The sequence below is a fragment of the Pistacia vera genome, unplaced genomic scaffold (genome assembly GCF_008641045.1).
Source record: "Pistacia vera cultivar Batoury unplaced genomic scaffold, PisVer_v2 Contig317, whole genome shotgun sequence".
Classification (NCBI taxonomy): Eukaryota; Viridiplantae; Streptophyta; class Magnoliopsida; order Sapindales; family Anacardiaceae; genus Pistacia; species Pistacia vera.
In genome coordinates, this window is record NW_022196132.1 from 198,492 (window position 1) to 255,645 (window position 57,154).

Genomic DNA, 57,154 nt, shown 5'->3' on the forward strand with positions numbered 1-57,154 from the left:
AGTCAGTCGCACTAATACATCGACCATTGCCAGTTGCATCTGCATTAATTAAAATGCACAATATTTAATCAGCTCGGCTTTTTTGCCTTATTCTGTTACAATCGGTCATTCGGCACAGCTCAATCTAACCACTCTGGCACATTTAGCGTGCACACCATTTTTCCCTGGTACATTTTACTTAAAACTTCATTTTGCTTAGTTTTTGCCAATCACATGGTAGAAACATTCACCCCCATTTGTCTTTTTCTTTCTCTATTTGGCTTATTATTTTATTTGGTTTATTACACATGAACACCACGCATATTAGCTCCCCACTTGGCTCTTTGCTTAAAACATGCATGCCATGCAAGTCACTGCTCCAGCTTCAATCAAAAGGTTTCAACTATAAGTCGGTCACGCGAACTTGACCGCAAGCTCCATACAAACTCTACTTGGCATACACCTTCAAATCGGTCTGCCCGATAAACGTACGGACACCTTCAAATCGGCCTGCCCGATAAATGTACGGACACCTTCAAATCGACCGGCCTGATAAATGTACGGACACCTTCAAATCGGCTTGCCCGATAAACATACAGACACCCTCAAATCGGCCTGCCCGATAAACATATGGATACCTTCAAATCGGTCGGCCCGATAAACGTACGAACACCTTCAAATCGGCCTGCCCGATAAACGTACGGACACCTTCAAATTGGCCACGCCGATAAACGTACGGACACCTTCAAATCAGCCTGCCTGATAAACATACATACACCTTCGGATCAGCCTTGCCCGATCCACAGATTTACACCTTTGGATCGACCTTGCTTGATCCATGGATTTACACCTTCGGATCGACCCTGCTCGATCCACAGATTTATAGCTTCGGATCGACCCTGCTCAATTCATAGATTTGCACCTTCGATTGGCCCTGCCCGATCCATAAAGCTACACATTCAGTCAGCCAGATTGGTTGAAGGGTTCTTGCACCTCAAATCGACAAGTCATCGACCCAATCCACACAACGATCCATCCGACCTAACGAGCTGCTATCACTAATCCGCTTAGTCTGCACTCATTCGATTTAATCTACTCTTTAAGCTAAATACTCTTTAACTTAGAGAGTGGGGGGCTAACTGTTAGGGCCAAAAATCGTCTTGGGCTTGACGAGGCCCAATAACAAAATAAACATGTCACCACCCAAAGTCTCAACCCAATCCCGATTGGGCTTACGCTTAAAATCACCTTGCGACCTACCCACTCTTGAGTTGGGCTATCCTATAAGTTAAGCTAAACTGGGTTTCAGCCCATTAGCCTGCAACAGTCTATAAATAGGAAATCAGAATCCTATTCTATTTCCTCCTCTACTAAGATTCCAAATCTTACTCAAACTATTAAACTTAATCTGATAAGTTCAAGAAATCATATCTTTTTTATGATAGGGATTATCTCCCACAATAGGACTTAATGTCCTGCTAAGATTTCAAATCTTATTTAAATTATTAAACTTAATCTGATAAGGTGAAGAAATCATATTTCTTTCCTGATAGGGATTATCTCCCAAAAAAGAGGACTCAGTGTCCTACTAGGACTCCAACCCCTTAGGTTTACTATAAAAACAGAGGCTTACCCTCTCATTAAGGGGAATCTCCCACAGTCAATCTACACTACTCAAAACCATCTATTTCCTCCTAAGTTCTTGCTCCCAAGAACCCGACGCCTCCGTCGTAGTCCTAGCCTCCGACAAGAATCCTGGTAATTCTTCTTCTCCTTAATTCTTATTAAATCTCTTTCAGCCTCGCTGACTTGAGCGTTGGAGTGCCTACGGCAAACACCACCTCGGTGTTTTCTGGAAGCATCACGCTTGCTCTTTATGTGTGTAGGTCTAACGGATTGTCAGTGACCTCAACCTCATAGGATCACACCCTATTTTCATGACGGTAGATTTTTTGCATCTACACTATAATATCTCTGTCACTCTTTATTATCAGATTTTAGAAGCCTTTGTTTTGTGCTCGATACGCTTAGGCTTATAGAAATTACTCTTGTTGCTATATAAATGTCTGTTGGGTCATGTTCATCATTCTTGGAGTACAACCCTCGTGAGTGCATTTTTGTGTAATGCTAGTCGGCCTCATACATGGTACCCACGCGCTCGCAACAAGATTCGCAAAGTTGTTTTACATGTGGGGCCTACAAACAGTGGTAAAACACACCAGGCTCTGAAGCGGCTTGAATCAAGTTCTACTGGTATGATCTTAAAGCTTATTAAACCATAAGTCAGACGTGTTAGTTATTTCATCTGTTAGTTAACATTAAGGTGTTGGTAAAATAGCTATTCGAAATTGGCCAACTAGTTGCTTTAGTTTTCTGCCATATGCAGGCATTTATTGTGGACCATTGAGATTGTTGGCATGGGAGGTGGCAAAAAGGTTGAACAAGGCAAACGTTCCTTGTGATCTAATTACCGGACAAGAGAGAGAGGAAGTTGATGGTGCAAAACACAAGGCTGTGACAGTTGATATGGCTGATGTTACTACTGATTATGATTGTGCTGTTATCGACGAAATTCAGGCATGTTGGTAGTTTATCTGAGAGTTATTTTGTTCCCCTTTTTTACTTCCCATTGGACTTACTTGTGATTATTAAAGCTGGGGCTTTCCTGAATAACACCAACAAAAGCAAAGCCAATTCTTTTTCCTGTTGCCAGTTATTGTCTATGTTTGAAATTGGTTAGGTCATATTTTTATTGTATTATATTATTCATTCAGTATAGGATTACACCAAATATTATGCTAAAATTGCTTTTTCCCGAAATTGGTTGTCATTTTTTTAGCATTGTTACTTATATAACTGCATATGTGGGCTTAAATTCGTATTGCAAAGTAATTTTAGTTAATCCTTGAGTCATCATCTTTATTATGTCTCATGTCTTTCTGTACTTTTCCTTTCCAGATGTTGGGGTGTAGGACCAGGGGTTTTTCATTTACCCGTGCTCTATTGGGGATCTCTGCTGATGAACTTCACCTTTGTGGAGATCCAGCTGCTGTTCCTCTTATCCAGGAAATACTTAAAAGTAACTGGTGATGATGTTGAAGTATTTAATTGCTTGTGGATTATTTTTGTGCATGTTATTTTCTTGTTCTTGTTCTGAAGGCAATATTTATGCCATTGTACGTCTCTGTAAAAATAAATAAATAGATAAAATCTTATTTTTGTTGACTTTTTTGTTCTTGCAATACCAATTGATTAAAGTATTGAAGCAAATAACATGAGATGTATACCCCTTTCTAGTTATAGAAGCAAACAACTCTCTTGCTAGGATGAAGAGCATATGCAGAAGGCCATCCATATTGTTAGCAAACAGAACTAGAGCTTCTGCTTGAGCCTTAAGATCACACATCATATCCTGAAACTGTTTCAGGTATACATCAAAAGATCAAAGGATGATTAGACATGTCAGAAGAACATTTTATAAGAGAAATGCAGTAAGCAGAAGAACTTACTTTCCAATGGCATGTTAAGGATTCATCTCCATTATAAATATCCTCCTCCTTTTCTGTAAACCTTCTCTGTTTTAAGTTCTTCTTTCTCAACTTGTAATTTTGCAACAATGTGTTGTGAATCAAGAGTAAATAGTACCGGGCAAATAATTATCTGTTAAATCATGTAGAATGTCTAGATCTCCGATCTGAATCGGTAGAAATCATTGTAGCATACAATAAAATGTATTATTGAACATTCTTTGCCCAGTACTAAAACAGAGCCTTTCCGCAGGTGGCTGAACCTTTTGCAGTTTTATATTCAAATGTTGTCAAATAAAGGTCTCCTGATAGGGATTCTACTCTGAATAAAGTTGACAACTCGCGAAATTTTTGTCATGCAAACTTAAAAGTGGCGTTTGGACAGGAAATTGAGGAAGCTGATTCAAACATTCACGATAATTTTCGTCCTTCATAGTAACTGCATGACTAAGGACATTGACATTCAGTAGCTCACATTTCTCTTCGCCATCTTATGAAGGAGTTCAACAAATTTTGCAACCTCGTTACTCTTAGGAAACCAACTAATCGTAGTAAATGTGAATACATTTGGAGCACAACCTTTCCTCCATGTGTGACAGCAACTTGTTTGCCTTTTCTAGTTGTCCATTTTTACAAAGCCCATTGATCAAAATGCTATATGTACAATTTTGGCACTAGGTTTTCATGTTGAGAAAATTTCTGAAATAGCTCCCAAGCAATTTCTAATCTCCCTGTTTTACACAAGCCATCAATGAGGAACCAAACTTTCAAGGCTAACTGCAAATTTATTATTTACTAATTAGAACTTTCCACTGCTTCCACACAACCATTCTTGCAAAGTCCATCATGAATTAGGTATAACACCATTAATTGCATCTCATCAACTAATTTCCGTGCATTTTCACTCAGCTTTAAGAAAAAGGCCAGTTAACAAAGTGTTATATGTACATCAATCAAACTTAATTCCTTTGAAATCATCTCTCCATAGAGGATAGAGCTTTGCTGACTTTTTGGTGGTTCTTGCAATACCAATTGATTAAATATTGAAGCAAACAACATAGGTGTATACCCCTTTCTAGTTAGAGAATCAAACACTCCCTTGCATCACCAATTCTTCCTGCCAAGCAATAACCATCTATTAATGTTTTTAGTATAAATGCAAGGACCATACCTCTTTGAATCATTAGTTCCAACAACCTATTTGCTTCGTCTAATTTCCCTCTCAGCAAAGTTCATTTATGACCACAGTACTCACCACAGAAGGCCGCACACCTTGATCCATCATCACAATAAATAAACTTTTACCCTTCTCCCAATCACCCACACAACACAAACCATGAATTAGAGTGGTATAAGTGACTGCCTTTGGACTAATTCCTAAAACCTTCATTTCCAAAAGTAATTGTCTAGCCTTCTCAGTTAATCCATCCTTACAAAGATCGTCAATTATAGTATTATCAGTAACAACATTTGGCCTACAACCAACAGCAACCATTTTCGTAAACAACCCCCCTGAATCTATAGTCTTTCTCTCTACATACAGACCTTTAATCAAACAATTAAAAGTCAAAACATCCGGGCTAAAACCCTTCTTCAAAATCCCTCAAAAACCGCAAAACCATTCAAAACCCTTTTGATATTACAGAAGCAATTCATCAAAATGTTAAAAGATATTAAATATGGAGACAACCCAGTTGAATTCAACCCCTTGTAAAGCGAAATCATTTCATAATAATGCTTCTTCTTTGCAAGTGCACCAAACCATATTTTGATGATGACATTGGAGAAATGGGTTGGGTATGAATCATGTAATCAAAAAAGTAAAAAACTTCATTTAGAGTGAAGTTACCCGATCGACAATTTTCTTTGAGGAATTTAGCAAGTGGGTTATGCTGAGGGATTTTTTTGGAAGAATATAAAAGTTCATTTAGGGTGCTTGAAGTCGTGAGATTCTGCAAGCGAGTAAATAAAGATGAAACATTACCAGATTACCTTTCAGAGATGGGTCTGAGAGAATGAAAGAGAAATTCTTTTGTAAATTTCACAAAACACCCTTCATTATTTTTAGTTTTGTAAATTGTTCACTTATCATTTTTACATTAAATTTGATTAAAAGATAAATATTTTGTTCATCGTCACGAGTCGATTGTTGCTTCAACTTCGTTTTCTTTATGATAATTTTTTGAAGATTTTGTTTCTGATTTTCTAGAATTTATGTAAATGGTGGTATATCGTTATATTATCATGTCAAATTTATCAAACCATTATAAAGCTGACTAATATTAAAATAATATTCTATATAATTTATTTTACTTCTCGATTTCATATAACTTAAAATTTGTGTAAAATATTTATGTCAAAATTTTAATTTAAAAAATCTCATCTAATGTTTAAAAAGACCAAACCTTGACTCTGTCAAGAGCCTTGTCGCGGTTTGATCGGTTCATTAGCAACAAAAATATTTTTAAAAAATTGTAAATTAGTCTTTAAATTGTAGTATATTATAAAAATATCCCCAAAAAATTTAATCAGTCCCTGAAAATTTAATATATTTCAAAAAATACCTGAATAAATTACGAATTAATCCAAAAAGTTTGAAATACTAAAAATACCCCTAGAAAATTCATCAACCCCTACAGATTTAAAATATAACAAAAACCCCCTACAAGCTGAACCCGACTGAAGAGGTTGCCGGTTCCCAGTCCGACCAACTGGTCCGATTCGATTTTTAGAACATTGATCTTATCCCATTTACTATTACAGTGTTACATATTAATACAAAATTTGTGGGACAGACAAGTGCACTCGATAATACATGCCAACATTTGTGATGTGCACGCCTGAGTGCTTTTAGAAGATCGTACATGAACAACTCCCATTGAAAAAGCATCATAGAAATTAAAAAAAAAAAAAAAAGTCACAAGTGTATTCACCGTGACTATTCTGACTTACACAAGCAATCGTCAAACATCAAAGACAATAATCTGGAGACAACCCAGTTGAATTCAACCACTTATAAAGAGAAATCACTTCATAATAATGCTTCTTCTTTGCCAGTGCACTAAACAAAGTAGTGAAAATGAAATTGGAGAGATGGGTTGCGAATAACATGTAATGAAAAAAGTACAATGCTTCATTCAGAGTAAAGTTACCTAATCGACAGTTTTCTTGGAGATTGCAAGTGAGGATCGTTCTAGGGTTTTTCGAAAGAATACAAAACTTCATTGTTGGAGCTTGAAGTTGTGAGGTTGTGTAAGTGAGCTAACAAAGATGAAATATTAACTTTCAGAGATGGGTTTCGGAGATTGAAGACGAACAAAATGGGGATCTCAAAGCCATGTATTAAGAGCGTTTTCCAGGTTCGGGGTTGGATGGTTGCTTTTCGATTGCAGGGGGATTTACTTTTTAATTCCAAAATTATCCATTTGACCAACCCAAAGAAAATCTTGTTTGTTGAAATTTGATTTAATTTACAATGATATTAAAAATGTTTTTTTTTTTTTTTTTTTCTATTTGTTCTTTAAAATTTTAATATATCAAAATTTATATTTCATATAGATGAATGTGATATATTAAAAATTAAAGATATTGGTTTTACTTTTTAAAAGTCATATGAACAATTTTTTCTTATTAGATTAACGAGATTATCAAGCTAATTATGTTAGTTGAAATACTATATTATTAAAATAATATTATTATAATTCTTATGATCACTAATTTTATATCTATAAAGAGTTATTTGACAGTCTTGAAGTTTGATATAAAAAAATAATCTAATTTGTGGAATATAAAACTCCTTACTATTAATTGTAAAGGTTAAAATAATATAACGAGAATTATAAAGGTTAAATATTAATATGTTTTAAGCAGTAGACTATAGTTTATCATAATAAAGAGAATTTTATTATTTCAAAAATCTAAGAGAATTTATATAATTATAGTAAACCTCAAAATAGTTGATTCGATGTTTTTAATTATTTGTGATACTTATAATGTTTCACATTATTTTATTAGTAATAATTTTTTATTATAAATGTGTTTCCAAAGCATTGTGTCTCTGTTATGACCCTGAATACTTACAAAATTTCGAAACAATGGTATCCATTTACAAGAATTGGTAACAGATGGTAGAACAATTATATTTGCATAAGCATTTCAAATGTTTTTTTTATAATATAGCCATTATTATAAACAAATTGGATGACAGTAATAAATTATAGGAACCAATCATTATATAAACATTCTCTTACAGTGTGATAAAGGAGTGACGGTAAAAGATATTAATATTTTATCATCCAGTACCTTTAGAATGCAAGCACTTTTCAGAATTTGCTTGATATCTATACAAAGTTCTTCATTTACTTTTAGTTTAATCTCATTCTTAAGGTTTTGACCTTGTTAGAACCCATGGATTGCCCATATGGCCAACAATGCGTAACATGCCTTGCTAGAGCCCATGGAATTGCCTATGGCTACATCGAGCAAATTACCAAAAACTCGTTATTTTTTTTTATCAAAAACGTGTATCAAATTTGATTCGATATGTATTGAAATATTTGGAGTTCACATATCCTTGATCATCTTCTCAATATTGACAACATTAAATTCCGTACAAATATATCTAATGGTCAATGAAAAGATACCTTGAATCTTTCTTCTGCTTCAGACTTTTGGCTAAGTTGTGAGATGAGATTCAACATTTCGAGTAATCGAGACTATTAAAGACATTTATATCTAATGGTCAATTAAAAGATTGAACAATTTTGAGACAAGCCTAATTAAGCTATCAAATCATGTATAAGCATTTTAAAACTCAGTCGAGAAAAACACGAGTCATGGAATCATTACCAATCGCACTGTATGGGCGTTGGGTTCATGCAATATCCTATAGTTACGAAGAAATGATGCGACGGGAGTTGGTAGATAGCATTTCAACAATGTTTTTGATTTCTTTCTACAATTAAGGAGCTTTTGCTAGGCCATCTAGTTCTGTTGAAATATTTGTATTATTAAAATAATATTATGTATAGTTCATTATAATTACTAATTTTATTATATAAAAGAATCATATTGACGATCTTGCGGTTTGATATAATAAAAATATCTAATTTATGAAGTAATAAAAATATTTTGTTAAATCGTAAAGTGTAAAAATAATATAACGAAACAATTTAATAATACTTATTAATTTATAGATATATGTTCGAGCAAAAGACAATAGTTTATTAATAACTAAAGAAATTTTATTATTTCAAAAATCATAAAAGAATTTATATAATTATACTAAACCTCAAAACAGTCGATTTGATATCCTTAACTCTTTATAATCTTTATAATACTATTATAATGTTTCATGTAAGTTTATCCATCGTGATCAAATCTCTGTCACCCTCTCTTTATATAGCAAGTTGAGCTAGTCTTTATTCCCAGACCTCCTAATACAACTATAGGGATAACCGAAATTTTTCCATTAACCCCACTTCCTGTATTTGATAATACTTGCCCGATTATAACTTCTTTATGTTGACCTCTTCCAACAACTTCTGATTCAATTAGAAAACCCAATTTGTCTTTTCTCTTCAACATCACCCCTTCTTTCAACAACCCCTTCTTTCAAGTTAAAGTTAAGCCTTTCAGTTGCCAAAAAGTCTAATCTTTTTCTAATTTCTTTTCAATAACACTACGGACACCGAAATATGTCCACCGAATTTCTGTACCGGCCTACGTGGAACGCTCCCTCAGTTTTTTTATAATTTTTTCTAGTGAACGGCCGTCCATCCAATTTGGACGACCGTTCACTCACATGGACGCCCGTCCATGTTATATGGACGGGCGTCCATATCAGGGCCGGCCGTCATATAATATGGACACCGTCCCTATTACATAAAATAAAAAATTTATAAAAACTTAGGGACGGCGTCCGTTATATGGACGGGCGTCCATATGCTAGGGACGGTCGTCCAATAATATGGACGTCCGTCCCTATTAAAATAAAATAAAAAAATTTACAAAAGCTTAGGGACGGCCGTCCATACATTATGGACGGCCGTCCATTAATTTTGGAGCTCTTCTTCTTCTTCTTCTTCGCTCCACTCCATCCCTGTAACACCTCAAATCCACTAAAGGTTATTTTTGTTTTGTTTATGCTGTAATTCAGTGGGAGGAACCCATAATTAGAATCAGAAAAACTTACCCCAATAAAGAAAAACCCATAAGCGAAGAGCTCCAAATAGATATGCAAATAACACTTTTTCTCTAAATGAAAGCGAATAAGAATCAAATTCTACGAAATAAAGATCAGAAAGAACAGAATCTCACAAGAATAAAGTCATCAAAATAATAAAAATATATAAATATAAAGTTCACAACTTTCTCTTAATCTCTCTGTATCTTTCTTCTTCTTGTCTTTCGGCAATTATGGGCATGGGAAGACAAAGACTTAAATTTGTTCTTCTTCTTCTTCGCATTCACACTTAATGTCTCTTTAAGATGCCATAATCTGACAATCTACGATAGCAGTCGCCAACAACTGAGTTTTTTCCCTTCGAGGCTCATACAAGTTTCTCTAAACAATTCTTCTGGAACGTAGCGCATCCTTGTTTTTGACATTCATTTCCCTCAACAGTGTCACAGGTAGCCTAAAGACTCATTGAATTCAATTCTCCCCTCTCCAACAACAGATCCCTGAAGGTACAACCGTTTTAGTAGACCCAGAATTTCGATCACCATTTTCCCACTGAATCATGACAGACCGTCTTTGTCTTCCCATTGGCCCATAATGGAAGACAACTTTAAAGTCTTTGTCTTCCCATTTGCCCATATTGCCGAAAGACAAGAAGAAGAAAGATACAGAGAGATTAGAGAAAGTTGTGAACTTTATATTTATTATTTTTTATTATTTTGATGACTTTTATTCTTGTGAGATTCTGTTCTTTCTGATCTTTATTTCGTAGAATTTGATTCTTATTCAGCTTTCATTTCAGAGAAAAAGTGTTTTTTGCATATCTATTTGGAGCTCTTCGCTTATGGGTTTTTCTTCTATTGGGGTAAGTTTTTCTGATTCTAATTATGGGTTCCTCCCACTGAATTACAGCATAAACAAAACAAAAATAACCTTTAGTGGATTTGAGTTGTTACAGGGATGGAGTGAGCGAAGAAGAAGAGAGAGAGAGCTCCAAAATTAATGGACGGCCGTCCATAATGTATGGACGGCCGTCCCTAAGCTTTTGTAAATTTTTTTATTTATTTTAATAGGGACGGACGTTCATATTTATGGACGACCGTCCCTAGCATATGACGCCCGCCCATATAACATGGACCCGCCGTCCCTAAGTTTTTATAAATTTTTTATTTTTATTTAATAGGGCGGTCATCCATATTATATGGACGGCCGTCCCTTGCATATGGACGCCCGTCCATATAACATGGACGGGCGTCCATGTGAGTGAACGGTCGTCCAAATTGGATGGACGGCCGTTCACTAGAAAAAAATTATAAAAAAACTGAGGGACCGTTCCACGTAACCGGTACAGAAATTCGGTGGACATATTTCGGTGTCCGTAGTGTTATTGATTTCTTTTAGCTTAGAACAATTCAAGATAAACTGCAATTGGTTTCAAAGACTGAAAGAAGTCAGCGAATACCCTCGTCATGAAGAAGCCTCGGCTCCTAGCCATTAAGCATCCAAGCAGAACTCATCAAGTAAATTGTCACATCATAAGCAACTTCTTTAAGCTCACCCAACCATAGTTTCACTGCTTCTCCTTCACGTGTCGCTTTTCTGCATCTTCAAGAACTATCTGAATGATGTTTACTGAATGCCGAAGCTTGTCTATCTCATCCTCAAACCCGCATTTAAGAGCTATTCTTTCAAAACTGAGAAGCAACTTTGTGAAAAACTACTTCCAATGAGGGGCATAAATAATATCTCCCATTTGCAAATAATGAAGGATTAGTTCCAAGCTCTAGAAATTCTTCAACAGCCACCAAAGTATGCTGTTTTGTGAAAAGTGTGATCAAATCCTCAAGATATGCGTTCACAATATAGTAACTCCCTTAAGATACATGAAAGTCAAAAGTCATCTCTTGCATGTGTGAAATCATGATTCAACAACTGAATGTAAGTTTAATTATTACCGTATTAATCACTTTCTTGACTTTTTCTTTGTAAGTGACATGGATGTTCCTATAAGCTGATACATAATCTAATAAAAAATTTATGTGTACTGAAAAAGTTGCGTGGGTCTCTGAACTTTGCATTATTGCATCAAGGACTTTCTAAAATATTGACTTACAGGACACTTTGAAACCTAGCTTGACCCGCAGCATGACTCGCCAGTTGTGACTTCGAATAATGTAAACATTAAACAATTCTTGATTTTTTTTTTTTTTTATTTTTTAAAGAAAGTTGGAAACATATATGTAGTATTATGTCATTTCCCATATATATCTCGTTTAAGTCATTGATTTTTACTTCACATCAAGAACATATAAATGAATAATGTAAGCAATTCTTCTTATCCACGGCTACATCGAAGCAACTACCAGAAGCATCGTTTGGATCAAACTTAATTCGAATTTAGTTGGATACAATACGAATCTCGTTATTTAGTTGAAGTGAGATGACTTCTGATGTTGGAATATTTGGAGTTCACATATCCTTGATCATCTAAGCATATGAAATGAGATTAAGAGATTCAACGGTTTGAGTAATAGAGATAATTAAGACACTTGGATATCTAATGGTCAATTAAAAGTTGAACATCATTTGACAACTGGAATTTGCACTATATGAATATATATCCCTATATATATATATCTTTTTAGGAGACAAAATCATCTCTACAGTTTTGAGACAAAGCCTAATTAAGCTACCAGATCATGTACAACAGTTTAAAACTCACTCGAGAAAATTCGAGTCAGTGGAGTCTTGCCAGTCTTTTACCACTGTATAGGCGTTGGGTTCATGCATATCCTGTAGTTACAAGAAATGATGCGACAGCAGCTTGTAGACACGTATCAACAATGATTTTGATTTCTTTCTACAATTAAGAGGGGCTTTGCTAGGCCATCTAGTTCTGATTCATTGCTTGTACACAAGAATGCGGTGAAAGAGAAGACCAGAGCTGCTAAATTTCCAGAGAAGGTCATTTGATGAAAATATATCGAGATTTCAAATCACGGCGGAACAGCCAAACTAAACTTCTTAACCTACGACTATTTAGGCGGTTAAGGACAATTCAAAAGATCAACTTAGAAGATAAAGTGCAATTACAACCTGAATCGATTTCGAAACGTAAGCCCAAAATTCGACAAAGTAAATATCGAGCATAGAGCAAAAGAGAGAAAGCACAACATAATGTTGATGTTGCATCTACACCCATCAAAATACAAATATTTATTACAACAATTGTAAGAATAACAGGGAGAAAATAACTATAATTAACCAGTAATTGTATTTATTATGATTCGGAGAATCATATCAAAACTAGACAAAGGTAGTTTGGAACTTTGAGACCAAATCTGTAGAGAAAGCATATCAAATGGTCAGCAGACCTGAAAAATCTTCCAAACAATCAACTTGACTAAATCACATAAACCGACAAAGCTAAGAGGATAGTGAGGCAAGAGCTTGCATCTCCGATAAAAATCATATAAACATAAATTTTTAAGGCTAAAGCACTCCAAATTTTGGACCATAAACTAGAAATTCCTGAACAATTAAGAAAAAAAGTAGAGCATCTCAGATGCTTGCTTCAGAATTTTCAAAAGTAATAACAAGCTTTCAACAAGAGTGGAAAAATGGCTGATTGTTGGAAGACTGATAAAAAAAGGGAAAAGAAAAATATTTTACGCCACAAACTTCTGATTACATGTTTGATGGTAAAAAGCCATATCCAAAAAGAGCAATTGAGACCAACAATAGAAGGTTGGCTACAGACGAGGTAAAAGTTCTTCCAGAAAGATAAAACCAGTAAAATGTCTGCAACTGCAGCGATAGAGTTCAAGGTCAATTTACAGCAACAATCATATAAATGAACTCGATATACAATGCCCATTGAAATGCACCATAACGAAAATGAGGAACTATCAAAATCTAACTTAAAACATGCTCTACAAAGCAAGCTCTTTTATGGAATCAGTTGTATGTTACTTAAAATTTAGCAATTTATTGCATATGGGCTTTCTTGCAATAACACAAAATGCCTCATTCATCAATACAAAAGAAATATAGAGAACCATTAACATATATCCTTCAGACATGATACAGGACATAACTACATATCGGGTATCAGACATCACCTTGAGTGCTGATGCAAATTATTAGGCTACCAGCACACAACCCAGTCAAATAATTTTTATATACCTGGAACGTTTTGTGTTCCTATCATGTTGATATTGAGTCACTAGGTTTGCCACCCAATATAGCCAAGTGAAACACTATTAGACTTATAACACATAATCTTCAGCCCTACAATTTCAAAAGGTTGCATCTCTGATAAAATTAACTAGTAATCATATTAATGGGTGGATATATTGAACACGAGTAACATATTGCATCCTGGAGTTCATACTGTTTTGTGGTAATTAATGAGGTTCGGCAATATGGGTGCATTTAACACTAGTGCGGAAAAGTGAACTGATCGAATAATATAGACAGGCTATGGCAAACTAGGAAATGGGATGTGGTGATGAGCGGATTTCTGGATCATATACAAATTAAGGTAAACTAAATTAACTATCTTTTTCATAATGATATCTTTTAAGTTCAACTATTATGATTTAATAAATTCTTTAATAGTTAATTAATTAGAAGAAAGACAAGTTTACATATTACTTGTTGATCAAGCCTTACATTAATATCCCCACATGAACAGATATTAATTGCATGATCAAGCTCATATGAAAAAAACTTAAAATTAAATTATGATCCCGAGGATCTTTATATTAAAAAATCTAGTATACTACGTAAAATAAACCCATAATGCCAAATTTATGTGGGACATGAGAACAAATAACCTAATGTAACATGCAAGGCAGAAGAATCAGAGTCAAAATCCATACCTTGATGAAGTTATTCCAGTCATCCCCTTGGCCAATGTTCTTAAATTCCAAATCCCCTCGTTCCAAAAAAATGCTATTCTTGCAATTGATTTTTTGTTAGAGTTTCTAAGATCTGAAAACTAGACAAAGGTATGCTAGGAACTTTGAGACCAAATCTGTAGAGAAAGAATATCATATATTCGGTAGAGCTGAAAGATCTTCCAAGCTATCAGCTTGACGACATAACCACGTAACTGATAAAAGCCAAGACATCAGTGAGGCAAAAGCTTGCATCTCTGATAAAATCATATAAAAATGCAAAGTGGCTGATTGTTGGAAGATTGATTAAACTAGTGAAAAGAAAGATCTTATGCACAAACTTTTGTAGTTAAAAGTTTGATGGTAAAATGCCATACCCAAAAGAGCAATCATACCAGCAATAGAAGCTTGGCTGCAGATGAGAAAAAGTTCTTCACAAGGAAAAAAAAGTAAAAAAATCGAACCAGAACCATACGTATGTAATATTTCTTCTCATCTTTCCACTGCAAAATGTCTGCAGCTCAGTGGCAAAGTTCAGGGTCAATTTACAGTAGTAATCACAAACAACTGATATACAAAGCAATTGAGATGCACCATAATGAAAATGAACTTGATATCCATGGCACTAGTGATATATATATACGGGATCTTATTAGTTGAGGACACTTTAATGGTTCTCAAACAGAATTGTTAAGAAGAGTTCATTATAATGACAATGTTAGATAATATTTTATTTCATTTTCCACAAAATCCAGATTCATATATAAGTTACAACCCTCTTAATACAATGAATTATTTGCTTGATGCATAAATAACTTGATCTGATATTCATGAAGTATCCTAGATTATTTCTAACAAAAGGAAGAAATACATGGTGCCTAGTAAAGTGGTAATCGTTCTAGAATTTACATGCAACTGCACTTATCTCTCAAGTTTTGTAGAAGAAGCTAAGAGCAAAATAATAAATTCAAGTTACACACCTTTCTTAACAAGACAGCTGCTTGCATTTTGTAATTCCTAGGTGCAGTTGATCCAATGTAGATGTGTGGTATGTGAGCGATTTTCCCACCAATCCTCACCGAGATTTTTCTTGCAGCGATGTTCAGCTGGACATTCCCTGATGGAAAGATGTTGGAGGCTAGTCAATGGTGCAGGCCTTCTGGAGTGAAACATGGCCCGACAATCTGATAATGCTAAAGAAGTAGACCAGAAAGGTTTCAATCCTCCAGGTAAATTTTCGAAAGCAGCAGCTATGGATTTCCAAGCTTTGCAGGGATGTGACATGTTGTAGCTCCTCAGCGAGAGATGCCAGCTCGGGACAGCTCAAAATGTAACAAACTCTGTAGCATGGAGAAGTTTCTGAAGTTGGCTGGCAGAAGCCAAGCTTGGGCAATACATTATCGTTAAATGTTCAAGAGCTGTCAGATGTTGGAGCTCTTTCGTACAGATGCTAGATTACTGCAGTTCTCGATGGAATGTGATCGTACCAGCGAACTCAACCTCGAAACCTTCTAGCAAAGTTATAAGGCTGATGCACTCACGGATCTCCAAGATTCCAATGAGGAGAGGTTTTGAATTTCTTGTGGCAGAGAGATTAGCTCTTGACACCAACGGATTGTTAACGATTTAAGAGCAGTCAAGCCTCCTAACTTTGAGGATATCGAGCGAATATTTAGAGAGGATTAATTGTTAAATACATGAGACAAGGATTGTTTTCAAGCAGCTTTCCAAGAAACCAACAGCCCGTTGAAGACATCAATTACAAGATTTAAGAGTGTAGAAAGTTTGCAGTTGACCTAAGGATCATTTCATTACAATGCCTTAGCTCTAGATGCTGAAGAGATGAAAACCACAGCATGTTTTTCAACCTAGGACATTTCTGATAGTTAGCTTGACAGCGAAGGGAATTCCCTTTTGCTTCATGCTCCCCAAAATTCCAAATTGGGAAAATCTATGAAGGTGAGTTCTTTAAGGGACTGGAATGGTCTTCTTGAGCCTCTACCATAAAATTGGCTCCCAATGTTCTTCACTGCCAACATGCCACACATGTAGTAACATTCAAGAACGGTAATTGTCCGAGAGCAGGGAGATGCTCACATTGTTTGCAATAATCAACTCTATACTGGTCGGATTAGGGATTTCAGAAGCACCAATCCATCTGCGGAAGTAGCCTCCACAATAAATCAACTCACATTTTATAAAGAATTATCATCCTTTGGACCATTATTGTCCTAGTAAGTAAGAACCATTCCACAATTTCTCATATACAACTTTTGCTTACTGAATTTGCACCAGAAATAATCCTCAAACTCTTTAGACCAATTTCATGTGCAAATGCTAACAGACAGCAATGCTGCCACCTCCACTATGTGCACTTACAACAAGACTGATCAGTAATTGTATGTCTGATTAGGGAAGCCACATTCTCAATCATCCCCATCACCTCCCTATCAAATTCAACAATGAAAGTGTTTACTGACTTTCTTCTTAGAGTAACCAAAATTGAGCATTTGGGCTGCTGGTGAACTTTTGCAGGATCCTCCTCTAAAAAAAGTTTAATACTCACTAAATTTTTAGCAAGAAACTTCAATTTGCTTTTGGACTGGAAATTGAGGAAGCTGGTTCAAACATTCACGATATTTCGCCTTCATTGAAACTACATGACTAGACATTGTACATTGTTGGCTTCACATTTCTCTCCGCCATCTTATGAAGGAGTTCAACAACTTTTTGTGTCTCATTATTCTTGAGGAAACCAAACATAAGGTATAAAGTGAGTACATTTGGAGCACAACCTTTTTCCTCCATATGTGACAACAACTCATTTGCCTTTTCTAGTTGTCCATTTTTACAAAGCATATTAATCAAATGGTTATATATTACAACTCTGTACTAATTCCCGAACTCTTCATTTGAAATACAATCTATCGCCTTCTAACTAATCCACCTTACAAAGACCATCATTATAGTACATAAGTCACATTTGGCCTACAAATAACACCAGATTCTTCTTCCCTTAGCCATTTCTTCAAGACTTAATGGCGGACTTATCTCCCTGTTTTACACAATCCATTCATAAAAATGTTGTATTAAACAGTGGGATCCAGCCCTCTCGAATTACATTCCAAAACCTATTTGCTTCGTCCAATTTCCTTTTTCTAGCAACGTTCATCTGAGCACATTAAACGTCACCAAGAAGGCCGCACATCTTGATCCATCATTTCAATAATAAACTTGTACCCTTTTCCCAATCACCCACAAACAAAAACCATGAATTAGAGTGGTATAAGTGATTTTGTCTGACTGACTCCACCCTTCATTTCCAAAACAATTTTCGGCCTTCTCCATTAATCTAGCCTTACAAAGACCATCAATTATAGTATATAAGTAAAAACATTTGGCCTACAAATAACACCAGATTTTTTATTCCCATTAACCATCTCTTCATGCAATTTAATGGCAACACTTCCCCCAATCCACCAATCAAGTCCCATAAGTAGTCACATTAGGCCTACAACCAACAACAACCATTTTCTGAAATAATTCAATCGACTCCGCAATCTTTCTCTCTAACACAGACCTTTGATCAAACAATTAAAAGTCGAGCATCTGGGCTGAAGCCCTTCCTCAAAATCTCCCCAAAAGGGCAAAAACCATCAAAACCCTTTCAATTTTACACAAGCAATCGATCAAAACGGTCAAAGACATTAATCGGAGACAACCCATTGAATTCAACCACTTAAGCGAAATCACTTCAATAATGCTTCTTTCTTTGCATGCACTAAGCAAGTAGTGAATGATGAAATTGAAAATGGGTTGCGAATTAATCATGTAATAGAAAAAGTAAAATGCTTCATTCAGAGTAAAGTTACCTGATCGACATTTTCTTTGAGGAATTTAGCAAGTGAGGATCGTTCAAGGGGTTTTTCGAAGAATACAAAACTTCATTGTTAGACTTGAGGTTGTTTAAATGAGCTAACAAAGATGAAATATTACCTTCAGAGATGGGTTTTGGAGAGATTGAAGACGAACGAAATGGGAATCTCAAAGCCATGTGTTCAGGGGAGGATGGTTGCTTTTCGTTTCAGGATGTTTTCTATAATTCCAAAATTATCCAGTTAAATGACCAAGCCAACTAAATTGTCTAAGATTTAAATAAATCTAGTATTGAAATTTGAATTTAATTTACGATGATATTAAAAATGTTTTTTTTTTTTTTTTTCTATTTGTTCTTCCAAATTTTAAATATATAAAGATTTATATTTACATTGTGGTGTGATGTATTAAAAATTAAAGGATAATAATTTTTCCGAGATTGTTAAACTAATTATGTTGTTGAAATAATTATATTATTAAAATAATATTATGAGAGTTTGTTATGATTATAATACTAATTTTATATTATATAAAAAATCATATTAACGGCCTTAGGTTTGATAATAAGAATAATCTAATTTATAAAGTATAATAAATCCGTATCATTAAATATAAAATTAAATATATAATGAAAACAATTTTATAATATTATTAATTTATATATATATCTTATAGCCCAAACTAATGGTTTATTCAATCAAAGAAATTTTATTATTTCAAACATCATAAGAGAATTTATGTAAATTATAAACCTCAAACAGTTGCCTTATGTTCTTGACTCTTATGATACATTATAATCCTTTATGTTAGTTTCCGTTAAAAAATCTCTGTCACCCTCTCATCATTATAACAAGTTGAGCTAGAATGATTTTTCCCCAGAGTTCCTAACCAACTATAAGGATAACAGAATTTTTTCCATTGACCTCTTCCAACAACTTCTTTTCAATAAGAAAGAACCCAGTTTGTCTTTCCTCTTCAACATCGCACCTTCTTTCATTGAAAGTTAGCCTTTAGATGCCAAAAAGTCTAATCTTTTCTAATTTCTTTTAGCTTAGGGAACAATTCAAGATAAATTGCAATTGGTTTCAAAGAAGGAAAGAAGTCGGTAAATGACCTCGTCACGAAGAAGCCTCGGCTCCTATCCATTAGAGCATTCAAGCAGAACTCATCAAGTAAATTGTCCAACATCAGGCAACTCTTTAAGCTCACCCAACCATATTTTCACTGCTTCTCCTTCACTTGTCACTCTTCTACATTCTTCAAAAACTGCTTGAATGATGCTTACTGAATGCCGAAGCTTGTCTATCTCATCCTCAACCACCGCATTTAAGAGATATTTCTTTCAAAGCTGAGAGCAACTTTGTGAAAAACTACTTCCAATAAAGGCACAAAATAATTCTGCCATTTGCAAAAATGAAGGATCATGTTGTAATAACACTCTCACAAACCAACATTATAACCTATAAAACAAGCATCCACAAAAGATGCAAAACACCACATTTTACTGTGGTTCATTTTCCAAGAGGTGGAAATCTACTCCCACGTTGAGCTTCGAAAATGGACAAGCTCACTGCACAATTTGATGAACCAGTTTAAAGATTATAGACACAAGATCAAACGTCCAAGAAAACCGAAATCACCCTATCGGTAACAAGCACCTAGGAAACAACACTCAGATTCCCCCCTAAGGGAGACAATACCCCTCTATTAGAATGATAAACCCAATCACTCAACAAGTTCACAAATCAAGATTCAGAATAGAAAGATGAACCCTAGCAGAGCAAACCTAATACACAGTATCAATAAAAAATAATTTTGTTGAAGACTGAAGAAACATTTGCTTATATATCGTTGACCAGGATGGCCGAACTCTGCCGTTGGATCTCTTGAAGACTAATGGTCCCGATTCATTCTTGAAACGATAGCTATTGGTTTAAGTAACGCGACATCGTTTTAGTCTTCACATTTACAATCTCCACCTTGAAGACTTAAACCACTCTCTCACTGACTCCCTTTTGGTGCAGTGTGCCTCAATTGATTCCCTCATAGCTCGTTGATATTTTGATTACTTCAGAATAGCAAATTCATGCAATGCTTGAACTTGGCTGGACTGCGATTTGTTCCCATGTTGTTGGTTTTTCTCATAGGAACCTTTTTTAGTTCAATCACTCTTTGGTGCAAGTCTCTATGAAGTGTACCTCATGTCCACATGTTTTGTTCTCTCATGATAGATGGGATTTTTATATATATAGCACTTTGCTATCTGAAGATAGTTACTTTGCTACAATCTGCTCAGTTTTCTGTCAGTAATCCTTGCATCCATATGGCTTCCTTGAAACCATCTGTTAGGGCCACATATTTTTGCTCAGTCGTTGATAGGGCAACTAGAGGCTGGAGTTTGATTTCCAGCTGATGCAATTCCCTCCAAGGGTAAAGCATAGGCTGTGGTTGACTTCATGCTTCTCCCTGTCACCTGTAAAGTCTGAATCCACAATCCCCACAAGATCAAGTGTAGATGTTCTTTTGCAATACTCTAAACCTATACATGTAATACTGTTTATATATCTGGTACCCATTTCAAAGCAATCCATGGATCACTTCTGGATTTGACATGACCTACTCAACAAAGTGATCACTCCTGGATTGACATGAACCTACTCAACAAAGATATTGCAAAAGTTAATCTAGTCTGGTGCTAATCATTGTATACATTACTGATCCTATCACATTTGAGTAAGGGATAGTTTCCATTTTTATGGTTTCAGCAGAATTCTTAGGACATGTGACTTAGACAGTATACAATGGTTAGCCATGGTATTCACATGTTTGCAATCAGACATTCCAAATTTAGAGACCAATTTTTGCAGATATGTGTTTAGTGGACTTTTAAGGTACTCCTACTTCTGCCCCTATCTATATCATTCCAAGTATTTTCTTTGCCACTCCTAGGTCTTTCATATCAAATCGGAACTGAGTCTAGCCTTTAGTTCAGTTATCTTTGATTTTGATTTACTAATTAGGAGCATCATATACATAAAGCAGCAGGTAAATAGGCATGGCATCTTTTAGAGCAAAGTAAAAATAGTATCATATTTGCTCCTAGTGAATCCTAGGTTAAGTATAAAGGTATCAAACCTTTTATACCACTATTTGGGTGACTGTTTAAGTCCATACGGACTTAGCACCTGCATACATGGTCTGGTCTTGACTATCTACAAGCCTACTTGGGTGCCATGAATATTTGCTCTTCTAAATCCCCATGAAGGAAGGCTGTTTTTACATCATTGCTCTAACTCTAGGTCTTGGTGAGCTACAACGACAGCATCATCCTATGGTTTTATATTTTAATATGGGAGGAAAGACTTCATTAAAGTCTATGCCCTTCCTTTGGGTGAACTCTTTGGCCACCAATCTAGCTTTGTATCTAGGTGTTTCATTTGTTCTACCCTTCCTTAATCTTACTACAACCATTACACTGAAATAATTTTTTGATTTTAGGTTTAGGAACAAGGGACCAAGTCCCCATTTACCTTTAGGGAATTCATTTCCTGTTTCATTGCTTGCTACCTTTGGCTTGTCCTTTGAAGTAATTGCTTCTGAGTATGACTCTATTCTGTCCTCAGTACTTCAATTCCCTAGTAGGGCATTAAGATCAACTCTTATATGAGTACCTTGTTGGGGGCCTAATCTATTTTCTGTCCTGTCCTTTGCTAGTTAGTATTCATCAGCTCATCCAGCAAGGGATATTGGGCCTCCTCTGTTTCAACCCTCATGCTGTCAGGTCCATCAGGTGTTGTTGCTTCTTCTAGTACGGGTCATCTTCAGTTTGGGTGTCCTCTGGTTGCCTAATGTTTCTTCCACCTCAATTAGTGTATTGTCTGTTGACCTGGTTGGGTTACATTGTTGCTTGGAGAACCTGCATCAATGTTAGCAAACTTGCAAGGAATCCCCTTCATTATAGATTACATCTCTGCTGATAAGGATCTTTACCCCTGGTGCAGTTCTATCTCATAACCTATAACCTTTAGTGCCTCTTGATATCCTAAAAGTATACACTTTTATGACCTAGCTCAGTTTCCCTCACTTTGTGTGTGCATATGCATCACATCCAACACCCTTAGGTGACTTAGTATTTAACTCTCTTCCTGACCATTTAGGCTTAGGACAGTTGAATCCTATGGAGCTGGTAGGGCTTTGTTTATAAGTAGGCAGCAGTGGTCAAGCTTCTCCCCAAAAGTTTTTGAAAGGTCTGAAGTGCCAGTAGACACCTGTCCTAACTCCTACCCTTAAGATACCTTGATCCCTACAGTATTTATCAATTCCATATTGTAAACTCTGGTCCATGTCTGTTCTTAGGCTTTCACTCTTCTATCTATTTGATTTTCCACTATGTTTTCCATTTTTAAACTTAGACAATGCCTCATCTTTGGACTTTAGTAGGTATACCCAACTTTCCTACTGAAGTCATCAACAATGGAAAGGAAGTAGGAATTCCCTCCTGAGATGTAATCCTCTTAGCTCCCCAAAGGTCAGCATGAGGTAGTCTAAACAGTTTTTGGATACGTGTATGCCTTTAAAATTACCTCTATGTTGTTTTCCTAAAACACGGTTTCACAGAAGTCTAGGGTTGTTATTTTATCTTTACCAAATAAACCCTGTTGGCTAAGAATGCTCATACCCTTTTCACTCATATGCCCTAGCCTTAAATGCCACTTCTCCTAGTATTAAGATTGGTGGAGACTAGGGCACTATTCCTTTTCTCAGGTGATACTGCCACACAAAGGTACAGACCATTCTCTTCACCCCCTCAACACATATGGTTTTTTAAACACATTTACAACCCCTTTCAGCCTTGTAGCTACAGCCTGATTCATCTAGAGTATCTAGGGATATTAGGTTCCTCTTTAGTTCAGGAATGTATCTAACATTTGTAACACAATAAGTTTTCCATCATCGAACCTTAGGGTATATAACCTAATCCTAACACTCTGCAATGTTATTGTTACCCATATAGACAGTTTCATATTCACCACCCCTAAAGTCCTGGAACCAATCTCTGTTAGGACTCATGTGGAACAAGCATCCAAGTTTAACACCCAGTCATGTGTTTGATATGTCCTACACACAGTAGAACTTCTGGATCAGTAACATTATTATCAGCACAGGCCACATTACTCTCAGTGTTCACAGATTTTTGTTTTCTAATCCATCATACAATTCTTTTTTAAATGACCAGACTTATTACAGTGAAACACTTCCTAGTCTCTTTTTCTTTTTTAGTCCCTTTCCCTTCTTTTTAGTCTTAACCATGTGTTTCTTTGCATGCCACTAGAAGAACTTCCTAGATCATTTTACCCTTTACAAACAGATATTCCCACTTCTTTTTTGAAACTTCAACTCTAACTCCCTAGCCTTTAGTAGGATACTATACGATCACACAGGGACAGTACCAAGGTACTATAAAGCATTTTTGACTAGTTGGTAGTCTTCTGTCAGTCAGTTTAGCAGGATCATTGCCAAACTCGTGTCTCCTAATTCTTGGTCAGTTCCTTTAGATTATATCATTTTCAAGATTCATCAATATTATCTTCTATTGACTTACTACTATTCATTCTACATGAAAATAGTGCACCCTTTAGAAAGCAAGATTTGGTGTGTTTGTAAGGCATACATATTTTCGAGTTTACCCCAGATTGTGATTGGAGCCTCCAATCGTCCACTTTTCTCACATGTTTGCTGCCAAATTCATCACGATCAAGTTGTACGCCTCCCTCGTGATTTTTGCCTTTCTTTTTAACTTGTCCGCTATGCCACTTTTCTTCATCCTTTTCGAGTGCAATCCCACTTTATTATGGGAAGAGGGCCTTCATCTTTCTTCCAAGAATTGAAGTCATTTTTGCCATGTACTGTGAGATCTCCATGCGGGTTGAACTCATGGTGCTCTAATAAGAATCGGTTTCGATTCTTGATTATTATTGGTTTGATGATAACTACAGTCTCCTAAGAACCCTAAACTCGAAATTTTAGAAAACCCCCAATTTCGGTGAAACCCTAGATTCTAATTTCCTTATTTTCATCTCGAATTCACTCTAGGCTCTAAGGTAACAAGCTCTGATACCACCTGTTGTAATAACACTCTCACAAACCAAAATTATACCTATAAAACAAGCATCCACAAAAGATCAAACACACCATAATTTTTACTGTGGTTCACCTTTCCAAGAATGGGAAGGCTCCGTCCACATTGAGTTCGAAAATGGATAAGCTCACTGGCTAATTTGATGAACCAGTTTACAGATTACAGACACAAGATCAAACGATCCAAGAAAACCGAAATCACCCTATCTGTAACAGCAAACCTAGAAACTAACACTCAGATTCTCAGCCCTAAGAGAGACATACCCCTTTATCAGAATGAACACCCAATCACTCAACAATTTACACAGAATCAAGATTTCAGAACAAAGATGAACCCTCAGAGCAAACCTAATACACAGTATCAATAAAAAATAATCCTGTTGAAGACTGAAGAACATTTGCTTATATACGTTGACCAGATGGACTGAACTCTGCCGTTGGATCTCTTGAAGACTGATGTCCAGATTTCATCCTGAACACAATAGCGTATTGGTTTAAGTAACATGGCTCGTTTCAGTCTTCACATTTACGAGTTCCGTTCCAAGCTCAGAACTTCCTTCACCCAGCCACCAAAGATATGTTATTTTGTGAAGTGTGATCAAATCCTTCAAGATATGCATTCAGAATATATAACTCCCTTAGGATACATGAAAGTCAGTCATCTCTGCATGGTGAAATCAATGAAATTCAACAACTGAATGTAAGTTTACATTATTACCGTATTAATCACTTTCTTGACTTTCTCTTTGTAAGTGACATTGATGTATCATATAAGTGAACACATAATCTAATATAAATTTTGTGTATTGAAAAAGTTGCGTAGGTCTTTGAACTATAGGAATAACCGAATTTTTTTCCACTTGGTAATACTTGCCTATTGTAACTTCTTTCTCTTACCTCTTCCAACAACTTCTGATTCAATAAGAAAACCCAGTTTGTCTTTCCTCCTTCAACATCACACCTCTTTCAAGTTAAAGTTAAGCTTTCTCAGCTGCCAAAAAGTCTAATCTTTTTCTAATTTCTTTAGCTTAGGAACAATTCAAGATAAATGCAATTGGTTTCAAAGAAGGAAAGAAATCATTTTATACCCCTGAAAGCTCAAGGTCAAGGTCAATTTACAGCAATTCATATAATGAACTCGATATACAACCCATTGAAATGCAAACATATGAAAATGATGAATTGATAAAATCTAACTTAAAAAACATGCTCTATAAGCAGCTCTTTTAGTGAATATCAGTATATTTTACTTAAAATTTGGGCAATTTATTGCATTGGGCTTTCATTGCAATAACACAAAAAATGCCCCATTCATCAATACAAAAAGAAATATACAGAACCAATTACATATATCCTTTAGACAGACAGTGATACATGTACAACTAGATATCAAGTATCAGACAACAACTTGAGTGCTGATGCAAATTATTAGGGCTTGTACCAAGCAAAACGCCAATCCAATAATTTTTATCCTGGAACAGTTTTGATGTTCCTATCATGTTGATATTGAGTCACTAGTTTTGCCACAACATAACCAGTGACATTAATAGACTTATAACACATATCTTCAGCCCTACAATTTCAAAAAGGTTCACTTTAGAGTCTATTTAAAGAATTTATAATGTTATAAACTCTAACCTTCCCACCGCCTAGCAGCATTTCCACTTTTGATTGTTCATTTAAGTCATGTAATGCGCTAAAGTGAGTCCTTGGCTAAGTAGAGAATAGATCCAACGGTTTGAAGAGACACTTCTTGGATAACCAACAATTATCACAAACTAAGATGTCAGACCTTAAATTTTCACATCCTATTCAAACACATCATGACAACATGCTAAAGGTTTGGAGATTTTATATTTGAAAAAAATCGATGCATAAGTTATCAGTTCAGCATATACCAATTGTCCAACCAATTGATCAGCATGAATAGATGGACTTGAACAACTACCACTATAATAATAGTTGAAGAAACATTACAAATTTCTCATATATAATTTTGCTTTCTGAAATTTGCACAACAAATGATCCAGAACCCTTGTCACCTACTTCAGTGCCATGCTGACGCGCCTACCTACAACATTCACCCATAGCCTCCCATGTACCACTCACCACAGTTAAGGATGATCGCAAACGAATCAGCTTGAGAAGATAAAGTGCAAGTACAACCTAATAGATTTCAAAACAGTGTAACCCAAAATTCGACAAAGTAAATATCGAGCATAGAGCAAAAGAGATAAGCCACAACAACATAATGTTGATGTTGATCTACACCCATCAAAACAAATATTTTTTACAACAATTGTAAAAAACAGGGAAAAATAACTTATAATTAACCAATAATTGTATTTATTATGATCTCGGAGAATCATATCAAAACTAGAGAAAAGTATGCTTGGAACTTTGAGACCAAATCTAAGAGAAAGCATATAAAATGGTCAGCAGACCTGAAAAATCTACCAAACAATCAACTTGCATGTATAATCACATAAATGACAAAGCCAACAGGATAGTGAGGCAAGAGCTTGCATCTCTGATAAAAATCTATAAAACATAATTTATGCTAAAGCACTCCAGATTCTGGAGCATAAACTAAGAAATTCCTGAACAAATTAGAAAAGAGAAAGTAGAGCATCCAGATGCTTTGCTTAAGAGATTTTAAAAGTAATAAACAGCTTTCAACAAGCGTGAAAAAATGGCTGATTGTTGGAAGACTGATAAAAAAAGGGAAAAGAAATTTTTACCCACAAACTTCTATACTTCAATTTGATGGTAAAACCCATATCCAAAAAGAGCAATTGAGACCAACAATTGAGGTTGGCTGCAGACGAGGTAAAGTTCTTCCAGAAAGGAAAAACCATAAAATGTCTACAACTGTAGCGTCAGATTCAAGGTCAATTTACATACTAATGAACTCGATATGAAACCCATTGAAATGCACCATAACGAAAATGATGAACTGATAAAATCTAACTTAAAACATGCTCTACAAAGCAACTCTTTTAGTGATATCAGTTGTATTTTACTTAAATTTGAGCAATATTGCATATGGGCTTTCAGTTGCAATAACACACAAAAATGCCTCATTCATCAATACAAAAGAAATATAAGAACCAATTAACATTATCCTTCAGACGGACATGATACATGACATAACTAGATATCAGTATCAGAAGCAACTTAGTGCTGATGCAAATTATTAGGGCTTGTACCAGCAAAACCAGTCAAATAATTTTTTATACCTGGACATGTTTATTTCCTATCATGTTGATACACACCACAGGTTTGCCACCCAACATAACCAAGTGACCACTAATAGACTTAATAGAATGTAATCTTCACCCATACATTTCAAAAGGTCACTTTAGAGTCTATTTAAAGAATTTATAATGCTATAATCTCTAACCTTTCCACGCCTGCGCTTTCCACTTTTGATGGTTCATTTAAGTCACGGTAATGCACTAAGGTGAGTCCTTGGCTAAGTGAGAGAATGATTCATTGTTGAAGAGACACCCTCTTGCATAACCAACAATAATCACAAACATAAGATGTCAAACCTTAAAATTTCCAATCCTATTCAACACATCATGACAACATACTCTTAATGATAAGTTGCCTCCATAATACTATGTGCTATGGTGGAATCAGTTAATCTGAGTATAGATCCAAAAGTATTTTGGCTAAAAGTTGAGGACAGAGAATGGTATGGGAAAGAGAACATGATTAGTCCTTTCATCCATTTGTTAAGTTAGATGAAGGACTGTAATAAAAAGAAAAAAAAAAATCCCAAGTGACCGAAATATCCAAAATCCCCCACGTATACAATTTTCTCTCCCATTTTTTCCAATTTCAGATGGAAAACAATTTCTTTAAGCCCATTCCTTCTAATGAAAACAAGAGAAGTGCCTAGCCAAATCTTCCCTTCACTCCCTTTCGTCTCTATTATTTCTCACAAAAGTAAATTTCAAATTTCAATCAATCCATTAAACAGTGCTACCTAACCACCAAATATCGTTTATTTCACAAAAAATTATTTTATATATATATTGTTTGAATATGTTTGCTTGATGGGAGCTTCTATGATGGGTACAAACCTGCATAGAATTTCTAACCCCTAATCCTACCATCACTGACTGATATTCATCTTTCCACCATGATGAGATTCTTACTACAAAAATTTTTATAAACAAAAGCTGATGTAAAAGACAATTCTTCCATTTGGACATTTCTGCCATTATCAATTAATTGATTATTCCTCTCACCTTTCTTTTCCTTAGTACTCTACACAATAAATAATTCTACTTTCTATAGTCCACATACAATAAATCAGAAAAAAAGATGCAACCACATAAAAATGCCAACATTCCCAATTTAATAAAATTAGAAGTCTTGTAATATAGGTCCTAAGATAATAGAATTTGACTTCATACTTTCCAAGAAACCAAGGTATTGGAAATTCTTAAAAGGCTAACAAAAGAACAAACAAAAACCATATAACGCAACGAAAAATTAAACGTTGGTAAATATTTATATATGAACAAAGAAAGACATCAAAAACCAAAAGAAATGTACTTCCAGGGAGACAATTGGTGGTACCCAATGTGTTTCTGCGCAGCGTGCAATCAAGTCCTGGTGTGTGTAGCTAATTGAACAAAGTAAAATGCCGATAGGGATCTCAAGCCAACCTTGCATGTGTCGATTTGACAAGCAAGAAAACATATGAAACCAAACTAATAAGAAGTCTTATACATGTCCGCAATAAAGAAGAGCAGCTCAAGTTCGATCCTTGTATCAGAAATCCAGATAGTAGTTATAAAAAAAGAAATACTGAGTTAGTCCATGCCCCTAATGCAGCACAAAAGAAAAGCACAGAGAATATAACAACACAATGAAAACACCATAATGAAATAACATCAAATCATATGTTAACCATTTCAGTTGTCTAGCCCTTGTTTCATTTATCAAATGGATGAATTAAAATAAGGTTGATGTTTGTTCTAATCATCCACATATGTGTATGCATGAATGGTTTGTGTCGACTGGTACTTATTTTCAGTTTCTAACAACTGAAATCAATCAAGCAAGAAAGAAACAAGAACCAAGCCAATTTTTCCCAGAATGCAATGTTCCACTATAATGATATTGTAAATGCAACCTAGTGCTCCTATGGAAATCTAACATAACGAAATCAGAATGCAACGTTACTTTGATATCCCAAGCCTTCCAATCTTAGAGATACAAATTCCCAAACTCTTCATAGGCTTGAGATTAACAACGAAAAAGGCCTACATGTTAATGAAATAAGAAATTTTTATTATGCACTGATCTTAGAAAAAAAAAAATAAACATCCAATATGTCCATGTTAAAATATGGGTTATTTTGTTTTATTGTTTATTAAGGGTAGATTTGTCTTTTCATTATTTCCTTGTGTTAGCCTATATATATATATTTAATCTTTGTATTTAGTTAATCATACTTTTTGTATTCAATTAATTGTGCAGTATCAATGAAACCCTAGCCTCCTCTTTTTATTATTCTTTGATGTTTAACATGGTATCAGAGCAAAGTTTCATGGGACGAGGCTTAATTTTTGGAGAGGGTATTCTTTATTTTCTAGCAATCTGATATTTCTTGGTATTCGTTCAATTTCGACAATCTGGTATTTCGTTGGTATTCGTTTAATTTCGGCAATCTGGTATTTCGTTTTCCTTTCTTTTGCATTTTGGTTTTCTTTGTTTTTTTAATATGGCTACTGAAAGAGGATTCGCTCAGTCTGTAAGTGTAGGTTAGATGACAAGAATTATTCGTATTGGAGTTATGTGATGAGAAATTTTCTTAAGGGTAAAAAGATGTGGGGATATGTTAGTGGAACTTCTGTGAAACCTAAGAATACCGAGGAGGGTTATGATGCTTTGTATAGATGCTGGGAAGCAAACACCCTAAAAATTATTACTTGGATTAATATTTTGTTGGGCATTTCATAGGCATACGTTAGCGAAGTATGAGACAGCAAAGGAGTTTGGGATCATCTACAAAGGTTATTTACTCAGTCAAATTTTGCAAAAGCAGTATCAATTGGAGAATGACATACGAGCTCTTCACAGAAGAATATGAGTGTTCATGAGTTTTATTCTGCTATACAGATCTTTGGATAATTGCTCTTAAGAATCTGAGAATTAAGGCATGTGGTGCTATATTGCTCATAGGGAGCAGCAACGGTTGGTACAGTTTTTAACGGCACTTCGCAGTGATTTTGAAGGACTTGAGGTTCAATTTTGCATCGTCTCCAATGCCTTCTGTTGACTCAGTTGTAGTGATTATTGGCTGAAGAAATACGTCTTAGTCTCATTTGAAAAGAATTCTTTGCTTCTACTTCTAATCCTTCTCTGTTAGCATTACCTTCGAAGCCAATCTTTAATAATCAAATAAACCTTACCAAGGGTTGCTTTCAACGAGTGCAGTTTCTGTAGCAAAAGGTCATTGGAAGGCTAGTGTCCTAAGTTGAGGCAGCAGAATCAATCCAGCACAGCAACTCAAGCTTGGAAGCCTAGCAACCATCACAATCTATGTCATAGACCACCTCAGGGTTACAAACACCACAGTCTAATACTGTAGCATAGTTTCATCAGTCCTTTCACCGATCCTAGTACTCTGGCTGAGCAATTTCAGAAGTTTCTCTCTATACCACAAGCTATGTCTGCTTCTTCTTCGTAGGTCAGTTACCTCATGTTCTTTAGGTATGTCACATTTGTATGGTTTTGGATTCTGGTGCTCAACATATGTCTCAGATTCTTCATTTTTGCTTCTGTGTCCCCTTCGTCTTCTCTGTCATGACTGCTGATGGCACTCCTATGCCTTTAGCAGGTGTGGTTCTGTTGTCACACCTCACTTGCCTCTCTCTAATGTTATCATATTCCAAAACTACATTAAATCTTGCTTCTGTTGGTCAATTATGTGATTTCGGTAATTTAGTCATCTTTTCCTCTCTTCTTGTTATGTGCAGGATCTACAGAGCTGATTGGGACAAGCCGTAGGAAGGGGGGCTATATATTTTGGATGAGTTAAAAGTGCCATTTGCTGCTGTCTGCTACTAGTGCTGATGTTGTCGCTACTAGTGTTTGATTTGTTTTCTTTTTGTTTAGTCTTCTCTTCTGTTTTTTTATGGCATTCTGTTTAGGTCATGTTTCATCTTCTCTTTGAGATTTTTGGCATCCACAGGGCTTTAGGAAATTGGCAAACTTGTGATATTTCTGATTGTAGTGATGTAAACTGGCAAAATTTTCAGCTTTACCTTTTAATCGAAGTATTTCTGTTTCCTCTTCTCATTTGATTTGATTCATTTGATGTATGGGGACCTTCTCCTGTTGCCACAAAAGGAGGGTCTCGAATTATGTTTCTTTTATGATGATCATACTCGTTTTGTTGGTGTTATTTAATGAAACATGTTCTGAATTCTTTGAGATATTACAGCCTTTGATCTTGTCAAAACTCACATTCTGCTATTATCAAATGTTTTAGGTGTGATTTGGGTGGGGTTACACTTCTAATAAATTTGTTGAGTTGCTTGCATTAGATGAAACTGTTCACCAAACCTCGTGTACAGATACTCCTAGCAAAATGGTGTTGCTGAAAGAAAACATAGGCACATTGTTGAAGCTGCTCTTCCTCTTATTGTCTGCCTCGTTCCTAATGTGTTTTGGGGTGAAGCTCTTAGTCTGTAGGTTTGATTATACAATCCATCTTCTCATATTCAGGTTTTTCCCTTTCGAAAAGTTGTATGGGTATGCCCCTGATTATTCTTCCTTTAAAGTTTTTGGTTGTACTTTTTCTTCTTCGTCCTCATGTAGAACCAGCAGTTTCCTCTCGATCTGCTATTTGTGTCTTTCTTGGTTATGGTGAAGGTAAAAAGGGGTATCGTTGTTTTGATCCAATAACTAGAAACTTTATGTAGTCTCGTCATGTTGTTTTTCTTGAGCATATACCTTTCTTTTCTATTATCCTCACTACTCATACCTTGACTAGATCTGATCTAATTGTATAGATCCTTTTTCTGAGGATTCTGATAGTTTGTCATCTCAGTTCCTAGTACTGATCATTCTGCAGGTACTGACACTTTACTCTCCAGCACACCTGAAGCTCCTTCTTCTCCATGGTCCCTCAAGTTCGTCTGAGATTGTGGATCCACCTCTACGTCAACCATACGCATTCGTAAGTCCACAAAGTTACCAATTTTGCTTATTCTTGTTATTCTCTCTTTTGCTTCTTTTTTAGCTTCTATTCATTGTCTCTTGAGCCCTCTTCCTATAAAGAGGCAATTCTTGATCCTCTTTGGCAGCAAGCTATGGATGAGGACTTTCTGCTTTGCATAAGACAGGTACTTGGGATTTGGTTCCTCTACCTCCTGGTAAGACTGTTGTTGGTTGTCGTTGGGTGAATGATCAAGACTAATTCTGATGGATCTATTGAGCATACAAAGCTAGGTTGGTTGCAAAAGGGTACTCTCAACAGTATGGTATGGATTATGAGAGACATTTGCTCCTGTTGCAAAAATGACTACTATTCGTACTCTATTGCAGTAGCTTCAGTTCGTCAGTGGCATATCTCTCAACTTGATGTTAAAAATGCTTCTTGAATGAGATCTCAAGAAGAAGTTTATATAGCGCCCCCCTTTGGTGTTTCACATGATTCTGGGTAGTTTCAAGCTAAGAAAGCTTATATGGTCTTAAACAAGCACCTCGTGCTTGGTTTGAGAAATTTTCTATTGTGATCTCTTCCCTTGGATTTGCTTCTATGTCATGATTCTCTCTTTTTGTAAGTGCACTGCTGCAGGTCGTATCATTCTGTCTTAATGTTGATGACATGATTATTACTGGTGATGATATTGATGGTATTTCAGTTTTGAAGACAGAGTTAGTCAACAGTTTGAAATGAAGGATTTGGGCTCTCTACGATATTTCTTGGTATTGAGGTAGCCTACTCACCTAGAGTTTTATCTTCTCTCTCAGTCAAAAATATGTTGCAGATATTCTGAAGGGCTAGACTTACTGATAATAAGACTATCGATACTCCGATTGAGGTTAATGCAAAGTATTCTTCTTCTGATGGTTTACCTTTGTCGATCCTACTTTATACCGTACTGTTGTTGGAGTTTGGTATATCTCACTATTACTCGTCTAGATATTGCATATGTGTTCATGTTGTTAGCCAGTTTTTTGCTTTCTACTACAGTTCATTGGGCAGTTGTTCTTCGTATTTTGCGGCTTCAGGTATAGTCTTTAGAGTCTTTTACTTCCATCCACCTCTTCCTTGAAGCTGCGTGCATACTCTGATGCTGATCATGGCATGATCCCACGATCGCAAGTCTGTTCTGGTTTCTGTATCTTTTTTGGTGATTCTCTTATTTCTTGGAAGACAAGAAACATCCATTGTTTCTAATCTTCAACCGAAGCAGAAATCTGCTATGCATCTACTACCAGAGATTGTTTGGTTACGTTGGTTACTTGCAGATATGGGCTTTCTTTTTCTCATCCCACCCCTATGTATTGTGACAACCAGAGTTCTATTCAGATTGCTCACAACTCGGATTTTCATGAACTAAGCACATTGAGATCGATTGCACCTTACTCGTCATCATCTCAAGCATGGCCCCATTACCTTGCCCTTGTTTCTTTTCTTTGCAGATTACGATTCTTTACCAATCCATTCTATTTCCCGTTTTCTTTCTAGTTGGAAACTCTCGATGCTGTAGCCGCGCATCTGAGTTTGAGGGGAGATGTTAAGAAATATGTTATTTGTTTTATTGTTTATTAAGGGTAGATTTGTCTTTTATTATTTTCTTTGTTTAGCCTATATATAATTGAATTGTGCAGTATCAATGAAACCCTAGCCTCCTCTTTTTATTATTTCTTGGATTGTTTAAAGTCCAAAAATAGCTACCTTTTTAGCCACAAAAACCATTTGATATCTAGAGCTTCAGCTGCACAACATGAGAATTAGTAACAGTCTCTGCATAGGTGAAGTCTGACATATTTTCACCATTTCCTAAAATAAACTAAAATGAGAAATCTGTTACTCTAAAAAGATCAAATAAAACACTACATGCACCTAAGATATACAAAACCAAATGTTATTTTAATACAAAGTTTATAGTTTCTTATCAAAAAAATTTCTTAAAAAAAATATACTTCATATAATTAGGTTGTGATCTGGGGCAAACCCTAGAATCATAAATATAAAGGTTAGGGGATAAAAAAAAAAAAAAAAAAAAAGGATAGACCACCCATTGTAAGGTCTATAGTTGAAGGGCATAATAGGCATTAAGGGCAGTTGGTGTGAAGAATGTAGGAGAGTTTGTTCAGGCATATACACGTGGCTGAATAAAGGGTTATTGAATTAGGGACAGTAGTAAGAATAATTAGTATAAAGCTAGAGAGAGAGTGAGAGGGAGTAATTAGTATTTTCTTGAAAGGTTTATCAATGGAGGTCCCTATCTCCTGGAATTGCTAGGAACTATCTTTGTTTTCTATTATTGGTACTGTGTTGGGTCCTTTGGGCTCTTCAGGTTTTGTTTATTCTTTTGTTGAATTAATATAATTTGTGGAGTTGCTTTTTTCTTCGTTTTGGTGGTTTGTTGGTGTAGAATTGAACAATTTTGTACAGGGGTCCTAAAAAAATAAATAAGTTCAAAAAAGAAAAAGGTTATTATTGTAGTCAAATATTCACAAGTATACTTCAAATATATTTCCATCACATTTGACAACTTACAAAATTCCGCATAAAACAAAGAAAAGTAAGTTAATCAGACATAAAATATCAAATCTTCGCCCAACCAGATTTGGCCAAATTCACTAAAACATGTTTATCTCCTGATCCAAAAACATTGCTAGGACGAAGAGCATATGTCAGAAGACCATCAATATTGTTAGCAAACAGAACTAGAGCTTCTGCTTGAGCCTAAGGTCACACATCATATCCTAACGTTTTAGGTAATACATCAAAGATCAAAGAATGATTAGACATGTCAGAAGACATTTATAAGAGAAATGCAGTAAGCAGAAGAACTACTCTCCAATGGCTTTAGGATTCATCTCATTTAAAGATCCTCTTTTCTTTTGTAAACGTTCTTGTTTTAGTTTCTTCTTTTCTCAACTTGTAAATTTTCAACAATGTGTTAGTGAATCAAGAGTAAATAGTACCGGGCAAATAATTATCTGTTTAAATCATGTAGAATGTCTAATCTCCGATCTGAATCGGAGAAATCATTGTAGCATACAATAAAATGATTATTGAACATCTTTGCCCAGTAACTAAAACAGAGCCTTTCCGCAGTCTGGAACCTTTTGCAGTTTTATATTCAAATGTTCAAATAAAGGTCTCCTGATAGGATTTCTCTGAATAAAGTTGACACACCATGAATTTTTGTCATGCAAACTTAAAAGTGGCGTTTTGACAGGAAATTGAGGAAGCTGATTCAAACATTCACGATAATTTTCGTCCTTCAATAGTAACTGCATGACTAAGGACATTGTACATTCAGAGCTTCACATTTCTCTTCGCCATCTTATGAAGAGTTCAACAAATTTTGCAACCTCGTTACTCTTGAGGAAACCAAACATAATCGTAGTAAATGTGAATACATTTGGAGCACAACCTTTTTCCTCCATGTTGACGCAACTTGTTTGCTTTTCTATTTGTCCATTTTTACAAGCCATTGATCAAAATCTATCTTTTACAATGTTTGGCACTAGGTTTCATGTTGAGAAATTTCTGAAATAGCTCCCAAGCAATTTCTAATCTCCCTGTTTACACAAGCCATCAATGAGGGAACTCAAACTTTCAAGGCTAACTGCAAATTTATTATTTACTAAATTATGAAATCTTTCCACTGCTTCCAAACACAACCATCTTGCAAAGTCCTCAAATGAATGTAGTAGTATAACACCTAATTGCATCTCATCAACTAATTTCCGTGCATGTTCTACCTAGCTTTAAGAAAAAGGCCAGTTAACAAAGTGTTATATGTATCACATCACTAATTCCTTCTGAAACATCTCTCCATAGAGTATAGAGCTTTGTGACTTTTGGTGGTTCTTGCAATACCAATTGATAAAATATTGAAGCAAACAACATGAGGTGTATACCCCTTTCTAGTTAAGAATCAAACAACTCCCTTGCATCACCAATTCTTCCTGCCAAGCAATAACCATTATTAAAATGTTTTAGTATAAATGCAAGGCCATACCTCTTGAATCATTAGTTCCAACAACCATTTGCTTCGTCTAATTTCCCTCTCAGGCAAAGTTCATTTATGACCACATTAAACCTTTTCTTAATAAAAAAGAAACCGGAAGACAAATCCCAGTGAAGGAAAGTGAACCTCGTTCATTGAACCAATTGCAAATATCCTCTTCTTCCTTCTCATCACACTTCTCATCACATAAAGATCTACTTCTTATCATACTGCATATTTTTTTGTCTATGTTCCAATCCTCAAGCGAAGACTTCACACTTTCATAGACATCATCTATGTCTGCTTCCAAGAAAATAATTCTATCTTTCCGTTCCCAACTATCATCAATAAACCAGATTCTCATTAACCACATTTCCACTACAGGCAACCGCTCAATTGTCACATTAAATCGACATGGGAGTTTATCTAAATATCCACGAAGCTTATCCTTCTCTTGTTGATAGACATCAAGTATATCATTCTTTATGTCTTTTATCCCATACTTAATAATCTTTCGCACCAAATCAGAGCCATTCAATTCTGGATCGATCAAACTTTTCTCTTTTGCTTTATCAACAACTCCACCTGGATTTCTCAAACATGGGCAGCTTTTTAAATGATTTCTGCGATGTGTGGTTCCACTCTTACTTGATCCTCCAAACTCTTTCTTACAGTGTTTACACCCAGCCCATTCCTTCCCATCTTTGACATGATATATGAAGTCTTCCCAAACCTTTGACCATCTTTTCCGTGTAGAAAATGATGAATTCTTCACATTTGTATTCAAAACCATCTCAATCTCTTTGTTTTGTTCTCTTATTTGGGTAATTTCCTGTTAATATACAAACAACAAAGCTACGGACACCGAAAAAGTTGCACCGAAATTCTGTATCGGCCTACGTGTAACGTGCCTCTGAATTTTTTTACAATTTTTTTCTAGTGAACGGCCGTCCATCAAATTTGGATGGCCGTTCACTCACATGGACGCTCGTCCATATTATATGGACGGGCATCCATATACAAGGGACAGGCGTCCCCATTTAAAGGACGCCCGTCCCTGATTAAAATACAATAAAAAAAAAATTTATAAACATTAGGGATGACCGTTCATCCGTTATGGACAGTCGTCCCTTTATTTTGGACAGGCGTCCGCAAATAAAGGACGCCTGTCCATAAAAAAAAAAAAAAAAAAAAAAAAAAAACTTTGGGACGGCTGTCCATAAATTTTTGACATCACGTATCGTATGTCTAATCAGGGAAGCCATCATTCTCGATCATCCCCATCACCCTCCCTATCAAATTCGAACAGATGAAAGTGTTTTCTGAACTTTCTTCTTACTGTAACCAAAACAGAGCATTTGGGCAGCTGGATGAACTTTTGCAGGATTCTACTCCAGAAAAAGTATAATACTCACTAAAGTTTTATCATGTAAACTTCAATTTCGCTTTTGGACCAGAAATTGAGGAAGCTGGTTCAAACATTCACGATAATTTTCGGCCTTCATTAGCAACTGCATGACTAAGGACATTGTACATTCAGTCGGCTTCACATTTCTCTTTGCCATCTTATGAAGGAGTTCAACAACTTTTGGTATCTTATTATTCTTGAGGAAACCGAACATTAGGGTATTAAACTTGATTACATCTGGAGCACAACCTTTTTCCTCCATATGTGACAACAACTCATTTGCCTTTTCTAGTTGTCCATTTTTACAAAGCATATTGATCAAAATGTTATAAGTGACTACGTTTGGAGTAGTTCCTGAACTCTTCATTTCGAAATACAAGTCTATCGCCTTCTTAACTAATCCAACCTTCCAAAGACCATCAATTATAGTACTATAAGTAACAACATTTGGCCTACAAATAACACCAGATTCTTCATTTCCCTTAGCCATTTCTTCAAGCAACTTAATTGCAGGACTTATCTTCCTTGTTTTACACAATCCATTCATTAAAATGCTGTAAGTATAAACGTTAGGAACCACACCTCTCTGAATCATAAGCTCCAACAACCTATTTGCTTCGTGCAATTTCCCTTTCTTGCAACGTTCATCTATGAGCACATTAAACGTCACCACACAAGGCCGCACACCTTGATCTATCATTTCAATAAATAAACTTCTACCCTTCTCCCAATCACCCACACAACAAAAACCATGAATTAGAGTGGTATAAGTGACTGTGTTTGGACTGATTCCAGAATCCTTCATTTCCAAAAACAATTTTCTAGCCTTCTCAATTAATCCAGCCTTACAAAGACCATCAATTATAGTAGTATAAGTAACAACATCTGGCCTACAAATAACACCAGATTTTTTATTCCCATCAACCATCTCTTCAAGCAACTTAATGGCAACACTTATCTTCCCCGTTTTACACAATCCATCAATCAAAGTGCTGTAAATGATCACATTAGGCCTACAACCAACATCAACCATTTTCTGAAACAATTCCATCGACTCCACAATCTTTCTCTCTACACACAGACCTTTGATCAAACAATTAAAAGTCATAGCATCAGGGCCGAAACCCTTCTTCAAAATCTCCCCCAAAACGGCAAAACCATCAGAAACCCTTTCAATCTCACACAAGCAATCGATCAAAACGTTCAAATACAATAAATCTGGAGACAACCCAGTTGAATTCAACCACTTATAAAGAGAAATCACTTCATAATAATGCTTCTTCTTTGCCAGTGCACTAAACAAAGTAGTGAATGATGAAATTGGAGAGATGGGTTGCGAATTAATCATGTAATGAAAAAAGTTCAATGCTTCATTCAGAGTAAAGTTACCTGATCGACAGTTTTCTTTGAGGAATTTAGCAAGTGAGGATCGTTCTAGGGGTTTTTCGAAAGAATACAAAACTTCATTGTTGGAGCTTGAAGTTGTGAGGTTGTGCAAGTGAGCTAACAAAGATGAAATATTACCTTTCAGAGATGGGTTTTGAGAGATTGAAGACGAACGAAATGGGGATCTCAAAGCCATGTATGAAGAGCGTTTTCCAGGTTTAGGGTTGGATGGTTGCTTTTCGGTTGCAGGGGGTTTTACTTTTTAAATTCCAAAATTATCCAGTTGACCAAACCAACTAAAGTAAATCTTGTTATTGAAATTTGAATTTAATTTACAATGATATTAAAAATGTTATTTTATTTTTTTCTATTTGTTCTTTAAAATTTTAAATATATCAATTTATATTTCATATTGATGAATGTGATATATTAAAAATTAGAAGTTATATGAATAATTTTTTCATATTAGATTAACAAGATTATCAAGCTAATTATGTTTGTTGAAATATTTGTATTATTAAAATAATATTATGTATAATTATTTTATATTATATAAAAGAGCTATATTAACAGCCTTGAAGTTTGATATATAAAAATAATCTAATTTATGAAATAATAAAATTCTTTACTGTTAAATAATAAAGGTTAAAATAATATAACGAGAATTATAAAGGTTAATTTATAAATATATGTTTAAGCGGTAGACTAATAGTTTATCAGTAACAAAGAGAATTTTATTATTTAAAAAATTTTAAGAGAATTTATATAATTATAATAAACCTCAAAATAGTTGATTTAATGTCTTTAACTCTTTATGATACTATTGTAATGTTCCACGTTATTTTACTATAAACAAATTAGATGACAGTAACAAGTTACAAGAACCAATCAATTATATAAACATTCTCTTGACAGTGTGATAAAAGAGTGACTATAAAAGATCATTAAACATTTTATCATCCAATAACTTTATAATGCAAAACAACTTTTCAGAATTATGCTTGATATCTATACAAAGATTCTTTGTTTTCTTTTAGTTTAATCTCATTCTTAAGGTTTTGGCCTTGTTAGAACCCATGGAATTGCCCATATGGCCAACAATGCATGTAATATGGCCTTGGTAGAGCCCATGGAATTGCCTATGGCTAGATCGAAGCAAACTACCAAAAGCATCGTTATTTTTTTTTTTTTTATCAAAAACGTTGGATCAAATTTGATTAGAATATGGTATTGGAATATTTGGAGTTCACATATCCTTGATCATCTTCTCAATAATTTACAACGTTAAATTCAGTACGAATATATCTAATGGTCAATGAAAAGATACCTTGAATCTTTCTTCTGCTTCAAATTTTTGGCTAAGTAGATGAGATGAGATTCAACATTTCGAGTACTCGAGACTATTAAAGACATTGGATATCTAATGGTCAATTAAAAGATTGAACAATTTTGAGACAAAAGTCTAATTAAGTTACCAGATCATGTACAAGTAGTTTAAAACTTAGTTGAGAAAAACATCAAGTCATGGAATCAATTCCAATCGTTTACCACTGTATGGGCGTTGGGTTCATGCAATATCATGTAGTTACGAAGAAATGATGCAACGAGAGCTGGTAGATAGCATATCAACAATGTTTTTGATTTCTTTCTACAATTAAGGAGCTTTTGCTAGGCCATCTAGTTCTTATAAAAATAATATTATGTATAGTTCATTATAATTACTAATTTTATATTATATAAAAGAATCATATTGACAATCTTATGGTTGGATATAATAAAAATAATCTAATTTATGAAGTAATAAAAATCTTTATTATTAAATCATAAATGTTAAAATAATATAACGAGAACAATTTAATAATACTTATTAATTTATAGATATATGTTCTAGCAAAAGACTAATAGTTTATTAATAACCAAAGAAATTTTATTATTTTAAAAATCATAAGAGAATTTATATAGTTATACTAAACCTCAAAGCAGTCGATTTGATATCTTTTAACTCTTTTTAATCTTTATAATACTATTATAATGTTTCAAGTCAGTTTATCTATAGTGTTCAAAATCTCTGTCACCCTCTCATCATTATAAGCAAGTTGAGTTAGTCTGGTTTTTCCAAGACGTAATCCAACGATAGGGATAACCGAAATTAGGAAAGACCCAATTTGTCTTTTCTCTTCAACATCACCTTTCAACAACCCCTTCTTTCAAGTGAAAGTTAAGCCTTTCAACAACCAAAAAGTCTAATCTTTTTCTAATTTCTTTTAGCTTAGGGAACAATTCAAGATAAACTGCAATTGGTTTTAAAGAAGGAAAGAAGTCAGTAAATACCCCGATCATGAAGAAGCCTCGGTTCCTAGCCATTAGAGCATCCAAGCAAAACTCATCAAGTAAATTGTCAGCATCATAAAAACAAAACTTTTTAAAGTCACCCAACCATATTTTCACTGCTTCTCCTTCACTGTCGTTCTTCTGCATCTTCAAGAACTGCTTGAATGATGCCTACAGAATGCCGAAGCTTGTCTTATCTCATCCTCAAACCCGCATTTAAGAGCCATTTCTTTCAAAAGTGAGAAGCAACTTTGGAAAAACTACTTCCAATAAGGGGCATAATAACATCTGCCATTTGCAAATGATGAAGGATCAGTTCACGCTCTAGAAATTCCTTCAAAGATATGCTGTTTTGTGAAAAGTTTGATCAAATCCTTAAGATATGCGTTCCGCAATATAGTAACTCCTTAGGATACTGAAAGTCAAAGTCATCTTGCATGTGTGAAATCAATGAAATTCAAACAACTGAATGTAAGTTTACATCATTACCTTATTAATTACTTTTGACTTTTTCTTGTACGTGACATTGATGTTCATATAAGATGCAAGTTTAAAACCGGCGGCTTGGCCGATTTAACCGGTTCGACTGGGGAATCAGTGGCTTAGCCGGGCTGGTTAGGGTAAAAACCGAGAAGAATGAAATAACCCGTTTTGTCTGCGGTTGGACCGGTGTTACTATAGCGATCCACCGGTCCAACCGGTTTTGTCAACTCAAATTCCTAAGTTCCAAGATTCAAACCCTTTTACAATTTAAGTAAAGACATGAGGCTAATCAACCAAAAAAATAACATTAATCAACGAAGCCACTAGAAGACGAGAGAATCCAACTCAAAAGAGGAGAAAAAACAAGTGAGAGGAGTTGCCTAAACCGTTGCTGCTGCGGTGGCGATGGTGGTGGAGAATGGTGGAGGTGATATAACAATGGTGGCACACAGCTAATAAGAGAGAAGAAAACGAGGATTTTGTCAAAAAGGAAAGGGAATTTGTTTGTGTGTTTTGGTGTAGAAGGCATGCACCTTTTGATTAGAGGAAAGCTGAAGAACCGGAAGAGCTTTAATAATTAAAACGGAAGAAATGAAGAGGTAAAAGAACACAAACAAAGAGAGTTGGAGAAAGAAGTTGTTAAAGCTTTCTCTCTCTAATCTTAAGATAGAAGAGATTGAAATAAATAATTTAATTTAATAAATAAAGAAGGTGTACTTATATTGTATTTAGTGAGTTTTCATTGAAAATAAAAAACAAATATTAAATGTCCTTGAAAAAGATGAAGAGTGTACTGTATTGCATTTAATGAAAAATAAATAAAAAGTTGTTTTTTCGGTGGACACGTTTTGATCATGTGAGAGGTGAGAGATTTATGAGCTAATGAGATAAGAGTAATGTTAAAATATACCGAAATTTTTTACTGAATTTTTGTATTTAACGACATGACAACTAGTTACACATGATGTCTTTCGTGAATAAATGGTCATCCAATATTTATGGATATCTATCCATATTTAATAGACTCTTATTCATATTATACGGATGGTTGTTCATTTACTATAAAAGATGGATGGACATTCATCCAAAAAATTTTAAAAGCAAAATAATGGATGCCCGTCCATCTGATATGGATGGGTGTCTATTTACTATAGACGCCCGTCCAAATTATTTTAAAAAATTTTACATTCAATAGACAAATGTATTTAATTTAAAAAAATTTACATTCAATTTGGGAGGCCCAAATTTTAGTTTAATAAAAAATTTCTTTAAGATTTTCAATTAGAATGTTTAAAAATTTAGGCCTCCCAAAATAGGTTTCATTTCTCTCTTGCATTTTGTTTATAAATGAAAAAACAAAATTAAAAATTAAAAAAAAATTGAGAATGGACGCCCAGTTTTCATTTCTCTCTTGCCTTTTCTTTATAAATGAAAAAAAAAAATTTGAGAATGGACTGGTGTCCATATTTTTACTTAATTAAAATCAATTTTTTTTTCTTTTATTTCATTTAAAAATTTTATACTTTAAAAATAAATATTTCATCTAAAATTACATGGACGCCCGTCCATATAATATGGACGACCGTCCATAATAAAAGGATTCTCGTCCATAATATATGGACGGAAGTCCATAACTATGGACAGTCGTCCTCATAAGAGGATAGGCGTCCATAAACATTTTAGGCCAAATTTTTTTAATTTAAATTATGAATGGACGGCCGTCCATATAATATGGACGAAAATCCATTTCAAATGTGGCCGTCCAATAACAATGGAAGGTCGTCCATATTTGATGGACGACTGTTCATTCGCGGAATATTTGTTAATTTGTTAACGTGATACGTGGCTTGTCTAATTCAGTTGACACGTGGTTCGGTGTAAAAATTCGGTCAAAGCGTCGATGTCCGTAGCATTTTTCATGAGATAAAGAAGGAGAAGTAGACAAAAAAACATTGATTGGGTGATGAGATCAAGAAAATGATGTCACCAATTCGACCTGCCGATCGAACCGGTTCAACCGAGTTAACCCAAGACCTGATCATCTGTCCGAGTCATTGACGGGATCGGTTTTTAAAACATTAATAAGATGATACATAATCTAATATAAAAATTTACGTGTATTGAAAAAGGACTTTCTAAAATACTGACTTATTACAAACTGTTATGTCGTGTTTATGAGAAATTTCTGTCTAACCAATCTAATTACAAACTGTTATGTCGTGTTATGAGAAATGTTTATTAGACTATCTTTATTCGATCTTTAAAGATGAAGGGTTAGAGCTCCCATCAACCTTTGAAACAGAAAATATGTATATTTATATTATTATATATTCTGGTTTGGTTAAATGTTAGCTTTTATAATTTGACTATTTACTTCTTATTATATAAACTGGTTTTTTAAATGTTAACTTTTATAATTTGCCTATTGACTTCTTATTATATAAGATGGTTTGTTAGTTGCTATTTGCTAAATCAAATCTAAGGCTTATTCCTCACTTAATCGCTCCGTCCATGTTGCTAATTGTTGTAACCGAAGAAGAAAAAGAAAACATTATCTATTCATTTTCTTAGATTGATACATAATACATTCCCCTATTGATAAAAGGACACTTTGAGAAACCTAGCTTGACTCGACAGCATGACTTGCGAGTTGCGACTTCGAATAATGTAAACAATTCTGATGATTTTTTTAAGGAAAAAATTGGAAACATATATTTAGTATAATGTGGAAACATATATTTAGTATTATGTCATTTCCTATAGTATCTCCTTTTAAGTCATTGAATTTTTATTTCACATCGAGAACATATAAATGAATAATGTAAACAAATTCTTCTCATCCACAACTAAATCAAAGCAAACCACCAAAAGCATCGTTATTTTTTATTTTTATAAAAAATGTTTGATCAAATTTGATTCGAATTGAGTTGGATACGTTATGAGCCTCTGTTATTTGGTTGAAGTGGAATGACTTCTGATGAGTCTTGGTGACAATAAACACCTATAGATGTTGGAATACTTGGAGTTCACATATCCTTGATCATCTTCTAAATAACTTACAATAACAAATTCAGTACAAATATATATAATGGTCAATGAAAAGATACCTTCAATCTTTGTTCTGCTTCAGACTTTTGGCTAAGCTGATGAGATGAGATTCAATGTTTCGACTTTCAAGTAATCGAGACAATTAAAGACACTGGACATCTAATGTTCAATTAAAAGATTGAACATCATTGACAATTAGAATTTGCACTATATGAATATATACCCCATCTATATTCTTTTTCAGGGGACAAAATCATCTCTACTGTTTTAAGACAAAGCCTCATTAAGCTACCAGATCATGTATAAGCAGTTTAAAACTCATTCAAGAAAAATATGAGTCATGGAGTCATTGCCAATCTTTAACCACTGTATGAGTGTTGAGTTCATGCAATATCCTTAATCCTGTAGTTACAAAGAAATGATGCGACGGGAGCTGGTAGATAGTGTATCAACAATGTTTTCGATTTCTTTTTACAATTAAGAAGGAGCTTCACTAGTCCATCCAGTTCACATTCGTATTGCTCGTAAACAAAGAGTGCAATCAAGGAGAAGACTAGAGCTACATAAAATTTCCAGAGAAGGTCAATTTGAAGAAAATATATTGACATATCAAATCATGGTGGAACAGCTAAACTAAAAATTCCTTACCTACGGCTATCACGGCAGTTAAGGATGATTGCAAAAGAATCAGCTTGAGAAGATAAAATGCAAGTACAACCTGAATCGATTTCAAAACAGTGTAAACCCAAAATTTGACAAAGTAAATATCGAGCATAGAGCAAAGGAGATAAAGCACAACAACATAATGTTGATGTTGGATCTACACCCATCAAATAACAGATATTTATTACAACAATTGTAAGAATAACAAGGGAGAAAATAACTTATAATTAACTAGTAATTGTATTTATTATGATCCAGAGGAATCATATCAAAACTAGACAAAGGTATGCTTGGAACTTTGAGACCAAATCTGTAGAGAAAGCATATCAAATGGTCAGTAGACCTGAAAAATCTTTCAAACAATCAACTTGATGATATAACAACATAAATTGATAAAAGCAAGAGGATAGTGACGGCAAAAGCTTGCATCTCCAATAAAAATCATATAAACATAAATTTTAATGCTACAGCACTCCAGATTCCGGACCATAAACTAAGAAATTCCTGAACAAATCAAGAAAAGAAGAAGTAGAGCATCCCAGATGCACTGCTTCAAAGAATTTTAGAAAGTAAATAACGAGCTTTCAACAAGAGTGAAAAAATGGCTGACTGTTGGAAGACTGATAAAACCAGGGAAAAGAAAAAGATTTGTACTTACATGTTTGATGGTAAAAAGCCATATCCAAAAAGAGTAATTGAGACCAACAATAGAAGGTTGGCTGCAGAAGAGGTAAAAATTCTTCCAGAAAGGAAAAACCAATAAAACAACAGAACCAGTAAAACGTCTGCAACTACAGCGATAGAGTTCAAGGTCAATTTACAGTAATAATCATATAATGAACTCGATATACAAAGCCCATTGAAATGCACCATAACAAAAATGATGAACTGATAAAATCTAACTTAAAAACATGCTCTGCAAAGCATGCTCTTTTAGTTAATATCAGTTGTATTTTACTTCAAATTTGAGCAATTGATTGCATATGGGCTTTCAGTTGCAATAACACACAAAAATGCCTCGTTCATCAATACAAAAATAAATATAGAAAACCAATTAACATATATCCTTCAGACAGTGATACATGACATAACTAGATATCAGGTATCAGACAGCAATTTGAGTGCTGACGCAAATTATTAGGGCTTGTACCAAGCACAACTGAGTCAAATAATTTTTCGTTTGAACACTAATAGACTTATAAGAATGTAATCTTCATTCTTTAGCCATAAAATTTCAAAAGGTTCGCTTTAGAGTCTATTTAAAGAAATTTATAATGCTATAAGTTCTAACCTTTCCCACCGCCTGGCAGCTTTTTCTACTTTTGATTGTTCATTTAAGTCACTGTAATGCACTAAAGGTGAGTCCTTGGCTAAGTGAGAGAATGATTCAGTGGTTGAAGAGACACCTTCCTGCATAGCCAACAATTATCACAAGCATAAGATGTCAGACCTTAAAATTTCCACATCCTATTCAAACACATCATGACAACATACTCCTTAATGATAAGTTGCCTCCATAATACTATGTGCTATGCGGTGGAATCAGTTAATCTGGGTATAGATCCAAAAGTATTTTGGCAAAAAGTTGAAAACAGAGAATGGTAATGGGAAAGAGAACATGATTAGTCCTTTCATCCATTTGTTAAGTTAGATGACGGACTTACAATAAAAAGAAAAAAAAAATCCAAAGTGACTGAAATATCCAAAAATCCCCCACGTAAACAACTATTTTCTCTCCCATTTTTATCCAATTTTAGATGGAAAAACAAATTTCTTTAAGCACATTCCTTCTAACGAAAACAAGAGAAGTAGCCTCACCAAATCTTGCCCTGCACTCCACTTTCCTCTCTATTATTTCTAACCAAATGTAAATTTCAAATTTTCAATCAATCCATTACACAGTACTATCTAACCACCCAATATACAGTTAAATTGTCAAGAAATAATTACTGTACATCCAATTATATATATATATATATGATTGGTAAAAACTTTGTATAGAATTTTTAACCACTAATCCTACCATCACCGACTGATATTCATCTTTTTCCACCATGATGATTCTTACGACAAATTTTTTTTATAAACAAAAAGCTGGATATAGAAGACAATTCTTTCATCTTGGACATTTCTGCCATTATCAATTAATTGATTATTCCCTGTCACCTTTCTTTTTCCTTCGGTACTCTACAAAATATAATTCTACTTTCTATAGTCCACATGACAATAAGATCAGAAAAAAAAGATGCAACCACATAAAAATGCCAACATTCCCAATTTTAATCAAACTAAAAGTCTTGTGATATAGGTCCTAAGGATAATAGAATTTGACTTCATACTTTCCAAGAAACCAAGGTATTGGAAATTCGATAAAAAGGCTAACAAAAAGAGCAAACACAATAGACATATAACCCAAAAGAAAAATTAAACAGTTGGTAAATATTTATATACAAATAAAGAAAGACATCAAAAACCAAAAAGAAATGTACTTCCAGGGAGACAATTGGTGAGTATCCAAATGTCCTGGTATAGCTAATTGAACAAAGTAAAATGCTGATAGAGAATGGTTATTTGATCTCAAGTCCAACCTTGCATGTATCGATTTGACAAGCAAGAAAACATTATAAACCAAACTAATAAGAAGTCTTATAAATGTTCTGCAATACAAAGAAGCAACAGCTCAAGTTCAGATCCTTGTATCAGAAAATCCAAGATAGTAGCTATAGAAAAAGAAATACAGAATTAGTCCATGCCCCTAATACAGCAACGCAAGAAAAGTACAAGAGAATATAAACAACACCGCAATGAAAATAACATCATAATCATATGTTTACCCATTTCAAGTTGTTTATCATCCTTGTTTCATTTATCAAATGGATGAATTGGTAAAAATAAGGTTGATGTTTGTTCTAATAATCCACATATGGGTATGCATCAAATCAAGCAAGGAAGAAACAAGAACCAAGTTAAATTTTTCCCAGAATGCAATGTTCCACTATAATGATATTGTAAAAGCAACATTTCAGTTAAAGTCAGCTAGTGCTTCCATGGAAATTCTAACATAACGACATCAGAATGCAACTTTACCTTTGATATCCCAAGCCTTCACTACAACAAAAATGACCTACGGTAACACTGGACAGTAGCACTTTTCCTTAAAGTGTTACTATAGGCTATCTATGGTAACACTTAATGTTAAAAGGTTACAATAACAATTTTCATATGTAGCACTTTAACTTTTGCAGCACATTTTATATCAATGGTAACTCTTTTTTGTAAAATGTTACTAATATAGGAACTACAGTAGCATTTTTAAAGTATTACAATGACCTAATAATATAGTAGCTTTTTTATAATGTTACTATATAATCAAATTACAGTAACATTTTATAAGTGTTACCATAAACCCAAATATTTACCGGGAAAAAAAATATCATTCCCGCCAATATGAAATAAGGTTGATTTTGTCTCATTTTTATTGTTTCGGGGACAAACCATGTTATTTTGGGTTTATATTGTCACTTTTCATTCATGTTGGGATCAAAAAAATGTCTTACATATACCCAAATATTAAACGGCAAAATAACACTTAATACCGCCTAAGTCCTAACTCAAAGTTTCCCAAAATTTCCTAGCTAATATTCACATCAAAGGCAATTCTTTAGTTTGAGTTCCAGAGTTGGGGGAGTTTATTAAAAAGACATTTGAAGTTTACATTTAATTAAAAGGCTATCAGTTTTAAAATGTTAACTAAATAGCCATATTATTGATTAAGGGTAATTAGTGCTTAATTAAGATTAATGTAATCTTTTCAAAATTATACTATATTTCCACAAACCCGCTGACTAGTTACCGTTGGCTACTGTGAACACCCTGGTAGAGCCTCAAGAGAATCATCAGCATATTCTCATGTTTGGCAGAAGATCCTGCATCACCTGTAGTTGAGAATGAATGCATATGAAGTGAAAGCATATTTCTTGATCAAGATATGAGAAGAAATGAATTACCTCACTCTCTAGATTGGTTGGAGGTACAGAGCTAGCAAGGCTTCAGCAGAAGCTTAAAAGATGGCTGTGGAGCTACTAAGGGGTAAAAAGGTGTTGAAATATCTGGTGAGAAGTTGGCCAAGATGCTGTAACGAGAGGATAGATTCAGCAGAAATATCTGGGAAGGGAGGAATCTACACCTGCAATATATGAAGTTAAAAGAAACTAGACCTAAATAATTTTCATTCATTTATTGGAAGGGGAGAAGTCACCATGGTTAAAGGAGGTGCAGTAGGTGTGCTGAGGCAGCAGAATCTTGGTCTTGGAATGTAGAAAAAATGGGAGCTAGTCCTGGTGCCAATGCCATTGCAGGCTCATCTTCAAAATGAAAAAAAAACAATGTAAAGATGGAATTGACTTCATATTCTTCATCACAATGCAAAAGTAAATTGTGTAAAAAATTATCAATGAATGCCTGCTTAAAAGACAAGTCACATTTATGTTGAGACAATCACCTGTAACTTGTACAAACTGGTATGCATTTTTCTCCAAATGGTCACTTTGGTCAAAAATCATTCTCAGTCTCTTGCAATGTCACCATTCCGGCTATTTCGCTGCAAAGCCTAGTTGAAAACAGGTTTGTATAACAAAATTTATCATCCTTTGCACTTGAGCGGCTACCATTATTGTCGTAGTTGAAATAAGAACCATTCCACAATTTCTCTATACAACTTTTGCTTACTGAAATTTGCACCAGAAATAATCCTCAGCCCCTTAACACCTACTTCATGTGCAAATGCTGATGCGGCCTGCAATGATGCCACCTGCACTATTGCACTTACAACAGAACAGATCACGTATGGTCTGATCAGGGAGCCATCATTCTCGATCATCCCCATCACCCTCCCTATCAAATTCGAATAGATGAAAGTGTTTTCTGAGCTTTCTTCTTACTGTAACCAAAACAGAGCATTTGGGCAGCTGATGAACTTTTGCAGGAGTCTACTCCAGAAAAAGTATAATACTCACTAAAGTTTTATCATGTAAACTTCAATTTCGCTTTTGGACCAGAAATTGAGGAAGCTGGTTCAAACATTCACGATTATTTCGGCCTTCATTAGCAACTGCATGACTAAGGACATTGTACATTCAGACGCTTCACATTTCTCTCTGCCATCTTATGAAGGAGTTCACAAACTTTTGGTATCTTATTATTCTGAGGAAACCGAACATAGGGTATTAAACAGATTACATCTGGAGCACAACCTTTTTCCTCATATGTGACAACAACTCATTTGCCTTTTCTAGTTGTCCATTTTACAAAGCAATTGATCAAAATGCTATAGTGACTACGTTTGGAGTAGTTCCTGAACTCTTCATTTCGAAATACAAGTCTATCGCCTTCTTAACTAATCCAACCTTCCAAAGACCATCATTATAGTACTATAAGTAACAACATCTGGCCTACAAATAACACCAGATTCTTCATTTCCCTTAGGCATTTTCTCAGCAACTTAATGGCAGGACTTATCTTCCCTATTTTACACAATCCATTCATTAAAATGTTGTAGGTATAAACGCTAGGAACCACACCTCTCTGAATCATAAGCTCCAACAACCTATTTGCTTCGTGCAATTTCCCTTTCTTGCAACGTTCATCTATGAGCACATTAAACGTCACCACAGAAGCCGCACATCTTTATCTATCATTAGCAAAAACAATTCTCTTGCCTTCTCAACTAATCCAGCCTTATAAAGACCATCATTATAGTATTATAAGTAACAACATTTGGCCTACAAATAACACTAGATTTTTTATTCCCATCTACCATCTCTTCAAGAAACTTAATGGCAACACTTATCTTCCCCTTTTTACACAATCCATCAATCAAAGTGTTGTAACTGATCACCAGGCCTACCCACCAGCAAACCATTTTCTTAAACAATTCCATCGACTCCAATCTTTCTCTCCACACACAGACCTTGATCAAACATTAAAAGTCACAGCATCTGGGCTGAAACCCTTCTTCAAAATCTCCCCCAAAACGGCAAAACCATCAGAAACCCTTTCAATCTTACACAAGCAATCGATCAAAACTTCAAAGACAATAAAACCGGAGACAACCCATTTGATTCAACCACTTATAAGAGAAATCACTTCATAATAATGCTTCTTCTTTGCCAGGCACTAACAACAAGTAGTGAATGATGAAATTGGAGAGATGGGTTGCGATATAATCATGTAATGAAAAAGTTCAATGCCTCATTCAGAGTAAAGTTCCTGATCGACAGTTTCTTTGAGGAATTTAGCAAGTGAGGATCGTTCTAGGGGTTTTTCGAAAGAATACAAACTTCATTGTTGGAGCTTGAAGTTGTGAGGTTGTGCAAGTGAGCTAACAAAGATGAAATATTACCTTTCAGAGATGGTTTTGAGAGATTGAAGACGAACGAAATGGGGATCTCAAAGCCTGTATGAAGGCGTTTTCCAGGTTTAGGGTTGGATGGTTGCTTTTCGGTTGCAGGGGTTTTACTTTTTAAATTCCAAAATTATCCAGTTACCAAACCAACTAAAGTAATCTTGTTTTTGAAATTGAATTTAATTTACAATGATATTAAAAGTTATTTATTTTTTTCATTTGTTCTTTAAAATTTTAAATATATCAATTTATATTTCATATTGATGAATGTGATTATTAAATTAGAAGTTATATGAATAATTTTTTCAATTAGATTCAAGATTATCAAGCTAATTATGTTTGTTGAAATATTTGTATTATTAAAATAATTTATGTATAATTATTTTTAATTATATAAAAGAGCTATGTTAACAACCTTGAAGTTTGATATATAAAAAATAATCTGGCTGCGTTTGGTGTAATATTTTATCCCTATTCTGGATCCTATTTTCAAATAGCGTTTGGTACAATATTCTCAAAATATTACCCTATTTTTTAATTACATTTTACCCCATAAAGTTTATATTTCACTAAATACCCCCTAAAAAAAAGTTTAAAAATTAACAAAAACACCCCCATCAACCCAACTTGTCAGATTCCGGCCACCCCGTCGGTGATAGCCAGAATCTGTACAACGGCCAAACTTCCACCAGAAATGGCCGAAGTTCACCGCTGTGGCCTTTTCCGGCCAGATCCACCACGATCTGGCCGGAAAAGGCCAGATCTGCCGTCAGCGACGGCCAAAGAAATGGCCGTCGTTGACCGAAAACGACGGCCACATCTTTGCCGTCGCTGACGGCCAAAGTGGCCATCGTTTGGCATTTTCTGGCCGTCGACGGCCAAAACAAACGGTAATCTGGCCTTTTCCGGCCAGATCCACCATGGATCTAGCCGGAAAAGGCCATAACGACGTGTTACGGCACAGATCCGACAAGTCTGTGCCGTAACGAAATTTTCCGGCCAGATTCCGCGGGTGGCCGGAATCTGACACTGCAGATGGTGGGGGTGTTTTTGTCATTTTACATGTTAGGTCTTTATGTAAATTAGTAAACCTAAGGGCTTTTTATAAATTTTTAAAATTTCCCTCGTAATACTCCCATATCCAATAACCCAATACTACCCTAAAATCCTATCCAAAATACTAAACCAAACACACCCCTAATTTATGAAATAATAAAATTCTTTACTGTTAAATAATAAAGGTTAAAATAATATAACGAGAATTATAAAGTTAATTTATAAATATATGTTTAAGCGGTAGACTATAGTTTATCAGTAACAAAGAGAATTTATTATTTAAAAAATTTTAAGAGAATTTATATAATTATAATAAACCTCAAAATAGTTGATTTAATGTCTTTAACTCTTTATGATACTATTGTAATGTTCCACGTTATTTAATATAAACAAATTAGATGACAGTAACAAGTTACAAGAACCAATCAATTATATAAACATTCTCTTGACAGTGTGATAAAAGAGTGACTATAAAAGATCATTAAACATTTATCATCCAATAACTTTATAATGCAAACAACTTTTCAGAATTTTGCTGTATCTATACAAAGATTCTTTGTTTTCTTTTAGTTTAATCTCATCTTAAGGTTTTGCCTTGTTAGAACCCATGGATTGCCCATATGGCCAACAATGCATGTAATATGGCCTTGGTAGAGCCCATGATTGCCTATGGCTAGATCGAAGCAAACTACCAAAAGCATCGTTATTTTTTTTTTTTTATCAAAAACGTTGGATCAAATTTGATTAGAATATATTGGAATATTTGGAGTTCACATATCCTTGATCATCTTCTCAATAATTTACAACGTTAATTCAGTACGAATATATCTAATGGTCAATGAAAAGATACCTTGAATCTTTCTTCTGCTTCAAATTTTTGGCTAAGTAGATGAGATGAGATTCAACATTTCGGTACTCGAGACTATTAAGACATTGGATATCTAATGGTCAATTAAAAATTGAACAATTTTGAGACAAAAGTCTAATTAAGTTACCAGATCATGTACAAGTAGTTTAAAACTTAGTTGAGAAAAACATCAAGTCATGGAATCAATTCCAATCGTTTACCACTGTATGGGCGTTGGGTTCATGCAATATCATGTAGTTACGAAGAAATGATGCAACGAGAGCTGGTAGATAGCATATCAACAATGTTTTTGATTTCTTTCTACATTAAGGAGCTTTTGCTAGGCCTATAGTTCTTATAAAAATATTATGTATAGTTCATTATAATTACTAATTTTATATTATATAAAAGAATCATATTGACAATCTTATGGTTGGATATAATAAATAATCTAATTTATGAAGTAATAAAAATCTTTATTATAATCATAAATGTTAATAATATAACAGAACATTTAATAATACTTATTAATTATAGATATATGTTCTAGCAAAAGACTAATAGTTTTTAATAACCAAAGAAATTATTATTTAAAAATCATAAGAGATTTATATAGTTATACTAAACCTCAAAGCAGTCGATTTGATATCTTTTAACTCTTTTAATCTTTATAATACTATTATAATGTTTCAAGTCAGTTTATCATAGTGTTCAAAATCTCTGTCACCCTCTCATCATTATAAGCAAGTTGAGTTAGTCTGGTTTTTCCAAGACGTAATCCAACGATAGGGATACCGAAATTAGGAAAGACCCAATTTGTCTTTTCTCTTCAACATCACCTTTCAACAACCCCTTCTTTCAAGTGAAAGTTAAGCCTTAACAACCAAAAAGTCTAATCTTTTTCTAATTTCTTTTAGCTTAGGAACAATTCAAGATAAACTGCAATTGGTTTTAAAGAAGGAAAGAAGTCAGTAAATACCCCGATCATGAAGAGCCTCGGTTCCTAGCCATTAGAGCATCCAGCAAAACCATCAAGTAAATTGTCAGCATCATAAACAACTTCTTTAAGCTCACCCAACCATATTTTCACTGCTTTCTCCTTCACTTGTCGTTCTTCTGCATCTTCAAGAACTGCTTGATGATGCCTACAGAATGCCGAAGCTTGTCTATCTCATCCTCAAACCCGCATTTAAGAGCCATTTCTTTCAAAGCTGAGAAGCAACTTTGTGAAAAACTACTTCCAATAAGGGGCATAAAATAACATCTGCCTTTGCAAATGATGAAGGATCAGTTCCAAGCTCTAGAAATTCCTTCAAGATATGCTGTTTTGTGAAAAGTTTGATCAAATCCTTTAAGATATGCGTTCCGCAATATAGAACTCCCTTAGGATACATGAAAGTCAAAGTCATCTCTTGCATGTGTGAAATCAATGAAATTCACAACTGAATGTAAGTTTACATCATTACCTTATTAATTACTTTTGACTTTTTCTTTGTACGTGACATTGATGTTCATATAGATGCAAGTTTAAAACTCGGCCGGCTTGGCCGATTTACCGGTTCGACTGGGGAATCAGTGGCTTAGCCGCTGGTTAGGGTAAAAACCGAGAATGAGAATTAACCCGTTTTGATCTGCGGTTGGACCGTGTTACTATAGCGATCCACCGGTCCAACCGGTTTTGTCAACCAAATTCCTAAGTTTCCAAGATTCAAACCCTTTACATTTTCAAGTAAGACATGAGGCTAATCAACCCAAAAAAATAACATTAATCACGAAGCCACTAGAAGACGAGAGAATCCAACTCAAAAAGAGAGAAAAAACAAGTGAGAGGAGTTGAAACCCTACCGTTGCTGCTGCGGTGGCGATGGTGGTGGAGAATGGTGGAGGTGCATTAACTGGTGGCACACAGCTAATAAGAGAGAGAAAAACGAATTTTGTCAAAAAGGAAAAGGGAATTTGTTTGTGTGTTTTGGTGTAGAAGCATCACCTTTTGATTAGAGGAAAGCTGAAGAACCGGAGACTTTAATAATTAAAACGGAAGAAATGAAAGAGTAAAGAACAACAAAGAGAGTTGAGAAAGAAGTTGTTAAAGCTTTCTCTCTCTAATCTAAGATAGAAGAGATTGAAATAAATAATTTATTAATAAATAAAGAAGGTGTTCTTATATTGTATTTAGTGAGTTTTCATTAAAATAAAAACAAATATTAATGTCCTTGAAAAAGATGAAGAGTGTACTGTATTGCATTTATGAAAAATAAATAAAAAGTTGTTTTTTCGGTGGGCACGTTTTGATCATGTGAGAGGTGAGAGATTTATGAGCTAATGAGATAGAGTATGTTAAAATATCCGAAATTTTTTACTGAATTTTTGTATTTAACGACATGACAACTAGTTACACATGATGTCTTTCGTGAATAATGGTCATCCAATATTATGGATATCTATCCATATTTAATAGACTCTTATTCATATTATACGATGGTTGTTCATTTACTATAAAAGATGGATGGACATTCATCCAAAAAATTTTAAAGCAAATAATGGATCCCGTCCATCTGATATATGGGTGTCTATTTACTATAGCGCCCGTCCAAATTATTTTAAAAATTTTACATTCAATAGACAAATGTATTTAATTTAAAAAAATTTACATTCAATTTGGGAGGCCCAAATTTTGTTTAATAAAAATTTCTTTAAGAT

At 34.6% G+C, this 57,154-nt stretch overlaps 2 protein-coding genes and 3 long non-coding RNA genes across 8 annotated transcripts; 1 reads left to right on the forward strand and 4 right to left on the reverse strand.

The window, feature by feature from the left end:
• The first annotated feature begins 334 nt into the window (after positions 1 to 334).
• Positions 335 to 3,069, forward strand: LOC116136532 (DExH-box ATP-dependent RNA helicase DExH16, mitochondrial-like). The gene is made up of 4 exons (XM_031422223.1): positions 335 to 375; positions 2,111 to 2,232; positions 2,366 to 2,556; positions 2,938 to 3,069. The coding sequence occupies exons 1-4, from the start codon at positions 335 to 337 to the stop codon at positions 3,067 to 3,069; spliced, it is 486 nt and encodes a 161-aa protein (XP_031278083.1).
• A 9,524-nt stretch (positions 3,070 to 12,593) lies between these two features.
• Positions 12,594 to 14,973, reverse strand: LOC116136604. Of its 3 annotated transcripts, none has more exons than XR_004129052.1 (3): positions 14,571 to 14,973; positions 13,379 to 13,494; positions 12,594 to 12,631 (listed from the first exon to the last, which is right to left on the reverse strand). It is a non-coding gene; the product is annotated as an uncharacterized LOC116136604 (long non-coding RNA). The 3 variants fall into 3 exon arrangements; XR_004129053.1 differs by lacking the exon at positions 12,594 to 12,631 and adding an exon at positions 12,730 to 12,783; XR_004129051.1 differs by lacking the exon at positions 12,594 to 12,631 and adding an exon at positions 12,790 to 13,028.
• Positions 14,974 to 38,068: 23,095 nt separating this feature from the next.
• LOC116136601 (putative pentatricopeptide repeat-containing protein At1g12700, mitochondrial) lies at positions 38,069 to 39,876 on the reverse strand. Its single transcript, XM_031422275.1, has one exon. The coding sequence runs from the start codon at positions 39,817 to 39,819 to the stop codon at positions 38,266 to 38,268; it is 1,554 nt and encodes a 517-aa protein (XP_031278135.1). The 5' UTR covers positions 39,820 to 39,876; the 3' UTR covers positions 38,069 to 38,265.
• Positions 39,877 to 45,445: 5,569 nt separating this feature from the next.
• LOC116136605 lies at positions 45,446 to 47,554 on the reverse strand. Of its 2 annotated transcripts, XR_004129055.1 has the most exons (3): positions 47,440 to 47,554; positions 46,134 to 46,939; positions 45,446 to 46,044 (listed from the first exon to the last, which is right to left on the reverse strand). It is a non-coding gene; the product is annotated as an uncharacterized LOC116136605 (long non-coding RNA). The 2 variants fall into 2 exon arrangements; XR_004129054.1 differs by having other exon boundaries at positions 46,134 to 47,554.
• Positions 47,555 to 50,073: 2,519 nt separating this feature from the next.
• Positions 50,074 to 51,110, reverse strand: LOC116136603. The gene is made up of 3 exons (XR_004129050.1): positions 50,650 to 51,110; positions 50,407 to 50,512; positions 50,074 to 50,334 (listed from the first exon to the last, which is right to left on the reverse strand). It is a non-coding gene; the product is annotated as an uncharacterized LOC116136603 (long non-coding RNA).
• Between the last annotated feature and the right edge of the window lie 6,044 nt (positions 51,111 to 57,154).

Bases quoted from the DNA above. Each gene is read 5' to 3' on its own strand.
- LOC116136532 (XM_031422223.1), top strand. From the start codon at position 335: ATGCATGCCATGCAAGTCACTGCTCCAGCTTCAATCAAAAG. The intron at 376-2,110 runs GTTTCAACTATA...GTGTAATGCTAG, and splicing joins GCTCCAGCTTCAATCAAAAG to TCGGCCTCATACATGGTACC. The intron at 2,233-2,365 runs GTATGATCTTAA...TGCCATATGCAG, and splicing joins GCTTGAATCAAGTTCTACTG to GCATTTATTGTGGACCATTG.
- LOC116136601 (XM_031422275.1), bottom strand. From the start codon at position 39,819: ATGGCTTTGAGATCCCCATTTCGTTCGTCTTCAATCTCTCAAAACCCA.